This window comes from Dioscorea cayenensis, chromosome 15 (assembly GCF_009730915.1).
Source record: "Dioscorea cayenensis subsp. rotundata cultivar TDr96_F1 chromosome 15, TDr96_F1_v2_PseudoChromosome.rev07_lg8_w22 25.fasta, whole genome shotgun sequence".
Taxonomy (NCBI): Eukaryota; Viridiplantae; Streptophyta; class Magnoliopsida; order Dioscoreales; family Dioscoreaceae; genus Dioscorea; species Dioscorea cayenensis.
The window spans coordinates 10,841,157-10,913,245 of record NC_052485.1 but is presented as its reverse complement, the minus strand read 5'-3'; the positions used below and the strand labels follow the sequence as shown (position 1 = coordinate 10,913,245).

Genomic DNA, 72,089 nt, shown 5'->3' with positions numbered 1-72,089 from the left:
TAGAACCTCTCCAAATCCCTAGCCAATACCTCTCAAAACCCTAGATTCCGCTCTCTCTCAAGTTGGGGAAAAGATGAAGAAAAGAATCCTGAAATAGGGGCTGAAATCGGCCTTAAATAGGGCTGGAATCTGGAATCCACACTCTCATGTGGGCGTCCCTGTGGATTTTTTGCACGGGCGTGTGGAATTTCCACATGCCAGTGTGGATTCTCTATTTTCATCCTTCTTCGGCCGGTTGTGAACAGTACCAGCTATAATGTTTTGCTACAGTATCCTTCTACAGTGCCGGCCAGAAACACTCCCGAATCCATGCTTTCATCGAGGTAACGTAAATGGGCACACGTTTACGTCGTAGATCGCTTTGCTTCTTCAATAACAGACATGTTGGTGGAGATCTTGCTATACATGCACAAGCCTGGATGCTTGAATGTGACTGCCTTTGTGCCCCTCCAAATCGTTGTGCTAACTTGAATACGAGGAGGTTGGCACACATTTCCGCATTTCGAACACGACTTATGTCTTCGCGTTTGAACCTTCTCAAGAATTCCTCCGAATGGTGCATTTACGATCCACATTGGCTTCTTTCTCTAATACTCGGCCTCACAACCCTATCTGCATGAAAGTAACATAAATACACACATATTAGCATTAAAACCTGATAAAAGTAATGCTCATCATAAGGAAAGAACACTTCGTATTCTTATCACACAAGCACTTATCGCGGCTCCTCAAGACCATCGACACAGACAACAAGGGGATTTTCTCTATGGATTGCTTACATTTACTTTTAACTTCATTGTTGATCTTGTATTGCTCCATGGAGAGCTAAACCTCTAATGGGTGCTTGGGCCTGTAAACCCTAGGATGATTTTATTTTATTGACTCTTATTATGCTTTCTATAATTGATGTTTCAATTAAGTTTCAATATTGTGTTCTTGTTGATTTGATTTTCTCTTAAAGTGACACTAGGGTTGAGAATCTATCTAGGTAATCCTTTGAAGCGGTGACAACTTCAATAATTTTGGACTTAGCGAGATTGAAGAGGATTGAGAGGGTGAGTCGAGAGGTAGCGGAACGTCCCCTTTTCCTCTGGTGTAATTTATCCTACCTCTACGTTCCAAGAGTTCTTTATGATCGTGATAGAGTGAAGTGCTAAGAGACAAACTCCACTAAGGCTTAGTTGTGTAAGAAATAGAGTAAAGTATTGAAGTAATCCTTAATGTTGGAGCTTAATCATGGCTAGGGGTCTTTCACCTGGACCAAAGGGTTAGATCTATATTAGAGAATAGGATTTATCACTTGGAATCCCTAGAGCTTCAAGTAGTCCTACACAGTGTGAGGCATCGAGAGTATCTCTTTCCACCGGGGCATAATGTAAAGGACTAGTCTCGGTTGACCTTAGGTTTGGGACCATGTCTCTTTGGATCTCCATGACTCATTAAACTTCAATTAGGAGGCATAATATTAGTCTTGAACTTGAAACAGCAGTCCTAGGGTGAGCATTGTTCCGGGTACCCTATTTTACCATCGATACCTCTCCTTACTCCTCTTGCTTGTTCTCTCTCCTCTTTTACTTTTCTTTGCATCGGTTTTTTTGAATCAACATCACAAATTGGTTTTCACTTTAGCTAAATAGCAATACTTGTGTTTCTGAACAACTATTCCCTGTGGATTCAATTACCTACTCATCGGGGTATTTTATTACTTTGACGACCCGTGCACTGCGGTACACACACACACAAAGGGTGTGCCAAAATGATATGATGTGATTGTGAATTCATATGTTTGTTGTTATCAAGTGAGAAGTTAGAGCTACTAAAGTTTTGAAGAAGCGGGAGTATTGAAGAAGGATTACTACTATGAAAAAGAAGAGGGAAATCAGTAAAAATGAGAAAGAATGGTAGTTAGATGACATGGAGAGTTAGTTGATACCATCAGCAAACTTTAATTAAGTTGGATGTCTGTTGTTTGATATTGTAGTTAGTTAATCCATTCATCAGCTATTACTTTAATGAAGATTAATTCTCAGCCATTCATCTCCTTATATAAGAAAATGACAGTGTAATGAGATTTCAACTAAGTAATGAATGAGTGATTGATATTGAGTTCTGTTCTTTCTCAGGTTTCTTACTTTCTTGCTCTTGATTGAAACTTCTTGCTTTCATTTTCTTCATAGCACCCAATTCCAAAAACAATTTCTAAATGGACATCCACGATATAGTTTGAATTCCTCTAAACTTAACCATTAACTTATAGATTTTCAAAAGAGTAACAACCTCAATGTATATTTCTATCAAATCCCCCTAAATCATTTACCAATAAAGGATCACTAATCCCTCTTAAATTCTCAAATATAAAAATTGAAATAGAAATCTAACTCAGATGAATCTACATGTTAAAAGAAAATAAATTTGGAAAAGATCTTAACTTCCAAATGGTCTTTCATTATTGATTTGGAGAGGAAGTCATAGGGCCCTTTGGTGGATAGAATAGAATAAGGTTGAATATGATATGAGGACTTGATAGGAGTGGGAAAGGATATGGGCATGATAAGCTCACATCCTATATTATGTTTGATGCGCACCGGATAATTTATTCGATATCATTTTGTTATCTTATGTTTGAAGTGGATCGGAAAATGACAGGATATGATATGAATGGTTTGTAAATAGATGAAGTTACCCTTTATAATATAATTATATATTATTTTTAAAACAAACTTTTATTTGGATCTTTTCGTTAATGATTTACTCATCGTTATATTGTATGAGTTTCTTTTAAATTATTAAAAAAACTATAAATAATGCCCACAAATATATAGATTACAATATCATCAACTTGCTAAAATTATAGTTCAAATAAAATGAAATGAACTAACTAACACTTTCATCAACATAAACATAGTTTTGTAATTAGTGTGACAAAAAGGTTTATCTAACCAATAACAAAGTCTTCATTGTAAAAAAAAATAGATAATCTTTAAATTAAGAAAAATCTATATTAATGACTTCACAAATGCAATACGATCACCATCATCACAACCCCAAAATATATGCAATAAATAGGGCACAGATAATATCATTTATGCTGCAACGAAGTGCCCTTGATCTATTAAATTCATTTTCTTCAGTTCATTCATGAGGCTCCTCGAACTTTCAAACACATCTTTTGCAACTCCAAGGTGATCTGCAGCTCGCTCCAAACTTTCTGTGCTAGATTCTAGCTAATTATTAAAACCCTTTCCCAACTCAAATATGCTGTTAATAAGAATATTTGCTCCTCTAATTTTTTTCTTGGTTGACCTTTTACATGATCATGTTTTCTTCTAGATTGTGACTGGTTAATAGATGTTGATTAGGTGGAATCTAATCTAATGTCATTATCATCATCATCATCATTAACATCATCATTTTGTTCTACTTCTTCATAATCTACTTCCTCAATAACATCAATAGGGGTAATATCTTCTTTACCATAGCATAGTTTTTTCTAATAGCATAAGAAAGCTTATAAAAAGTGGGATTGGTGTATTCTTGTAATCCTTTGTGCTTGGATGATTCTATAAAAGATTACAGAATGATTTTTTTTTTAATTTATCAAAAACAAATAATAGAAAAAAAGAAGTGGAAATTAACTAAGTAAAAAATAAACACCTACCTGAATATAATCATCGCCCACAGAGTCACTGTCTATTGTAATAATTTTTTTTCTCATCATCCCAACCAAAACCACTTTGGTTTAGCATATCATAAACTATGTTATAAACTGCCCTTAATCTTTTCATTACAGACTCAATGTAGGGTATCAATTTAATTCCACAATTAGGGAATTTTTTTTCCATCTTTATCTTAGCCATTTTCAAGGTATTTGTTTTGAATATTCCATTATCAAGTCTTTGATTTTCATTCACAGCTTCAATCAAAATATCAAGAAGTGCTTCATCCTTCTCATTGAACCATTGCCTACGATCTCTCTATTTTTTTTTTTTAACACTTTGCTAAAGAGTGCCCACAAACTCCATTCCTAACAACATGACCAAGGAATGATGACTTTATTGATGTTCCAACATAAATCAAAGAAATAAAATAATTACTCAAATCACAAAATATAAGATAGAATTAAAAATTAATAACTAGTAATACAATAGTCAACATCTATGTTTATTAGCAAGAAATTCAATTCACATTTGTGTTGCTAAATTTTCTCTCCAAGTAGATAACTCGTTACTTGTTTCAATTGTATTAATATGATCACCATCACCAAGTGTCAAATCCGCATTATGAAATTAAGCTTCCCATTTAGCATCTAATTGTGTTTCTATTGAATCAGTAGGCATTTGCCTTATAATAAAATTATGTAAAAGGCAACAAGCAATTATAATGCGTTTTGGACCTTGATTGTGTAAAAAGATCAACTTCTAAGAATATCCCAACGCATTTTTAATAATCCAAAAGTTCTTTGCATATAGGTGTATACCTGTTAGGATTATGCTGTCAAATACCAACGAGAATACTTGTATTAGGGCACTTGATTTGTACTATTATTATTATTATTATTATTATTATTATTAATATGCATTTATTTTGATGTTCATATAAATCTTGTGATGATATTTTTAATTAGTGTTGAACATCATTGTCCATGTGTATTAAATTAAACCTTCTACTCTTTGCAGGATAAAGAGGAGGGCACTAGAAGGGTTTGGTACTTGTACACTCAAATAGTTCACAAATCGGAGAATCTTTAATTGAGTGTTAAAGATTTGTAAAGATTTGTATGACGTATTATTTAACAAAGAGTGCTAGTTAAACACTATATAATAGTGGAAGCATGTGTTGTAAATATATCATTGGGATTGGTGTATTCAAACATGACTCACAATAATCCAATCACATAGGTTTTACCCTTTAACAGTCAATGATTAGGATTGTTGGTTATGATCATACGAGTGGACCTTAGACCTGAGGTATCATGATCACAATGTGCTTGTGATGTCTAGTCTATCATTAGAGTATTGTCATTACGCTCAGTTTATCTTTTGGTAAGGCCTACCTTGAAGTGTGGATATGCTGGGCAAGTAGTAGTTGTGAGTGATCACCAAGAAGGAATTTGTTCTTTCGGCAGTGAATGAGTTAATATCCTATGCGATTATAAGTTTATGAGATTAGAAAACCTTGACCAAGACAGTCAAACTAATCATGTGGGATATAAAGGATAATTTGGTAAGATACTAAGAATTACTTCAAAGCTTCACTCTGTTGTTTACGCAACCAAGCCCTAGCGGAGTTCGTCTCTTAGCACTTCACTCTATTATGACTGCAAAGAACTCTTAGAATGTAGAGGTAGGATAAATCACACCGGAGGGAAAAGGGGACGCTCCGCTACCTCTCGACTCACCCTCTCAAAGCTCTCCAATCTAGCATTGTCTAACCCTCATGGTGTGTTAATCATCCACAAGGATTACTAAAATGGATTCTCAACCCTAGTGTCACTCTAAGGGAAAATCAACTCAACAAGCATTCAAGATTGGAACTCAATTAAAACATCAATTAATGAAAGCATAATAAGAGGTCAAAGAAACAATGTCATCCTAGGGTTTACAAGCCCAAGTACTCACTAGGGGTTTAGCTCTCTATGGAGCAAAATACAATCAATAATGAAATCAAAAGTAAAGATATGCAATCCATGAATAAAGCCCCCTTGATGTTCATGTCGATAATTTCGTGGAGTGGTCGTGTCTTCTCCAAAGGTCCCCTCATCAAGCCTAGGGCACACCTTGCCGGATCGGTGCCAACGAAAGCTCCCCCAATAACTCTCTTCTGAAAGAAACTCGGTGTCGAAGGCCATAAACCTCTCCAAAAGCCTAGCCAAAGCCTCTCCAAACCCTAGCCGTGGGCGCCTCCAAAGGTGAGAAAAGATAGGCCAAAGGATGGAAAGAAGGATCCCTAAATCGGGCTGAAATCATGACTTAAATAGGGCTGGAATAGGGCATCCACATGGACATGTGGAATTTTCACACGCTTGTGTGAATTTGCAGAAATCAATTTTCAGCGGCCTATGAGCAGTAACTGCTATAGTAAATTGCTATAGTGATTTTCTACATTACCTGCTATAGTACTCCGCCAAAATACTCCCGAATCCACACTTTTCATCGAGGCAACATAAACGGGCACACGTCCATGCTGCAGATCGTGTTTCATCTTCAAATAAAAATACATTTGACGACAATCTTGCTAGCATTGCACAAGTCAGAACACATGAGTGTCGCCTTTGTGCCCCTCCAATTTGCATATTCACTTGAGCACAACGGAGGTTGGCACACACTCACTTATCTTTGAGCACAACTTGTGTCTTCACGTTTGTTCACTCCAAGATTCCATCGACAAAGTGCAAACACAATCTATTTTGGCTTTTTTCTTTTATACTTTTCTCCACAACCCTACATGTACAAAAGTAACACAAATACACATGTATTAGCGATAAAATCTGAGAAAAGTAATGCTCAATGTAAGAAAAGAATACTTCGTATTACTAATACACAAGCACTTATCAAAGTCCCCTACTCTTAAGCTTTTGCTTGTGCTCATGCAAAAATAAACCATTAAAGCATTGAAGAAGGAAATAATGAAAATTCTTGGACTTAGGTTCACCAAAAGTATGCAAAAGAAGCATTCTACAAGTAAGGGAAATGTCAACACCAAATACGAAAAATCATTACTCTAGATAAAAACTTGAATAAAAAAGGATAACAAACCTGAAATCGTGTAAGTGTGTGTAAACTCACTCAAGTCAACCCAACATATGGTCAAGACAAGTTTGCTAGACAAAGATGCATCTACACATCAAATGGAGGAAATCTAGTCCACAACCGACATTAGTACTATAGAAGAAATTCCTCCTTTGCTTGACCCACAAGGCATATAAGTTATTGTTGACTTGTTTGATCTGCAACCCATTTTGGAAGGTGAAACCGAGGAAGACAAAAAAGATGAACTAACAGGAAATGAAGAAAATGAACAAATTGATAATGATGATGACAACGACAATGACAACAATGACGACGATGATGATGATGAATATGATGATGATGATGATGGTAACCCTGATGATGATGAAGGTGTTGAAGAACATGATTTTTAACAAACTACGCACTATTTTGACAAACTCTTTGTTTGTACTTCATTTTAATATGAACAACATATTTTTATCAAGTCAGTTTTATTTTTATTTTGAATAAGAACTCTCTATGCAATCTTGTTGTGAGAATCTCATTCATGCTTTTGATGTGATAAGTAGTTTTACCATTTTTGTTTTCATTTGTGCATCCATGTAGGTGGGTAGATTATTACACTTGAAGAATGATGGGTCATTATCCAGATTCCAGGACAACATCGGTTTGAATTTTCATTTGTTTTAACCTTACTTTTTTCTGAAAATCTTTTTCAAATTTATTTTGTTAACACAATGATGAGGTCAATAAACATTTTTGTTTTCACTTAAGTAAGATGGCATGGATATAAAATGAAGAGTCTTGGATTTCTACCATCATGCTAAATTAGAATTGAATGAATTTGAAACTTAGTTAAATAGCAATTTCTTTGAATTACATTGAATTTATCCACCAATAGCAATGTCTTGTTATCATTCACGTATATATATATGTAAATTTATATTTTTGTTATTCTTATCTCTCAGGACGGGGTTATTCCGGACGTCGATATGGTGGTCTATCAAAATCATGCCATGGTAGCCGATCCACATTGGGCCGGGTCGCTCTATCCCGAATATTCCTCAAAGATCCGGTAACAACTCTACATCAATACCTAATATTGTGATGGTAATGCCTTCATGTATACATCCAAACATTCGACCAACAACAACAATGACTCCCTCACCACCAATAACGCAACGTTCACCAGCTATACAAGTACCATAATGTCCCCCGGTTCCACATGGAAAGGCTTCTGCTCATGCCTCTGAAGATTACTCCCTGACAATGGAAGTGCTATCCAATGTGTCATACCTCATCCCGCAGGTCCCATATGTGACATACCATCACGACAACCCAGGGGAGGTCCAACACTACGTCAACCCTAGATCACCATAAGGCTAACATGTTCCCTATACAATATATCTATAATCACAAGGGATAACTCAATAATAGATGCATACATCACTCTTCCTACACATGATCATTAAATTAACAAACGAGGTAAGAAATATAATTAACCACCATATGCCAATGATAACAACAACAACAACCCCAAAACACAGAGTATACCTCTCAAACATAACATGGACCAAATTGACATATAAAAATATTCCAAAAAGGAAAGGACATAATAGGGTTCAACAACACATAGTGGATCCTTGATGATACATGCCAAGGAAATAAAGAAACATACACCACTCAAAATAGAAATACAAATACAACTCTTGACAAGCACTTCATGCTTTCATCTTTATGCTGTGCTAAAACCTGGGAGGAAGAAAGAGGGGGGTGAGTAATTAGGTTACTCAGTGAGGGGTTAAATATGGAATTATAACTCATGCTTGATCAAATAAAAATAAAATAGCATAAACATGTTTCAATCCTCAACAATAATAAAGATACTTTAAATAACAAACATAACATAAAAATTTAAGCTTTCTCAATGAAATGCAAAATAAAACCCCTTTGAAATCATCAAGAAGTCCATACGATTCTGGAATCCAAATTCACACATTCTTTTCAATAGGTTCACAAGTCAAAATGCTTAGGAATAAATAAATCAACAAATCACAACAATCGATAGTATCTTAAATAGCCTCGAAATCCCTCCATTGCTAACCGTGACCTAGGTTAGTTCAGGAGCCGCCAAGATGCACGAATATTTGTATTGGCCATTGGGGAATCCATGTGGTGACTCCGGATACCCAACCTTGCACATCTTTTAGGCTCTCTACGCGCCGCTTGAAAGGGTGATACCTCATATGAGTACTCCATTCCACCCCAACTTGATCTGCCCGTGGAAACTCTATCCCTTATTGTAGTAAGAACTGGAGCTCGGCTCCCATGTCACCATCAAAACAAATAAATGATATTCAACCCATAAGTTCAGTAGATACATCAACACAATAGTATAAGTCTCATCAAGAGTTTATAAATTCTCACATATACAACTTTCACCCAAAGAGTGAACCAATTGATCATATAGTACTTCAATGAAATCCTTTTTATTAAGAAAACATCAATTTATAAATCATCCTTGGAGTTGCACTTCAAGTATAATATCATTCAAACATATTTCAACATAGTTTGCACATCTCTTTTATCATCATAACTAAAATATCAAGTGAAATGAAAACATCCTTAAGAAATATATCATCCAAAAGTAAGATTTCGCAAACAAAAAAGAATGTCCTTTGTGAAATTATTAGAAATAGATAAATCATGAATTAAGTATGATTTCCAAAAATCAAAGGAAGAATTTCAAAAGCTTAAGTAAAATAAGTCATCATTCAAGAACAAGAATGAAATGGAAACATAAGAAAACATGCATGATTTTATAGTCCTTCATTTAGTAAATTTCCACTCACAAACTTGGTGAGCTATAAACTCTGGTGTCACTACTCCACTGAATCTTATCCCTTGCTTGAAGTTTCATCTCCTAGAAGCAATTAAACAACCAACACATGCATCAACCATTAACAATAACTTAACTATGTAGAATGACGCTAAGCAACTCATGTTGAAGATCCTACAAGAATGAAATTTTCATAACTTTCAAAACTAACAAGCAAAGCATAAGGAACCCAACTTGGTTTAGTGTTACAGTAATCCTAACCTAGAAGATGAAAGATCTATCTCAATCCTTTAATAAAACAAGGTTTGACAACTTTAAACTTCTTCTAAACTTTAAATCCTAACAAAACCAAAGATTTTCTACCATAAACCCAAAGGAATTTGGTAAAATGAGCAAGGATAAGAAGAAGAAGAAGAAGAAGAAGAAGAAGAAGAAGAAGAAACTCACCTCCAAGCTTCACCAAACCCTAAGGAAGATCTTCATCAAGAGAGGATGAGAATAATCTCCACTTCTTTCCTTTCTTGGAGGCCAAAAGATGATGAGTTTAGAGAGGGGAAATGAAGGCTCAAGAGGACAAGGAAGAAGGAGAGGAAAAAGGGGCTCAAGGAGACCCTAGAAGTTCCAAGAAGGGCCTTAAATTAGCCTCAGCCTGAGGGCTATTCATGGGTTTCCTTACGCCTATAAGAGAGGCCATGAGGCCTCTTTGGATGGCTTCATGGGCTTCTTTGCCCCAAGGAAGGCCGTGAAGCCGCTAAAACAGCCCCTTGTGGACACCCAAGTGTCCGCAAGGCTTGGACCTTGCTTTTACCCTTTTTATCCTTCTTAAAGACCTCAATTGTCACGCCCCGACCCGCAGGCCCACAGGATGCAACAACTGCCGTGACGATCCCAAGGAGGGACACTCTGCTACTCAACCCTCGAGGCACCGCAAGGCTAAACACCAACCTGCAAACAACAATATTCAACACTACTAGAAAATATGAAATACAATAATACACAATGGAAGTAATAATGATAAGTGCTTGTGTAATAGTAATACAAAGTATTATTTTCTTACATTGACATTGCTTTTCTCAGGTTTTATCACTTATGCATGTGTATTTGTGTTCTATTGCGCATGTAGGGTTGTGGAGACAAAGTATAAAAGAAAGAAATCAAAAGTAGATCGTGGATGCAATTTGTTGATGAAATCTTGGAGTGAATAAATGTGAAGATACAAGTTGTGCTTAAAGACATGTGAGTGTGTGCCAACCTCCGTTGTACTCAAGTAAACATGCAAATTGGAGGGGCACAAAGGCAGTCATACTCATGTGTCATGACTTATGTAATGCTAGTAAGATCTTCGTCAAATATGATTTTATTGAAGACGCAACGCGATCTACTGCATGGATGTGTGCCCATCCATATGGCGTCGATGAAAAGTGTGGATTCAGGAGAATTTTTGGCAAAGTACTGTAGCAATTTACTGTAGGAAAGCACTGTAACAAATCACTATAGCAGTTACCGTTCACAGTGAGCTGAAAATTTGATTCCTGGAGATTCACCACAGGCATGTGGAAGTGTAGATGCCCGATTCCAACCCTATTTAAGTCACGATTTTAGGGGGGGTTTTCCTAATCTTTTTCCTATCTTCTCCACAACTTTGGAGGTGCTCGATGCTAGGGTTTGGAGAGGCTTTGGCAAGGTTTTTAGAGTATTTCTACGGCCTTCAACACCGTATTCCTTCGGAAGATAATTATTGGGGAGCTTTCATCAACATCGATTTGGTGAGGTGTTCCCTAGGCTTGACGAGGGAACCTTTGGAGAAGACAAAGATATTCCACATGACCATCTATATGGACTACAAGGGGGTTTTACTTATGGATTGCATGTTTTTACTTTCGATTTCATCATTGATTGTATCTTGCTCCATGGAGAGCTAAATCCCTAGTGGGTGCTTGGACTTATAAACCCTAGGATGATTTGTTTCATTGACTTTTCATTATGTTTTCTTTAATTGATATTCTAATTGAGTTCCAATCTTGAATGCTTGTTGAAGTGATTTTCCCTTAGAGTGACACTAGGGTTGAGAATCCGTCTTGGTAATTCTTGTGGATTATTGACATGCCATGAGGATTGACAACGCCCCTTGCGTGTGACCGGCAAGTGCACGGGTTTGTCGAAGTAATAAATCTCAGGTGAGTGGGTATCATATCCACAGGGAGTAGGGAATAAAAATACCAAGATTGATATCTAACTAAGCGAAGACGGAATAATGATTTTGTTGATAAAATGTAATGAAAGCAAGAATAAAAGAACCAAGAAAATTATGATCTCTTGGACGGAGGCCTTTGGAATAAATTCCAATGTTGGTGGTTCTAGAAGTTGTTGAACTGTATAACTGTAGAGCCACACTAGCTTTCTTCTAATAAAATTTTCCATTACAACTTACATAGTAAGGCTAGGTTCTAATCCATAAGATTAAAAATTCCCCATCCAACTATGTCATGAGGTCTTCAAAGCCATTGCCAATTTACTAGTATGTACCCCGCCTTATTATTTTTTGGATTGGACCATAAGAAGTCATAACGAGTTCTATCTATAGCTCTCAAGGTCGAAGGAGGAGTTTGTAAATTAACATCTAGTAAGTGGGGATAGAAGTCGGAAACTGAATTTACTAGGCTTTCTAGGCAAGAAATCTAGAGTTGACTTTACGTATAAGGGTTTCCCAATCTTGTTAATTGGGATGCATGCTTGAGATGAGAATGCCAAGGTAGGAAACTGGGAAAAGAATTATTAAACATTTTAAAGTATCTTTGATGAATCTATCTCGGTGCAGAGCTACCTTTGTTGATTATAGATAGGTTTTGTGAAAGTTGATTGATAAGCCCAACATGCTCTCAAAGAGATGTAAGATGAGCTTGATGATGTATAGTTCTTATATTCCCCCAGTCTCTAGAATGATTAAGTCATCATAATCTTCCTAGTAGAACTCTGTAGAACACTCCTAAGGATAAGGCATTTGAGAACAAAGTGCTCAGCACATCTGTAATTAGCATGAACAGGAGAGGAGAAAGAGGGTCACCTTGCCTAAGCCCTAATTAATATATATGACATACATGTTTACCAAGCCATTAACTAGGATGGAGGCTTTTAAGGAGTATAAAATGCATTTTATCCATCCTATCCATCACACAGCAAAACTACTAGCATGGAGGAGTTAAAGTATGAAGTCTTAATCCATCAAGTCAAAGGTCCACTTTGATAATGTTGCCTGGCATCATACTTTTTTGTAGACTAAAAATAGTCTCTTCTGCTACAACAACATTATCCAATATGTAGTGGCCTGCAATAAAAGCTGATTAAGGAGTATCTATAAGAGAGTCAATAACTTTGCTGAGCCTAGATGGTAGGATTTATGATATGATCTTAAGTGAGGTGTTAATCAAACTGATTAAGCTAAAGTCTGAGGGGTGTTCAAGGGATTTCACCTTGGGAATAAGGATAATGTTAGCCCAATTAATGCATTCCAAGTTGTTCACGCCATCAAAGAAGTCTTGGCATAAAGTAGAAAGGTCATTATAGATAATTGAGCAAAAGTTTTGGAAGAAAAGGATTGGGAAGCCATCTGTGGTATCCTGTCCTAATTTTTTTGGACCTCTTGCCTCTTTTTCGATTTTTGTGCATGCATTAGGGGCAAAATGGTCATTTTGCACTAGTGGCATCTTTGCATGATTGCTCAGTAGGTTGTGTATGAAAACCATGGGCAAAACAGTCATTTGGACATTTTTCTTTCTTTTCCTAGTATTGAGGGCATTGTGGTCATTTCCATTTTCTTTAAAAAAAATAATAATTCTGAAAATCTGAAATTGTTAAGGATAAGAGAGCAACGTGGCTCTCATCCCTTTCTCTCATTTCTCTTTTCCTTCTATGCTTTTCTTCTTGTTTTCCTTCTTCGGCCGAGCATCCAAAATTTCGAAAAAAAATTCATCGTCGAGTTGTTCGACAAATCAATACCCCTATTCCCTTCCACCCACTCTCCGGAGCTTGGTAAGGCTTCGATTCAAGGTTATTTCTTTGTATTTTCCTCGTATTTAATTGTTTTCGAAAATCCTTGAAACCCTAGAAATCAACCTTGGTTTGAGTTGTTTCAGGACTCAAATCGAAGCCCTCTATCTTGTGATTCATTTGTGGGTATGTTTGTGAAGAAATTTAATGATTTGGAGTTGTAAATCGTCGATTAACCATTGATTAAGGCCCAAATTCGTGGATTACTGTAGTAGTTCTGAAAACACTGTAGCACCAAAAAAACCTTGGTCTTTTCTTGTATTTCTTTGGTCTAAATTAAAGCCCTTCTCCTAGGAACTCATTGGAACTTGTTTTACTTTGATCTGAGGTCATTTGGGTCCAAAATGACACCGTTGTCCCCTAACACTTAGAGTTACATGTTCGACATGTAACCTTGCATTCGTATACATTTTAGTTTCTGTTCTGGTGTTCATTAGTTTTTGGATTCTTTGTTTGACTCTAGGTGACGAAGCTTCCTTCCAAGAGAAGGAAATTGCCGACCTGTGAGCGCGTCTCAAGACGAGACAACGTGTTCAGTGAGTGGTTTAATTGTTAATTGCATAGATTTAGTAAAAGTATGATAGTATTTCTTTATATGTTTTATATCATGAATTTGATGCTAAACCAGATTTCATTTGCTATATATATATATATATATATGTATATTTTGAGTATGGAGTTATTTTAGCAAAGATGGTTCTAGTATACTTATACATATGTATTTTGAAAGATGCATGTTTACGTGTATATGTATATGTATTTTACATGCAAAGGCAATATAGATTGATGTATATTTCAGTATTTAATCATCGTATGCTTGATTTCTCGAGTTGGAATTGGGGAAAATTGCATCGTGGCATTTGAATTTTTGATGGTGACATGGACATTAGTCCGCCACTGCAGTGGATGGGTTCCACGGTCCGGCCTAATGGGAGGCAGCGTGATTAACCCTAGTTTACCCTGGTTAAGAGATGCGCGAAGCCATTGATATGGGGTCTTTTATGTGAGAAACCCGCGTCACCACACGGGAATCTAAGTGGCCAACGTCAAGGTTATGACTACCTTGATGGCTCTCAACCTAGTAGTGACGGCGGCAAAGTCGGAGTGTGTTTTTAGGCCAATTACTTGAGATTGGTTTTATCGTTCAGTTGTGCGAATATTCATATCATTTGTGAATTGTGATGAGGGGCGAAGCCCAGTTGTCGTTCTTAGAATGGCAGTCTCTCACACATAATGATATTATTTTTGGATTCTGATGAGGGGTGAAGCCCAGCTGTCGCTCTTAGCAGGGCAGTCTCTCACAAATATTTATATTATTATGGACTATGATGAGGGGGCGAAGCCCAGATGTCGCTCTTAGGATGGCAATCTCTCACAAAAAGATTTATATTTTCATCAGAAAATTTGACTTACCTGTACTATTTATAAATCATTATGCTATCTGTTACTCTATTGAATATTTGGAGCTACCTTGTTATAGTATTGTGGTAATTACTATTTGGAATGCTTTACTACTCTGTTATATCTATGCTATCACCACTCACTGGGTAACATCTGTTACTCAGTACTCTCTGTTCTTCTTTCTCAGGCTGCGACGTTGGACTGGGTTGTGCTGGGCATGCAGTAGGGTGACTTACTCTTTTTCTCCTTGTTTAGGTTAGTGCAGTGTGCATATAAATTTTATGGATCCACTAAACTCAACTTTTGTGTATTTGTATTTTCTGGTTGTATTTGGAACCCTGCCTGGTGTTGTAGTGGCGGTTGTTTCCCTCTTCAGTTCATTGTGGTAGCTGGTTTGTTTTGAGCCTTATGATGACTAGGAGGTAGGATGCGGTAGGGTCCACTCTTTGTTGTTGTGGCGGTTTCCACATGCCCGGCTAGAGTTGGGGCGTGACACCATCTATCCTGGGGGTTTTTTAATCTTTCAAGTCAAAAGAATCACCATTGATTTCCTCCAACTAGAATAGAGTCTCTAGAACTGACAAATCCACCCTAGGTTTGTTGGCTAAGAGCATATCCCATTCAATTCTAAATTGTAAGGATCATTTATAGCCAAATTGGGATTGGAAAATGGACGTGAAGATTAGACCAATCTCCTTGGTATCCTCAATCTTGCTGTGATTGTGAGTAATGTGGGAAATAAAATTTTGGTTTCTCCTTCTGCTTGCCACAGTATGGAAGAATTTAATGTTCAAGTCTTCTTCCTTAAGCCAAGCTAGTCTAGAACGCTGATGCCAATATAATTCTTCTTGGTGAAGGAGGTTGCCTAGAGTAAGACATAAATATGACTCCCTTTCTAGTTCCGTGGCTGAAAAGTTGCAAGTCTCCTTACATATATCTAGGGTTTTTTTTATAAAAAAAAGCCACCAATAACTTTTTTTTTCTAACAATTTTGATAAACCATGTTCTAGGGACTAGGGTGAGTTTTTTTTTTGACCACACGCCGTCACGTTGCACATCTCCGCATGCAAGAAATACAGTACCAATACTATGAAGTTGTTGACGTATTAAACTTTTATGAATAAAAAAATAAACTTGGAGGACTGTGTTTGTGGTTTTTATATGAGTGCTATATAAAAAAAAGAAAATAATTAAAAAATAATGGCATGCTAAATGTGCCATATGACCATCATTGTCAACTTTAATGTCATCCAAAGTAGTCAATCCAGTTAACGTTTACAAATAGAAAGGTCAAATTGATCGTTGTCATTGAGTTTAGAAACCAAAATCAACATTTCCAATGTTCAGAGATGCAAATAAACAATAAGAAAGGCCTCAGTGGTTTTAATTGGAAATAAAAAAATGAAAATGACATGATAAATGGCGTGCTTTAGAAATTTTTGTGTTGTGTAAAGGTGAAGTGATATTCTCATTTTGGTTATATTTCATACTTTGTGATATAAAATGTCAAATTTTATTATCTTACAAACTTACCAACAATGATTTCTTGTTGTGCTTTTCTCTCAGGTTTTAGAATTTGACAGCCCTAAGGTTCTATTAGCAAATAAAGAAAGTGCTTTCTCTAAGATGGTTCAAATCTCTTGAAGACTAGCATTTCATTGAATTCTTGGCCATGCATTCACTTGGTTCATTTGCCATTCAAATTTTCCAAGATGGAAAAAATTCTCTTATCAAATGATGAAATTAATTAAAGAATAATATAGAGATGATGAAGAACAAGTTCAATGTTTCTTCTACCCAAATGTGTTTATGACGAAGGAATTATGCTTTTGCTATAGAGTGGTTGTACCAATTTCATTCTAGGTAATTTCAATGAAAAAATAACTTGTCAGTCACACATGAAAATTTCATTTAAAACCCATAAGTGCTAACTTGTAACAGTGGTAGTGGGGCGTGGAATCCCCGATCCCTGTGGGGACCCAACCAAGTGGGGATGGGGATTCCCCAATTTTTTCTCTACGGGAGCAGGAATGGGGATCAACTTGTCCCAGTTTCCTTAGATAGGATGGGGACAAGGAGTGCTCTCTAAGCATTCGGGGACCCCCATCCCCTGTTAATTTATTTTTATTAATTATATTTTTACCATTATAATTCTCCAAATTTTATTTTTTAAAATAAAAATTCCTTGGAATATTTTACAAAGCCCTTAAAGAAGAAACAAGTTGATTTTGTGAGTGGCCTTTCACGTTTGGGATTCAAAACGTTGGGTGGTTTCATCGAGCTCTCGGTGTATTCGATTGTGTAGTTGTACTTGTATAAGTTTTATGTTTATGGTTTTCTCTATATTGATAAATATTTGGAGATTTTTTTTGTAAGTTTTTGATATGTTATTTTGTGGAGCTTTATGTTGAATGATTTTTATATTTTTCATGAGTGCATTGGTATTCAATAATTTTTTTTAAAAAATTAAATTTATACATGTATTAGCATGGGGGATCCCTAGGGGGTCGTTTCCACTCGGTGATGGGCATGGGAGGATTTTTTTCCACCATGGAGATTTGGGGACCCCATCCCTGTCCATGGTGGGGGCAGGGATGGAAGGCCACTCCCATCCTAACCCCGCCCCATTACTACCCCTTCTGACTTGTTAGAAAAGTTTATAAATTAAAAAAATAAAGAAATTGCGCTTTTATTTAGTTTTTATATTTTATATTTTTTAAAATACCTAATTGATTAGATAGATTCATATTTAGAAGATTGGATTTATTTATTTTTTATTTATTTATTTAAATATTTATTTATTTATTTATTTTGATAAATATGGACAAACCATAACTCTCAATCATTATTGTGAGAAGAATCATCATTGTTTTGTCTAATAATTATTTTTTCCTCATATTACTTGTTCATTTTACATATTATTTCTTTTTTCCAATATTGCTATAGGTTTATCTAAAAATCCTTCAATTTTTTCAAGAAATTTTTCTATAATATCCATGGGGATCTTTTAATGGAAATTGATTAAAGTAAATTAATATGTATTCTCATTATTTTCTTTTATTCTTTTTATTGCTTCTAAATATGCTAATCTATGATTTAACCTACCAATCACTTTTCTTAATTCTTTTATTATTGTTTCTTCTCTATTCATTCCCTGTAGACGTAACTTTTCAAAATGAGCATTCATATCTATATTTATTCTATTTTGTACTTGTTCAATTTTTTATTCCAAAGTATATCTTATCATTTTAGAAACATAAAGATTCATTTGCCATTATTTTATATGATTCTATGGTATTTATACAAGTAATTTTTTTCATTTTACCTATTTATTACTTGTAACTTTCCCATTTTAGTTCTAAGTTTATAGGATAAACTTCTTAACTTTTTAATTCTTTTGAATTTCAATGCATGTTTTGGCTATATAGTTTTTCAAAATGTTCACTTGCTATTTTAATAAGGTTTTCACTTATCATTTCAATTTCTTTATCTAAGGCTAAGCCTAGCATGTTTATTCTCCCATCATTTTCTTTACATGTTTGGTTAATTTTAATTGTATTTTATTAATTTTTCGATCATTACTTTTAATTGCCTAAGTTCTCTATTTATAACTTCTAATGTCTTAACAGTTACATGTCTTGTGATATGATTTTCTTTTTTAATCCGGTTTTCATATATTCAAGCTTACTTAATATTGCTAATATATTTTGATGATTTTTCTTTAATATAGTAGTTGCTAATGCATTTCTTTCTAATAGATGTATTCTAATTTCTTCTAAAATTTCATGTTATTATTCTATTATAATACTTAAAAGGATTCAATTTATTTAAAGTTTTCTAATTTATTTGCCATTTGTAATATACTAGATGCTATATGCTTTTGGAGATATATTTCTTCTTGTCCTATTATAACAACAAGAAACTCAATTTTTCTACTTCCCATTTTTATCTTCTTTTCAGATAATACTAAACCATTTTCTTGGCACTGTTTTAAAAAAAAAATTCAAATGTTGCACATGCTCTTTGATAGATTTGCTAAAAATAAAATATCATCTACATAGGTTATAATAAAATCTAAAAACTTTCTAAATATATTATTCATTTTTCTTTCAAATACTTGTGGAGCATTTTCGATACCAAAATGCATGGCAGTCCATTCATAATTTCCATTGTGTGTGATAAAGGCAGTTCAAGGCCTAATTTTGTTTACTAAAGGGACTTGCCATAATCCATATTTGAGGTCAAATTTTCTATATATATATATATAAGTGTTTTTTATCTTATTAAGTAAAGCTTCTTTATTAAGGAGTGGACACTTGTCATCTTCTTCGGTATTATCATTTAGTCTCTTATAATTAAATACTATTCTACTTTTTTTCTTAATGATCTCACTATGTTTATTAACTATAAAGGTTCTAGTTTTATGTGATCTTTAAGTTTTAGTGATTAATTTTAGTTTTTCCAGATCTTTTTATATGTTTTTGAAATTCTTCACCTTCATAAGGGGTTGCTTTTATTACAAGGCATGTTAGTCTTAAATCAATATTTATAATTTCTAATTTGCAGATAATATTTACTCTGTTAATATTTTTTACATGGTTTTCATCTATAGTTCCATCTTTCTAAGTTTTCGATCAATGGTTTTAATTTTGTTTTATTAAATCATTTTCTTTTTCTAAATTTATTTCTTCATAATTTTCTATTTCCTTTGGAATTATTTTCTCAATAAAATTTTCTTCATAACTAATTCTAGGTGATGTTAGAATACTATTCATATGTTTACATATAGTATTTTTTTTTCTCTCTAGACTATCAGTCCACCATTTCTATGTTTTTTTGTTTTACATATCAATTATAAAGGAATATTTTATTACTAATAAAAATGCGTATTTACAACCATAGGTTTTTTTTAATAGAATTTTAGTTTTTTTTAAATAAAATAATTTTGCTATTAAAGCATGGGGCTTTTTTAAGTCTATATATTTTGGTAAAATATGGCATCCAACAAAAATACCTAAAGTTAGTAATGCGATATATACTCCAATAGAAATATGTAAGTTACTGATAATTAGAGGCATTTTAGTATGCTTTTAAGTATATTTCAGTAATGATTCTGTGTTCCCCAAAGATAACTAATACTATTATCATAGCTCTTAATTTAATAAAAATATTCATTTCTTGATGTTTGAGTACTTTATGGTAATTTCATGTATTTCTTTTGATTTTTTTCTTGTATACCATTGCGATACCTATTATTATCATTATGCTTAATTTAACGAAAATATGCTCCTTTTGAACATTAGGCACTTTATGGTTTTTTATTGTACTTTTTTATTTATTTATTTATTTATTTTGTTGTTGTTATTATTATTATTATTATTATTATTATTATTATTATTATTATTATTTTATACCCATGAGACATGTAATGTTTCAAACAATATATCTAATTTAATGAAAATATGAGCACCTTCATAATAATACTTTTTTGTGCATCCTTTGATACATAAGGGCATTTCGTTGTTATACTAGCCAAGTTTTTGATGCCTAAGCCACATCATCAATTCATTAACTCTTATTGATTAGATTATCTTCCATAATAATTATTATACCATAATATGTGTCCTACGATCATTTTATTCATCCTTTTAACTATTCACATTATACATTTTAATAAAAATATTTCAATATTTAATGTAATAATTAGATAATGTATTAAACAATATGTTTGTAAAATACATTATGGAAATATTTTATAAAAATATATGAATTATAATAATTATTTATTTATTTATTTAATATTTTTAAAAAATATTTAATTTTTAGATGATAAAGAAATAAAACCTATTTCCCTTGTATTTTGTTGATCAGCATAATAACTTGCATCAAAATTTTCGGGGTTGCTTTCAGGAATTGGAAGGTCATTTGTTATTGTATTAGGTTGTTGGCTTGGCATACTCAAATTAAAAAAAATCCCAAAAACATAGGATAAGCATATTGAAACTTGGTTGATTTTGGACATTTTGATATAAGTTGGAGAAAATTTTATGATTTAGATAATTTTGCGAACTTTGAAGTTATTGAAAATTTAACATATTTGGTTGAAAGAAAGAATTTTGAAAAAATTTTAAATTTGAATATTTTTTTAAAATATTTGGAGTTTGGAAAGATGGAGGAATATTTTTTTTCATAATTGTTAGCTCCAGTAGGGTGTATGTGTTGGTTTATCACTCAATCACTCATGTAAGCATGTACATAGACATAATGCAAAGCAATCAAAAGCAAGAGAAAAGAGATACACGAATTAAAACCCCAATTCGGCACACAACTTGCCTACATCTAAGGGGCCAAGCGCAAAGATAGCAATCCACTAAAAGAGAGAAATATAAATGAGAGCAACTCTCACTCTCATCCTCACAAAGGTAAAAAAATAACCCTCTCTAGATTTGCCAATGCCCACTCTCACTACCCACACACTTGGGTCTCTCTCCGGTGGTTTATCCTAAATCTCAGAGTAGGGTCTCTTATATAGACATGTCTACATGTCTACGTCCCAAATATAGTGTCTCTCTCTTTTAGAATCAATATGGCTTCCTAACTAAGACACCTTCCAAAGTTAGACGTTTTAAACTCCTGTTGTAACTGAGCTTTCAATGCGGCCCACCTACTAATACTAACTGAGTTCTAGCTTCTATTGCAACACGACCTTGCGATGCATCCAACCCTCCTAGTTGTGTTAGTCTAAGTTGATACAGTCAATTCCTCCCAGGCTCTTCCTGCCAGCAACTAACTTGTCTCCTCACATTATATCAGCAGGTCCTTCTCCTGAGGGTCGCATCCACCAAGGCGTATCTCCATCTCACCAAAGATGGTCTTCAAAGATCTTTAAAATTTCTTTCCAAACTTGATCTCCATTCATTCAAGTTTGGTCTCACAATCTTCAAACTTGATCTTCATTCATCCAAGTTTGGTTCTTCAATATCTTCCAGGCATAATCTTCATTAATCCAAGCTTGGGCTTCAATTATTTCCAAATATATATTTTTTTTCAAATACATTTTTCCTTGAATATCTTGTGTCTTAAAATAGTTTACCCATATTTAGATTCCCTCCAAATCTGAAAAAATCTTTAATTGTATTTGAATATGGTCTTAATGAGATCTTAGCTCCTAGTGGTTGCTTGATTGATTCACTTGCCAAATATACAAGTTCCTTCATTTAGAATTGGACTTCATATGATTAGGATCTTGCTTGCTTGCTCCTGAAGTTGCAACTCACTTGCCTTATATAGCTTCTTCCAAATATAGCTTTGATTTCACAAAAATCTTCTTCATGTCTCCACCCCAAGTCATATTGTCATATCACCAAGCTTTTCCACATCATTGCTTTTGCCACATCATTGCATTTTCCAAGTCATCTACAACATGTGCACAACATGTGCCAAATAATGCAATTATAGAGCTCCTGCTCTATCAGTCTCCCCCATTGGCATTATTAAACACAACCCTCTTTGCTCGACTTTTTACTAGGCCGACATTAGTTACAACGACCAGTTACAACATGTACTGGATATTAGACAAACCTAAACTGACTTAGAATAAAATGATTGTGGGTACATTATCTAGTTAACTCTACTAGCAACTCCCCATAAGTCGCATGATTGGTAGTTGATGTTGCTTCCCTTTTCTTCTACCCAAGGGCTTCTAGGTGTACTCTAACACTCTACTTCTATTTTGCAATAATGATCAACTCAGTAGAAAATGCTCTTTGTCTTCTCTCCAAGTCTTCTAATTGGTCAGTTAAAAGTTTCTTATAATCATTTTCAATGTTGAGACTTGGAGTTGGTACTTTAGAGGTAAAAGGAGGCTATGGTAACACCCTTCCAACTGGTAAGTCAATCTTCTTTTCATAGATGAAGAGCTTTGGTGTATCTTCAGCTTCTTGATACCTGTTACCATCTCTACCTTCTCCAGGTGTATCTTGTGTTATAACTAATATTGTATATTCAGGACTGGATACCCTAGATGGCTCACAGTTGCTGAGTTGGTGGTTTCTTCAGTGATTTTCTCAAAAATGAAGTTCCCCAGATTGAATGGATGCCCAGTAACCATGGCATATAGCAGCAATGCCATCTCCTTCAATATTCTTGAGTTATGGGCTATCAAAAACCAAATGTAGATGCCTAGTCTGAACAAAACATTATACTTAGCTGTGAGTAAAAAAGCTAGTAATCTTGACTTCACTCCCCATGAGGTGCATCTTCCACCTGTGATCTCACTGATGATTTCATCAGTATACTCTAATCCTTCTTCATAAATGTCTTCCATTCAGATGTGAACTCTAGGGACTCATTTTAACTTTGTTGGTGAAAAATTAATCATCTTCCATCTCATATAAACTTGATGAAAGCTCTTTTATGTATGTTCCTTGATAGAAGTGCTCAAATTATAGTCGAATTATTGAACCAAAGTTGAGTTGTAACTATTAGCAAATGTAACTTGATCAGCTTCCTCTCTGTCAGTAATTCTATCAACCCATATTATCAAAGGTAACCATGTCAATGGTTATCTCTACCACCATACCTCTGGCTGCTATAATCTTCAATTTCTGCTTGCATGCTTCATTTAGAAATTTCTTCTCACTCGGGGTTGTAGAAGTCTCGCTCTTCTGCTTGTTGGCCTTGCTAGTGGTGGAATCACTTTCTCCCCCCTTTTTCTATGTCTTAGTAGTCTTCTTCATAGATTTCTGCTTTGAGGGAATTTCTGGATCGGAGAATGACTACTAATTCCATGAATTTTGATGCCATGTTTGTAGAGTTTTGGTGGGGAAAAGAAGGGTGTTTAAAAGCTCATAATGATGCCATAGATTTGTTGATTCAAGTGTCTTTTAGTTGGCAATTGTATAGTTGTGAGAACTTGGTGTTTTTCCCTTGGATTGTTGATGAGTTTGGTCTCAGGTACTATAGGAATCCCTATTTTACTGTAGCACTGATAAGCTTTAGTTGTTTCTTTAATTTCTTTGGAGTAGAGTGAAGCTCTAACCCTTAGGACTTCGTTGGTAACTTTTAGACTTAGCTTTGAGCGAACACTAGGATCAATTTAGGGTTGTTTGGTAGAAGGAACCTAGGGTTTCTTTGCTTGGACTTTTTGTACTAATCTTTGATGTTGTATGTTGTGATTGGCAAGTAGGTGAGGTGTTAGTTGGAGGCAAAGAGTTAGCCGAGGATTACCTTGAGAGAAAGAGGAATTGTTAATTTAGTGAGTAGGACTATTAAACATGACTCTATTAGAAGATTACCCGTATTTCTATTTTTATATAATATATCCTGCTTAATGAGTTTTTGTGGGTTATTATGATTACTTATGAGAAGTTTTAACCCTGGAATGAGTTTATTGCTTGGTGCTTCTTTTATGTAAATTTCTGTTCAAATGAAAGATTTTCAAGTTGTCCCTTAAGTTGCTTATTGTGTAGTGATTCATGTAAAGCTATTTTGAGTTGTGTGTGCACCATTCCCTTGTGGAATGTATGGTGATTCTTGATTTATTTAAGTATTATGTTGGCTATTGTACTCCAGGTGGAGTTATGCTTATTGTTGAGTTTGTATGATGACACCCTACTGTAGTAGGCAGTCTCCACGGCTAGCCTTTTTAGGTGGTGTGGTAGGCCAGCTGATCACTATAAAGGTCAGCTCAGGTGAGAGTGTAGAGTCCTGATTGGATATTCATCATGTAAAGGAGTCACTATACGGCTCTGGACCTAGCCATTGCCACGGTGAATGTTTCGAGAGGTTTCTAGACCATTTCATGCTGGGAGCGTGTTGTGGGGTGAGTATGCTTTTGAGTTGTTGTTTTCTTGCTTTGGAGTTTGAGGTTTATAGTATTGTTTTTCTTTGTAGTGTGATCTTGAATTTGTGGTGAGCAGGCGAAACCCAGCTGTCGTTATTAGGAAGGCAGTTTCCCGCTAGTATTATATTACTTATTGTGAAAATCATAGTATTTACTTTGTTATACTTATAATTGGGAACTATTTTGATTTACATGTTTATTATGGAAGCTTTGTTTTATAATTAGCTTTTCCATAAATTGGAACTCTATATTCAATATTTTTACACTTTGATATTCTAAAACCCTAATTAAGGTAGAATGTCTTCTTATTCTATGTTTCTTGCTATTTTTGTATTAAAGTTTGCTATTATATGTATTCATGCTCTAAAATAGTTATTTTTATTTGTAACGTATCATATTTGGAGATTTATGTCATTATTGTGGTATATTTCTATTAGAGTTATGCTAACCACCCCTCACTGAGTAACGTCAGTTGCTCGTTCCTCTTCCTCTTCCCAGCCTTTTGCAAGTAGTAGGTGTGGCTGTGTGGCAACGTGCTGGGCATTTGCTATTGTTCTATCTTCTGTGTATCTTTTCAGTTCATATATGTTATTTTGACATTAACATGTTATTGAGTCCTAGATCCACTAGCTTGTAGAGAACCCTGTTGCATGGTTTTGTATCTAAACAATTCTTAAATTCTTGGCGTATCAGCTATGTGCTATTGTTATTGTTGCTTTCCTCTGCATTTGTGAACCTCTCTATGCCTGTTTATCATTGTTGTTGTTGTTACTTCCGCTGTGAACTAGTGTACTTTTATATCATGTATCTATGTCAAATACTGTTGTTTCCAGGTGGTTGGTTAGCCTTGCGTCACACCCAAGGGTTAAGTGACGGAGTGTCCTTCCTCGGGATCGTTACGGCTATTGTCGTGTCCCGTGGGCCCGCGGGTCGAGGCGTGACAGCCTTCTTGACTTATTTCTACTTCTCAGTGTAGGACCAGCTTTCCTATTCCTTGATATTTCCACTACACGAATCTTCAGAGGGATATCATCAATGCTATGTGAACTGTTTGAAGTTGCATCTAGGTTTGGAACATACTCTACATCTTTAACTCCTTTTGATTTCTGCAAATTATCAAGAATCTTTTTCACTGTTTCTTCTGGATCCTCGCCATTAAAGGAAGAGTTACTATCGGAGGAATCACTTAAATTTCATCTTCTTCCTCATTTACAACACTTTTTTCCTTTATGTCATCATTACTGACTGATTCTTTCATTATCTCTTCTTGCACATCTTTAGAAACTTTCTTTTGTGGCTCTTTCTTGCTTTGATTTACTTCAGTTTCTGTTTTATTCTATGTTGCAACATCCTTTGCATCATCCTTCCTGCTGGTATCTAGATTGATCTGGAAAATTCCAACTATCTTCTTCTTTTCACCTTTCTTAGGAACACTAGGAAAATATATCCGTTATAAAATCATATGAAACCTTATGTTTTTCTTGAGCTTGAGAACTTATTGTAGTGCTTTCTTTCTTAAAGAGATCAAGTATGTGTTTGGTAAGCTACTCCATAGAATCTAAACAATTCTTGTTTGGTACAACTAGAGGTAACGCATCCACCGGCTGTGTAGAAACATATGGAACTATTGCCATAGCCATCTCTTCTTCAACCACATCGATCACAGGGGAATCATCTATGGATTCTATCTACTCCTCTTGTTTCGCTATTGCCTGAGACTCTATAATCTTCTTGGGGGTTCAGACCTTCTTGATCTTCATCTTTGTTGAAAAGGGCTTTCCTTCTCTCTCCTTTACTTCTGAGGCCTGAGAACTCTTGGGATTAGGGTTTGAAAAACCTTCTTTTTATTTTTGAGAAATTATAACCAAATAGGTGTCTCTTCACGTTGCTCTATAACCGCCTTTTACAAGCGCAAAAATCATTTTTCCCTCCAAAATTTCTTATCCCCCTTCCCTCCTTCTCCCCTCCCCTCCCCCTCCCCTCCCCTCGCTGCAGTAGCTCTCACCGAAAATGTATATGGCAACAACCTAGTTCTTTACTATACCTATCTACTTCTTTTTAGTACTAGAGTTCTCTAAGTCTTCTCTTATCCTATCATCCTTTCTGATCTACATCTTCTTGATCACCACACTCTTACCATTGATTCTTCGTCTGATAGTCTTCTACATATATTCTATTATTTTCACACTCTTTAATACATCTTTCAAGTTGTTGCACTTGGGTCAGATATGGCCACTTTCTCCACAATGAAATCAAGAAGGGACTTCTCTTCTAGATTTCATCTTGGACTTGTCTTTCTTCTTATCTTGATGTTGAGCATTCTGACACACCCCTTACATGTGTGTACCGCAAGTGCATGAGTTGTCGAAGTAATAAAGTACCCTTGTGAGTGGGTAGTCGTATCCACAGGGAATAGTGCTTGGAAACACAAGTATTGCTATTTAATTGTAGTGAAAACAATAGAGGAGTTGTGTGAACAATATCAATGCAACTGAAAATTAAAAAAAAAAAAAGAAGAAGAAGAAAGAGATGCAATAGAAATAAGGAGAGACAATCGATAAAAAATAGGGCACCCGAACATTACTCACCCTAGGACTATTGTTTCAAGTGCAAGACTCATCATTATACCTCCTAACTGATGTCTAATAAGTCGTGGTCATCCAAAGACACACGGTCCTAAACCTAATGTCAACTGTGAGTAAGCCTACACTATGCCCCGACGGAAAGGGATACTCTCGACGCTTCACACTATATGGGGTTGCAAGAATCTCTAGGGATTCCAAGTAGTAAACCCTATTCCCTAATATAGATCTAACCCTTTGGTCCAGGCGAAAGACCCCTAGTCACGATTAAGCCCCAGCACTAAAGATTACTTCAATACTTCACTCTATTGCTAGCGCGACTAAGCCCTAGTGGAGTTTGTCTCTTAGCACTTCACTCTAGCATGACCATAAAGAACTCTTGGAACGTGGAGGTAGGATAAACCACATCGGAAGGAAAAGGGGGCGTTCCGCTGCCTCTCGACTCACCCTCTCGATCCTATCCAACCTTGCTTTGTCTAACCCTAATGAAGTGTCACTCATTCATAAGGATTACCAAGATAGATTTTCAACCCTAGTGTCACTCTAAGGGAAAATCAATTCAACAAGCATTCAAGGATAGAACTCAATTAAAACATCAATTAAAGAAGCAGAATGAAAGTCACTGGAACAAAATCATCCTAGGGTTTACAAGTCCAAGCACCCACTAGGGGTTTAGCTCTCTATGGAGCAATACACAATCAACAATAAAATCGAAGCTAAATGCATGTAATCCATAGATAAAACCCCCTTGTAGTCTGTATCAAGGTCTTATGGGGCCGCCTTGTCTTCTGCAAAGGTTCCCTTGTCAAGCCTAGGGCACACCTCGCCAAATCGATGATGATGAAAGCTCCCCCAATAACACTCTTCCAAAGAAACTCGATGTCGAAGGTCATAGAACCGCTCCAAAAACCTAGGCAAAGCCTCTTGAAACCCTAGTTGCGAGCTCCTCCAAAGATGAGCAATAGGTGGGAAAAAGATAAGGGAAAGATGCCTCAAAATGTCTTAAGTCGCGGTATTTATAGGGGCTAGAATTGGACATCCACACAGTCATGTGAAATTTCCACGCGGCCGTGTGGATTTCCAGAATTTGGTTTCCTACAATCTGTGAACAGTAACTACTACAATGATTTTGCTACCTTGATTTGCTATAGTAAACTAGTGCAGTACTTCGCCAAAATGCTCCCAAATCCACTCTTATCATCGAGGCCACATGAATGGGCACACATCCATGTGGTAGATCGCGTTGCATCTTCAATGAAATCACATTAACGAAGATCTTGCTAGTATTGCAAAAGTTGGAACACGTGAGTGTGACTGCCTTTGTGCCCCTCCACTTTATGCATTCGCTTGAGCACAATGGAGGTTGGCACACACCCACATGTATTTGAACACAACTTGTATCTTCACGTTTGTTCAATCCAAGACTTCATCAATAAATGCATCCACGATCTACTTTTGCTTTCTATTATCAAACTTTATCTCCACAACCACCTACATGCATAAAAGAGCACAAATACACACCATAAGCAATAAAATCTGATAAAAGCGATGCTCAATGTAAAAAAAGAATACTTCGTATTACTTATACACAAATACTTATCACATTCACAAAGACATGTTCTAATTTGTCCTTCTTAGCTCCTGATAATTCTCGAACATAACCAATACCAAATTTGGTTCCCCTTGGTTTTCCAACTGTGAGTATCTCATCAAGTTTGGCCTTGCCTTTGTTCATAGAATCAACAACTTACTCTTCATGATTTTATTTTTACTCACATAAATTCATAGGCAACCAGTAGGTCTTGTTTACTAATTTCTACACAGCCACTGTCACTGTCTCTAAAGGTTGCTTCTGATGTTGCACCATAATTTGCAACACCCTTAGATTTTCTTGATAATATTGCAAGAAAACTGATATAATGACTGGTTAGGTCTTCTGTTTCCTCTTCATCATCTTCTAAGCTTCCTTCTAATTCATCACTCCAAGTGGCGTTTAGTGACTTCTTATTTTTCTTCAAAGTATTGGCACACTTGCTTCTAACATGGCCAATACTACCACATTCTCTGCACTTAATATTTCTGGTTCTCTTGTTATGATCTTTTTCGTCTTTCTTCTCTTTTTTCTTGGAGTCTTCTTTTTGGAATATTTTGTTTTCTATCCGGTATTGTCTGAACATCTTGTGTAGTTTTTTTGGACAGTAGAGCAATTTCATCTTCATGGTTTTCTTCTTGTTGTAACTCAGTCTGTTGCGACACCCTTTGTCTCTTAGCTTCTATATTCAGTGTCATGCCTTTTTCTTTTCTATAAATCTTCTGGTTCATCTCATATGCTTAAAGAGAACCCATCAACTCATCAAGTCACATGGTCATGATGTCTCGAGCCTCTTCTATTGCAGCCACTTTTGCTTCAAATCTCTTGGGTAAGGACCTAAGAGTCTTCTGGACTAGTATCTCATCTAAATATCTTTTTCCAAGTTGGAAGGCTTGGTTTGCTATGTCCATAAATTTGCCATTGAATATGGCAATAGTCTCGTCTTCCTTGATATTCTTAAACTTGGTAGTTAACATCTAAAGCTTTGAGACACGTACAAGATTCCTACCTTTATGGATTTTTTTGTAAGATATCTCAAGCCTCCTTTGGCGATTCACATGTTGCAACATATGTGAACTGATTTTCATCAAATCCTCCAAATATAGCATTGAGAGCCTTCCCATTTACATTAGCTTTGCTTGTATCTTCTGAACTCCAGTTGTTGTTCTTCTTCTTGATCTCATTCTTCTCAGCATCTACTTCAATTAGGAGAGACCACCCTTCTTCCATGATGGTCCATGCATTCTCATCAAGTTACTTGATGAAGGCTTTCATACATGCCTTCCAATAAGGATAATTTGATCCATTAAGTAGCGGTGGTTGTGTGATAGATGCTCATTCCCTTCCCGCAATGGAACTTGCTTGGATCTCACCAGCTTTGAAACCAAAGTGAATAATGACAACCAACTCTCTAATACCACTTGTTAGTTCCAATGGGGTGCATATGTGTTGGTTTATCACTATATCACTCATGTAAGCATACATATGCACATAATGCAAAGTATTAAAAAACAAGAGAAATGAGACACACGAATTAGTAACCCAGTTAGGCACACAACTTGCCTACGTATGGGGGCCAATCCCAAGGATAACAATCCAATAAAAGTGGGGAATATAAATGAGTACAACTCTCACACTCATCCTCACAAAGGTAAAGAATAACCCTCTCTAGATTGCCAGATTCACACTCTCACTACCCACACACTTGGGTCTCTCTCATGTGGCTCATCCTAAATCTCAGAGAAATGTTTCTTATATAGATGTCTCTACGTCTTAAATATAGCACATCCCTCTTTTAGAATCTCCACAACTTTCTAACTTAGACATCTTCCAAAGTTAGACGTTACAACTCCTGTTGGAACCATGCTTGCAACAAGCCCACCTACTAAGCCTAACTGAGTTCTAGCTTCCGTTGCAACGCGACCTTATGATGCTCCAGCCCTCCTAATTGTTCTAGTCTAAGTCAATGCAGTCAACTCTTTCTGAACTCTTCCTGCCAACAACTAGCTTGCCCCCTCACATCATATTAGCAGGTCCCTCTCTCGAGGGTTATACCCACCAAGAAGCATCTCCATCTCACCAAAGATGGCCTTCAAAGATCTTCAAAATCTTTTTACCAAACTTGATCTCCATTCATCCAAGTTTGGTCTTCACAATCTTCAAACATGATCTTCATTCATCCAATTTTGGTTCTTCAATATCTTCCAAGCATGATCTTCATTCATCCAAGCTTGGGCTTCAATTATCTCTAAATTTATTTGTGTCTTCAATAGATTTTTTTCTTGAATAGCTTGTGTCTTCAAATAGTTCGGCCTATATTTAGATTCCCACCAAATCTGAATAAAATTTAATTATATCTAAATATGGTTTTGATGAGATCTTGGCTCCAAGTGGTTGCTTGATTGATTCACTTGCCAAATATACAAGTGCCTTTATTTAGACTTGACTTCATATGAATAGGATCTTGCTTGCTTGCTCCTGAAGTTGCAACCCACTTGCCTTATATAGCTTCTTTCAAATATAGCTTTGATCTCACAAAATTCTTCTTCATGTCTCCATGCCAAGTCATCTTGCCATGTCACCAAGCTTTGCCACATCATTGCTTTTGCCACATCATTGCATTTTCCACATTATCTGCAACAAGTGTCAAATAATGCCACTTATAGAGCTCCAATTCTAACAATAGTAGACTAGAAAATTAAAAGAGAATGAAGAAGTGGAGAGAAATGTAGGTTTTGTTTGAGAATGTGGGTCTGTTTGGTGATATGATACGGACGATAGGATAAGATAAACTATCATATCTTACTTTTATCTTTGTTTAGTCAGCCAATATGATATGATAGCTTTATCCTATTGACCAACTTTATCCTACCAACCATATGATAACTAATCCTATGTGGAAGTCATAATAGAAACTGGTAGGATATGATAAAAAATTAAATTTATTTTTTGGCCCTTTTACTTGGTTTCTTTCCCTCGTCTAAGGCTTCATTATATCCCTTCTTTTGATCATCAAACTTAAGGCGTAGTACAAGAAGCTTGTCAACAACTAGAAATAGTACCAATTTTACTATTTTAAGTAAGGTTTATCCCATCCGAAGTGGTTGAAAGGTTTCTCTGTCGATCTCATGCTGAACAAGTTGTTTTTCATTTGAATCTCTTTTTTGATTATGTCTTATCTTTAGTTTCTCTAGCATGATATTTTCTTCTTCAAATTTATTTTTATGTGAAAGAGGCTCATATCTATTAAAAAAAAGAATATTTACAAATTTATTTTTTAATAAAACCTAATAAATATACCAATAAGTAAATCATTGAGGAAAAGGTACAAAAAAAGTATATTTAAATATATATATATATATATATCACTATATTACAATAAATAATTTTATCTATTTACATGCAATTCATATCATATTCTGCCATTATCTAATCCATTGCAAAAGTAAAATAAGATAACAAAATGTTCTCAATGGCTTATCTGGTGTGCATCAAACATAAGATTGGATATGAGTTTATCATGTTCATATCCTTTCCTCCTCGTATCTAGTGCTCATATCCTATCCTATTCACCAAATAGATAAAATTTAAAATTGATAATTTAAAAAAAAAAAAAACGTCTACATATCCTTTCCTCCTCATATCTAGTGCTCATATCCTATCCCCCATATCGTATCCTTTTTAAATATGCAAATTTTGAAAAATTATCTACATATGTTCCCTTGCGTTAACTGGTTAAAAATAATGAATCACAATTTTTTTGTTTTTTATTTTTTATTTTTTTTTGTTTCAAATGGTTACTGAATCATGATTTTATTATGGGTAAAACCCTTAGAGTGGGTTTGGATTGCAGTCTAGGGGTAACCATTACATGCAGGATACCCACTTTTGGGTATCTATTTGTAGCAATGAATATTTTTTGTAAAGGTAATTATCTTTCCTAAGCATGGCAATGGCCATTACCCCATCCAAAAGGTCTCTTCTACCCTTTCTTTTAAAAAGTTTTCTATCTCCTTCATCCCAACACGTGAACTCTCGCTCTAACCTTTCCTTTTCTACCACTCATCCGATTGAATTTCCTTCCTCGATGCGGTGGCACCAACGTCCACGCCGGTGGTGGAACTATTCCGGCACTAGCTTGTCTTTTCCTTCCACTATAAATCCCGATGCTTCTTCTAAGTTTTCCCAAAATCCTCCCTCATTTTTATCTTGCTCTTTTTGCATCATTTTATTGGAATTCGATGGAGGGATTTGTAAAAGCAATCTTAAATGCACATGATCAACTATAATTTTGCCTTTAACTGTGTAGGCTTGTATCTCAACTAAGCCATATTTATTCACTTGTTCATAAATCAACAATAAAAATTTTGCAAATATAAGGTCATGATGTAGAGATTGATACTAAAAATATAAATTAAAAATGTTTTTGTTCTTCAAATTTCTTGTTGAAGTTGCATCCTTCTAAATATCTAATTTTCTTTTGTAGTTGTTAAGATAAAGAATGTATTTATGGATAACTGAACAAAACATCCTATTTTACATATATTTTCAAAGTTTTTAACTTGTCCGCGATTTGTCTTTAAGGGTGTTTATGATAGGAATCACTGTGAGTAGGTGTGAGTAGGTGAGGGTGTTTACAATGTCAACAAATATGGCAAATGGTTGAAGTTGAATTATTCGAGTGAAGTATTTAATATATCATGATCAAAATGTAGTATTTCTTCATTTTTAATAAAAGTGGTAAGTTAATTATCATAATTAAATCAATTAATTATTGAGTTAGATGTTTAATTTGAACATTTAATTATAATAACTTAAATGAAAATTAATACTATGAATATTTCATAATAAAAATATTAAAAAATACCAAACATATGATATGAACTATATAATTAATTATAATGATTAAATAAAGTAATTTTTAAAGTGAAATGTTGAATTTTAAATCGAATGATAGCAATTAGAATAACAATCATACTCAAATATTTTACAAATAAAAAATTATTTACTTAATATATATTAATTAAATGAATAAATTATTAAATTAAGATATTTGTTTAAATATTTAATTATAGTAATTAAATATAATAATGATATTTAAAATAGTTTTTGAATAAGAATGTAGTAGTTATAAAGTCATTACACATTAGTCATTGTTTCTTATATAGATATCATCTTTTTTGCTTCAAAAGGTATAAAAGTAATTTTACCATATTATCTTCCCTTAATTTTGCCATTCTCAATAACTTATTTCTCCAACCATGTATAGTTTTGATTTTCATTTCTATCACCATATTTTTATTCCTATTACCTTCACTATTCTCATTCTCATTACTCTCACTCCCATTTCACGAACCAAACACACCCAAAAAGTTAATTATTGTAGTTCTTGTCATGAGAACCTCCAATTTAAATCAAGTGCAAATGAAAGATAAATAAATAGTTTTTTTTCAAATGTAAAATTTTCAAATGTAAAATTTTCAAATCTTTGACTTATGAAACTCTTTAATTTTTTTATTTCTTGTCTTAAACTTCAACTTGTGTTCGTCATTTTCAAAAAATTTTAATTCACGACTCCTCCACGTTTTTTGAGTTATGACTTAATATGTACATCACCAAGTTGTGAACCCTTGATATCGTTGCCTCTAAGTTCTTTGACTTTTATATCTCAAGCTAAGCCTCAACTTTCTTAGCTCATCCATCAAGTGAACCCTCAGTATCGGTACCTCTAAGTTTTTTGACATTTATATCTCAAGCTAAGGCTCAACTTTCTTAGCTCATCCATCAATATCTCACGCTAAGGCTCCAATTTAAATCAAGTGCAAATGAAAGGTAAATAAATAGTTTTTTTTTAAATGTAAAATTTTTCAGATCTTTGACTTATGAAACTTTTTAATTTTTTTATTTCTTGTCTTAAACTTCAACTTGTATTCGTCATTTCAAAAATTTTTAATTCACGAGTCTTCCATGTTTTTTGAGTTATGACTTAATATGTATATCACCAAGTTGTGAACCCTTGATATCGTTGACTTTTATATCTCAAGCTATGCCTCAACTTTGTAATAGTGAACCCTCGATATTGGTGCCTCTAAGTTCTTTGAATCCTAGTGAACCCCTCTTCCCCTATTACAACTACAACAATTAATCTGTCAAGTGACCAATGACATGAAAGAAATGATAATCCACCTCCCCCCCCTCTTCCCTATTACAACTACAGCAATTAATCTGTCAAGTGACCAATGACATGAAAGAAATGATAATCCACCTTTGGTGATTATCTCCTAAGTGCCTCGATAACCCCTAGAAAGTCAATGTTTCCTATTTTTTTTCCTGTCTATCTCAATTCCCCACCTGTGGAACATTAGGAATACTTATCTCTTATGTTTGTTGTAACAATCTTTTAATTTTAATATTGTAGTGGTTTATTTATATTTTATAAGAAAATAATAATTTCACATCCACTAGATACTATCATAAATACTAATTCTAGTTTATTAAGTTCATTAGTATTTTATAGAGCAAGGAATAATAGCTGCTTCATCGATTATTTTTTATTTATCTTAGAGTCTATTTTCCCACCAAGCCCAACAACTTTTGACAAAAATGAGCCTCTACATTTATTTATTTATTTATTTATTTTGACAAATATGACAAGCAATAGTTGTTGGATATGGGCTAACCCAAGCTCATCTTGTACACCCAAACCTAGTCATGTGAACTCCTTGATATATTTTCTACTTTATTTTGGCAATAATCTTAAATAATTATGAAATCAATCTCCTCATTTATTTTACTTGATTTAACGATTCTAATTTATTATTTCCTTGGATTATCGATCTTAATTTATTCTCTCCAAGGATTATAAAAAGACTGAGAAACCCTAACCCTAGTGACCGTGACTTCTTCTCTTGATCAACTTTCACATCTTCACATTATCTGTGATCCTATCTGCTTGCGAAACCTGGACCTTGGTGACACTTGAACAACTGCTCCTCGTCGAATATGGTATGCAATGAGTAGATCTTCCTAGCGGGTTAGTGTATCCTGGCATTGGAGTGAGGCAGTTCCATCCTGCACGAAGAAGGCCAATTCAGTGTTAGGGCAATGCCTTTGCAAGCCTAATCTCAGGCTAAATCGTTTTAACTCTTTGGTTGACTTTAATTAGATTTTGTGTTGATTACTTGCATGCTAATCACTATTTTTTCCAACAATTGTTAGGGACATGAACACAACAGGGATTCTATAGCAACCTATGCACAAAGAAATCCCCTATCATTTGTACATAGTGAACCCTTACTCACCATATATTGGGTAGCCTTTGAACATATACTTAACCTCTTACATAAAAATGAACATCTTATCCATTAGGCTAGCCCAATGTTGGTAACCTCTACATTTACCACTAAGGAAACGTTTGGTTGAATGGAACTTTAAATACAGTGGATTTTCAATTATAATGTAAATGGAAATACATGGATTTTAAAATATAGTGCAGTCAAATTCGGTGTTTGGTTAGTTGTAACTGTAAATGCTGTATTATGATATTTTGTATTTGGTTAGAGAAATTTGTAAATTTGGAATTAAAAATCTTTTATATACCAAATATTTTAATGTTATTTTAATGATTTTAAGTATTGTATTAATTATTTTAGCAATTAATTTTATTATTAAAATTATTATTATATTTATTAATTTTTTATTATATTTTGTAATTTTTATATTTAATTATTAACCCAACAAAAAAGTATTTGTGAATTTTACATACATTTCTACCATGTTATTTAATGCTTTTAATTATGGTATTGATCATTTAACTATTAATTTTATTATTAAATTAGTTATTAAATAAGTTATTAAAAATTTATTAAATTTATTATTAGATTTTATAATTTTTATACTCAACAAAAATATTTATGAATGTTTAACAATACTTGTTTTTTCTTAATTGGTCACATATAAGTCAAAAGTTATACATTTAAAAAAATCTAAAAACAATGGATTTGATTTTATGCCCAATTTGAGTGTAAAACCAAATTCCTCATTATATATTATCTGAGTTATATAAAATTTTAGAATCATGTAAACTAAACACTAAATTTTTGAAAACCAAATAACTTAGATTACACACGTAACTCAATTTTTCCAAGCAAACACTACATAACTTTTTTAACCTCCTAACCAGCAACATGGTCCCCAAAAGTTTCTCCACTGATCCAAAGTTTTTTATTTTGTAATAAATTATTTATTTAATTTTGGACGGGAGCATTGTATTTAAAATCCAGGCTGGCATCCTCAAAGACAAAGTCTGTCTAAGCATCTTCGCTGTTCAGAGCCCAAGGAGGTGCTTTGAGAGTTGGAGAAACGTAGACCAAAAGGCAAGCCAACTCAAAGTGGAACAAATATATTAACTGAATTACTAGCACATTTCTCTAAACACTTATGCGTTGACCAGCATCCTTGTTGGTCATCATATTAATCATATTATTAATGTTTTTTCTTCTCTTGATGATGACGATGCTATATTAGTTCAAACATCTCAAAAGAAAGTTTTTGGTTTTTTCTTCATTTATCTCCTTAGAATCTTCAATTTTCATTTTTATTTTTTTCATTTTTTTCAAAGCTGACTTCACGTTTTCATAATAATTTTATATAAGTTATGAAAATTGTATAAATTAATAAAAATTCAAAAAAAAATAAAATATTCCATCTAATATCATTACTATTATTATAATTCCTTTCATTTTCGATTTGAAAAATTAATAATTTTCTCATTAAAGTAATAAAATACTACACTGCTAAGAATGTATACGCCCTTGGAATTTTTATTTTTTTCTTCAATTTTTTTCAATAAAAAATGTATTGTTTACTATAGCAATTTCATATTTCCGTCTAAAGCCAATCAATGATAAACCATGAGTCAGAAGGTCTAGTTAAACTCAATAAAACTTTTGCAGTTACATCCAATATTTCAAGTTAAATATAATTATGAAAAATTTAGGGAGTTCCCTGCAAATCCAGAAGGTAGCTGGGAGAATAGCCAAATGCTACAAAAAATAAATAAAAAAAAAAAAGAGCCTTGGAATTTTTTTTATTTGTGGGTAATTCGGTGATATTTTATAACATATGCTTAATTCGATAAGAAGTATCCCATCAAGCCTTTTGGACAATATTTATTTATTTTTAAAATAACTATATTAATATCATATATAAATATATTAATATTAATAAAACAACTATAATCCGTTTAAAGATTAAAACACTGGTTTTAAAATATTTACCTTATAAAAAATTATTAGCTCAGAAAGATAATTTCCATTTAACAAAATATTTTATTATATATGTAAAAATTCTCAATTTTAGACTAGAGGATTCGAAGAAGGCAGATTGAATTTCCTAAGTGAAAAATTGAAAAAGTTTTCCTATAATAAATTAAAAAAGGTGGGCCATTTCATAAAGAGGCAGAAACAAAAATAAGGAATTTTCATTTAATTAAGAAGGCTGGGGTTGAAGACAGGGAAATCAATTTAAACAAAATGTTATTTTTTCGGATGGAAAAATAATCATTAAATAAATTCTGTTTCTCTATATATTTAAGAATTTTTTTGTTTGTTTTGTTTGTTGTTTTTTAGAAATCAAAAATCAAGGTCCTTATGCTTATTAGCATATGATTCATTACGTATGGTAAAGGCACAAATTTAACTCCTTATTAATGTAGGGTGAAGCTTATTAGCATATGATCCATCACGTATAATGAAAGCATAAATTTAACTCCTCATTAATGTAGGGTGAATGTGTATTGTATAATTAAATATCTGTACATGTCTTTAACACATGGTTTATCCATATTTATCAAAAAAAAAAAAATTAAATCCAAATATTTATAAATAATTAAATTAAAAAAATAAACATGTATTTGTGAATATAGAAGATTTCAAGGAGACCCAAAAAAAATTCTAACCCATTTAAAAATCAAATTAAACTATATTATTTATTATGTGGACCAAAACCAAAATATTTTTGGTTTGGTAGCAGCCAAGTTAGGTTGGGTAGGTTAGGCAATGCAAATAAATAATTACATTGTATAATGATATATAAGTAAATATAGTTTTACATGGTATATTACCAATCACCTACAGAGATGCAAGTTAAAAAATACAATTGAATTTGGCAATTTGCTACCAAAATGAGTAAATAGCTACCTGCTCTTTCCATGTTCTTCCACATGATATAGCCTCTATTTTATCATTCAAATCTCTCTCTCTCTCTCTTCTCTCTCTCTCTCTCTCTCTCTCTCTCTCTCTCTCTCTCTCTAAATAAGATATCAAAAATATATTATTTAGATAACATCTACTCATTTCTTTTTGTTCATGACGTTATCATGAATTAATGCAAGTATTTATTTATTTATATATATATATTATATGAATTACTCTTCATTGTGTCCAAGAAATCCAGAGATAGAAATAGGTCTTTCATGACAGATGGATTCTGCATGTGTTGGTTTAATGGTCCCCAATTACTCAGTGCTCCCACTATGCAAGTTTTTTAGTAACTTCTTCGTAGTGTAGGACATAACAGAAGCTGGCAATTTGGATTGCCTCTCAATTCTTCCCTTGCCTTTCTTTTGTGGGGGGCACTAACTGACCTGCAATTTGTGCTGCTTCAGGGATTCATTCCTTTCTTTTCTTTCTTTTGTCTTGCCTTCTGGATTTACACCTTAATGTGAAACTTTGGATTGATCCCTTGTGATTTTGAAGCATATAGTTATTCAGAGGATGCAGGATTTAAATTGAGTTTTGGTTTTGTGAGCTTGTGTCCTCAGTTAGTGCGTTTTTTTTTTCTCTGAGAAAACCAAGAATGAAGCCAGTATCAAAATCCGAACCTATTCGGAAACAAGGGCAAGCATGGTATGATACATTACTGTCTTTGGTCTTTTTGTATGATACATACATTTCTGCAATTTTTCTCTTTTCATAGGTTTTGCACAACCGGTCTTCCCAGTGATGTTACTGTAGAAGTTGAAGAGATTTCTTTTCATCTCCATAAGGTAACAAATTGTTTCAATCTGGTATTTCTATTGAAAGAAGTAAATTATCTCATTTAGTTGGTGTATTTCTTTCGTTCTTCTCAAGATTTGTTCCCAAAGATTAACATTGCTGTCTTATATGTATCAATTTTATTTTTTCTTCCAAAAAAAAATTTGTTTTTTAATGGAATCATGATTTTTTCTTTTAGTTCCCTTTGCTATCAAAGAGTAATGTCTTGGAAAAATTAATGGAGGATAAGGAAAGTTCGGTAATTAAGCTGCCGGATATACCTGGTGGTGTGAAAGCGTTTGAACTCGTAGCGAAGTTTTGCTATGGTGTGAAGCTAGAACTCAATGCATGGAATGTTGTTTACCTTCGTTGCGCAGCTGAGTATCTCCAAATGACTGAAGAAATCACTGAAAACAACTTGATTGTGCAGACTGAGATTTTCCTAAACCAAGTGGTTCTTCGGAATTGGAAAGATACAATTGAGTCACTGCGAACGTGCATTGATCTTCAACCTTATGCTGAAAACCTTATGATTGTAAAGAAATGCATAGATTCACTGGCAGTGAAAGCATGTACTGATCCAAATTGTTTTGGCTGGCCATTGGTGGATCATGGCCTAATGCAAAGCCCGGGAGGGACCGTACTCTGGAACGGAATAAGCACTGGAGCTCGGCTAAGAGAATGCCATTCAGATTGGTGGTATGAAGATGTCTCATCGATAAGTTTTCCACTGTACAAGAGACTCATTCTGGCAATGGAGTCTCGAGGAATTAGAAAGGAGGTTCTCGCCGGCTCTATTGCTAATTATGCAGACAGGTATATTCCCGGCCTTACCCGTCTTCACAACAATTGCAATAAACCCAGCAATCAAATACAAACTCTGATTTCGACTCAGGCTGCGACTGAAGAAGAGCAGAAAAATTTCATCGAAGAAATAAACAAGTTGCTACCAATGCAAAAGGGTGTGACATCCACAAAATTTTTGCTCGGTCTTCTTCGCACTGCCATGATACTAGGAACTGAAAAATCCTGCATTTTTAATTTGGAGAAGAGGATTGGTATGCAACTAGATCAAGCCACACTAGAAGATCTACTAATTCCAAACTTTTCGTACTCCACCGAAACACTCTACCATGTTGATTGTGTGCAAAGAATCCTGCAGCATTTCTTGGCCATGGATCATGCCAATACAGGGGCCTCTCCTTGTTTAGTTGATGACAGTGCAGATGCTGATGCTAATGATGAACAACAGTCCATAGAATCACCTTCATTGACACCAATAACAACGGTTGCAAGGCTCATTGATGGTTATTTAGCAGAGGTTGCACCCGATATCAATTTAAAGCTACCCAAGTTTCAATCTTTAGCTGCTGCCATGCCTGATTATGCTCGGCCAATAGATGATGGCCTGTATCGGGCCATTGACATATACTTGAAGGTATTGAATTCTCTTATTCATTGTGTATGTAATCTTATGAGCTTGAGCCTTTTCGGTTAAATTGAGCTTAGGAAACATGTTTACTGTCCTCATCTAGCATTGTATCAAAGCTTCGTCCAATTGTGCCTGGTTTGTGTCTTAGCTCATCAAAACAAAAATAAGCTAAAATTCTATGCCCATCTTTCCACAGGCACACCCATTACTGGCAGAAACTGAAAGGGAGCAGCTTTGCAGATTAATAGACTGCCAAAAACTGTCTCTGGAAGCGTGCACACACGCAGCGCAGAATGAGAGGCTTCCTCTTCGAATGGTTGTCCAAGTAATCTTCTTCGAACAGCTGCAGCTAAGGTCATCGATTGCTGGTTGCTTAATGGTGTCAGAGAACCTCGACACATCAAGGCCACTTAGGAGTGGCAATGCAGCATCAGGTGAGGGTAATGGTTGGAATAGCAATACTGCAAGGGAGAACCAGGTGTTGAAACTGGGCATGGATCACATGAGGATGAGAGTTTCAGAGCTTGAAAAGGAATGCTCAAGCATGAGGAAGGAGATCGAGAAGCTTGGCATTGGAAGGAGAAGATGGAATATTGTTTCCAAGAAGTTTGGATTCAAAATTAAGTCTCAGATGTGCAGATCTCAAGAGGATTCAGTGAGTGATCAGAAAAGTGGAATTTCTGCAGTTGAAGGAAAGTTGCAAGTTCATGCTGTCAATCATAGGAAATTCATTTCAATTATGGAGTAGGCAGTTTGTGTTTATGTTTTGTTTTGTGCTGGAGTGATTTGGCCTTAGCGCTGATATTTCTTTTTTAAAAATATTATTTTGGAATTGCAAAATGTTAAGTTAATTTAGTCATGTTGTATGGATGGAATTAGTTTTGGAATTTGGAGATGCAGCAAACTATGTGTATCATACGTCTGGATGGACAAGTTCCCTGCCATGAGATAAGTGAGACTGAGAACTTGTTAATTATTATTATTATTATTATTATTATTATTAGTGGAAATTGCCAAAAACATACTAAGTTTCTGATATTGAGCAGCAAAACCCGATTAGTTTTTGCACTAAAAACACTCCGCTTTTTAATTTCATGTTTTTCGACACCCAAAGCGTAGCATGAGATGTCAGCGGAGTGATTTTCAAATTTTATGACGAAAATGCCTTGTATGGGGAGTCATTGGCTCGACCATTTTGGCGGTATGAGGAGGAAGTAGGGGTTTTCAGTGGGAGTAACGAGAGAAATTCTTGGAGCGCTTTTTCTTGTTTTTCTCGACTAGCGTGCTTGGGTTTTCGTTTCAGTATCTCAAAGTTATCTCTACCGTGTACTACATCAGTGACTTTTCTCTTTCACGGTATCTTGAAAGAAGTCCCGTGCAGTGGTTTGCATTTTAAATGGGTTTGCGATCCAGGTATTAGTATGGTTTTATGGTAACTATTTTCTATCTGAAAGATTTTTCGGTTTTCGTTTTGTGCTCACTATTTTTGTTGGAAAATATTGAAGTCTCAGAGGATTTCTCGTGCGGGGTTTTGTTGAGTCTGTAAGGCGATTTCTACATCTAGGGTTTTGTGTTGTTTTTTGCTTTTCGATGCTGTATACAGCTATCGAAATAGTTTTTCGATTTATTATGATTTAGTAATAATATTTATAATGTACACGTTTCGATTTGATATGGTTGCGAGTTTCTGAATGAGGGTTTTACGTTTAAGAAATGAGATGTTCTGAGTTTTAAATTTTGTTGTCTCTGTTTAAGTATTGTTGTCTGCGTTTAATAAACTAGTTCTACATTTAACGATTGATATCTACGTTTAGGCCGAAGGTTGCTGGTTTAAAATCTTATATTTCCACTTAAACATTTGTGAGATTACGCTGTTGAATGTGTTGTTATTGTCGCGGAGCTTGTGACTATGGCGGTCGACCCTAGTTAATGGGCGATGCTATTTTGGCTGGTAGTGGAGACCTTAGCAGAATTGAAAGATAACATGACCCCTAGACCTTTGGGAGATCATCAGAAGGACATAGTTTGCTGCGTTATTTGGTGGAAGCTATATACAGAAGGGCCCTTCTTGATTCTCTATTCGAAGTACGAAGGCCGCGCGATAAGTCGGGATCGGGAAAAGCTGAGTGAGTTTCGAGCCTCAAGATGTGGCCCTACGTTCTTGGTCTACGTTGTGATGGCGGCCGTGATCGTGTTTTAAGAAGAATAAAACACACTTTCGGCGTTCGAAGGAGGTATTTATCGAAACCTACGAGGGAGGCGGGAGACTCCGATCGATAACGCTCTTGTCGACTTGTTCGACAAAGGGTGGAAGAAGAAAATTTTTATTCAAACTCTGTTGGTGTGTACCTCGTGGGTGCAATCCTCTTCTGAAAATACATCATGTTGGGTTCAGGGGCCCGGATGGAATTGATTATGTGGATGATCTACACGCTACATGGGGATCGTCTGGCGTAGGCGCGAGGCGGCCTGAAGTGGGCGATGGAGGACGTTCCTGGCGGTCGCTTTCGAGTCGCGAGATAGATGCTGTCGGAAGAGAAATGACCAGGGGGTATATTAAGGGGTGCTCGGTGGCGCTTAACGTGTGGTTTCTGGTGGCGGAATGGGAAAGAAAGTCCGTTCGGCCAGATTCGAGGATCTCGTCTTCTACGGTGAAAGTAGTTCTGGGAAGCGGCGGCAGTGAAAACCGGCTGCCTCCTACTTCGACCCTAGCTGCGCATTCCTCGACGGCCAGGAGCCCTGCTACCAGCGGATTGCAGACAACCCCTACCACGACAGCGATAGTCCCCATTGTGTGACCCGCGAGACCATGGCATCCCCGTATGTCGCCTTCGTTAGGCGAAGATGTAGCTTTCGACTCTTATCGCGAGGCGGGCGGGATATTGATGATCGAGTTTCTTACGGCTGTTGCTCGTGTTGAAGGCCTGGAAGGGCGTTCGTGATCGACTTCATGCCGTCCCTCGAAGAAATGAACCACACGGGACGGACGAGGCCGTCGAGATTTGGCGGCGAGCGATATCGATCGGGGTGGCCGTTCGAAGGCGGCCACATTCGAAAGAACTTGCGAAAAGAGGAGGAACAATCGCCTCTGTCTCCGGCATGCGGTGACGATGAAACAATAGCAGACACCATCCGGCGGACGATACGTAGATGATGTGGCCGATTGCTAGCGGTTGAGAAGATCGTTTACTCCGCGTTAGCGAAATCGAGCCCGGTGGAGCCAGGTCTTGCAAGATACGGCGTCAAAGATGGACCATGATCCTTGAAGAACAAGAACAAGCTAACGATTGTGTCTCCGGGTTGATCTTTGTTGCAGTGGCCTGGTCGAGAAGATCGTTGAATCTGTTGTCGTGTGGCCGTGGTGGGTGGCCGACAGATGCCGCATCAGGCGAGGGACCTGATCCCGCAACAAAAGAGAGTATGTGAAGGGGTATATGCTGCGGTTGATGTTGTACGTGCGTCGCGTCGAAGCAGACAGCTGATCAAGCAACAACAACAACCATGTAAGGATGTGTTTTGAAAGCGATCTTTGTCGCGATTGTCCCGCATCGAGCCGGACACAATCCTCACAACAACAACCATGTAAGGATGTGTACGCGGTTGATCGCGTCGCCGTCGCGTCGAAGGAAGATCTTCTGGCGGTCTTGAACACGGTCGAGGCTCGGCGGCGAGTGCCCGTGAGACCCAGAGCTAGCAGCGGGGAGATGATGAGCGATCAAAAAAATGGGACAAGGCGACTCGGCAGAGTCTTAGTTCGAAGAAGATGGGTTAGCGATGGCGTCTTAACAAATCTGGCGAGGGAGTTGATGAGGATCTTCCTCAGCTGCGGTATAGACGCAGTAAGTTTAAAGTTTTTCATGATAGTGTTTAAAGTTGTTATAATAGTGTTTAACTTTTTATGATAGTGTTTAGCGTTTATATGTTATCATTTAATTTATATACTTAGCGTTTAATTATTTATAATATCATTTGAAAATTGATAATATCGTTTTAAATATTTAGAATATGAGTACTAGTATATACATTATCATTTAATCTCGGCATTGTCTGTGTGGAAGAATAGTGTCGACCTCTTGCAGACGACATTATACCTCTCTGCTTGAGGGAAGGAGATGGTCGCGAGATGATGTGATGGGCGCTTTGTATGCATAATATAAAAAGTCTTGAGCGAAAGTGCCATATCCCTACAAAGACGCCTCCATCACAAGACGCCCATGCCATTTGTTATCAAGCGGAGGACGGCCTGCGCATGAAAACAACTATGGCTATGATCGGAATCTTTGTCTTGCGGCTTGCATGAAAGTTCAAATTGTCAGTCCTCCCAGATAATAATGAATGACCACTTCCATGTACGTCAGCCCTTGATAATGACAAACAAGAATACAGGCATTATTCTTATCATGCTGAGTATGCGAAAAAGGCCGCGTTGGACATGGTAAGTTCTTTAATTATGGCCATTGATAGTGTTTGTTATTTAATCGGTATTTTAATCTCAACTACGTATCTCGGCGTGAGAATCTATTCGACAACTTTGTTATGCGTTATTGCGGTATAAGCATGTTTACGAGGGATACCATAAACTTGCCACCTTGACGTGAACAGTTACGATGGCGAGATCTCTGAGTTCTGCGCGGTGATCGATCGCCGTAGCGATCATCGACACGACTACCAACACGAAGATTTGACTATCCTCAACAATTATCTCTACCTTGAATGTATGTGCAGGGCATAGTGGGTCTCCCGTTTGTTACGCTTGCTCACGCTGATTCAGTACGTCTTGGCATCGGCTTGAACACAGCGAATAAGGTTAAACAAAGGCGGTGATGGTTAAATAATTAGTAAACTTGTTTAAACATTATTGTAAATAGTTAAATGATATTAATATTTAAAAGTCGAGACAAGTCTAATTAAACAAAAGATGGAAAAATGTTTAAAAGGTAACACTAAATGTTAAGTGTAAATCAACGTTACGTGAGACCTAATGGAGTCGACCATTTTTAAATCATTTGGTAAATGGCGAGCTTCTTTGATCAAGCATTGAGCGACTCCGTGACATTTGAATACATCTCACCCAACAATCACCTCTGCGAGCGAGATAATTCGACCAATGTGCCAGTATTCGGTTGTTAATCCAGACGGTGATGAGCTTGGGTGATGTGGCTGCGGTTCATTCGCGTATCATCAAAATCTTTAGCCGTGGATACCCACGCAATGCGGAAGCATATAGACTAACACTCCTCCCTCAATGCCTTCCCAAGTTTGATATTGGCTTTCATAAAATTGGCCTCCAAATGTCGAAGACAGTATGCATGTGGCGAAGAAGGGAAGACTCACGCAGTTCGTTCACAAGGCCCTTGGACACAGTGCGACCACGAAGGTAATTATCTCATGATAATCTCCTTCCTCGTATAAAGCATCGCCTAACTTAGATATGAACCAAGTCTAATTGCATCGGTCTCGTTGTCGACTATAATGAAGGTGACATGGAAAAAACCATTGTTTCCATTTTTCCTGTGGCGCTGATGGTGTGCTCGATATTTTTCCAGGAGGTGGGTACCATCGAGAAGCAGCTGACTGCAAGCCCTCTTGAATCCCATAATACATGCTGTGAAAGAAAAGAATGCCGTTTAAAGCGATCACCGTCTCTTTCCACGATCGCCATGTTGCCGAGGTTGTCTCGACCGCCTTATCCACATACCAAAGCAAGCGATCGTAGTTTGGAGATGTCAGCTGCGTCGAGGACCACCGGGCGTGCTCTTTTCCCAACCAAAAGCTTTAGCTTGTATGGTATGTGGACACCATGTTTCACTAATATGTCCTTCCGAGATGTCGATGGCCTTGTACGAGGGCGGTCCTTGAGCTTCGAATCACTTTCATGCGCTTACCCATTTTTGGGCGGCTTTCGGATGTGGCCTTGAACCTATACCACCACCGCAAGTGTGTGACGGGTTGATTGTCTTGATGAAAGTATTTTTATTATACTCTTTTTGATGCGTGAGGCGTCAGCACAACCGTCGCCGGCGCATTCCACGATCGCCCGATGTTTTTGTTCTTTATGAATTTGAAGTCGAAATTCCGTTTGATTACATGATTTGAGTACGTCCACTGAAATGTTCAACACCGTCAAAGCGTTGTCTAATATCCAGCAGCGACGCCCGGAATGATCGGCGAGGAAGGAAGACATCCGCACGTTATGGTAACCATGGGGTTGAGCAGGGGCACTCGAAGAATCTGAATTCTGCGCGAAACTTGGTCGAATGAAAAGATCAATATGTTAAACAAAGAATATAATGTTTAAGTGATAATGCAAATATTTAAACATTAAATTAAATACTTAAATAGTGACGATTAACGTAAGCGAATAGTACTGAGATGTTAACCGATTGGTGACATACTTAAATAATAATGAACCCATTACTTTGGATCAAATAAAAGAAAAAAGAACTTCTAATGGTAAAACTCATTTTCATTAGGATTAGACGATGGCGCATTATGCATCTCGACAACAAGATCAACTTCTGAGTCGCATTTGAAGATGGAGTGCATGTGACAGCATCCGCTAGAAAGTCGACATCGTTTTCTATTGGACAAACCATTTTTATATCCATCGGTGTGATAAACTTCGCACTGACAGAGAAACTCGAGACCCCATCGCTCGTATATCTCATTAACACCAACTCCCGAAGTGCAGTCGTGAACATTAGCGCTCTTCCCTCCTCATTGAATCTAGCAATACTACAAAAACTCTCCATAATATATCGGTCAGAAAACCGAATCGTACAAAGCCAAATGAAAAAGAAGAACAAAAAGAAGGCGAAGAAGAAGAAAGAAAGATGTAAAGAACAAGCAGCGATCGGAAAAGGCAAACAAAAAAAGTCGCGATTGTATGCATAGAGGTTAGACTAGGCGTGATGTGATTGGGCGGTATTTTTCCCTCCATCAGAGGGCAAAGGGAAATATATGTCACTATCGCGAGGAAGACATATTAGTCGTCGCTCGAATGAAAGTTCTCACCTCAGACATGAGTCTCTGTTTAAGCGTCAAGCTTTTTTATGTTTAAATAAATACATATAGTGTTTAAAATAACGACTAGCTTTGTTTAACTAAAAGTCTATATCATGTAAATAATATATAAACCATTTTAAATATAGTGATTTAAGCTGTTTTTAAAATATATGTTATTGTTTAAATTGAATACTTTTCATGACATCGCATTGAAGATGGGTACCTCACGGGTCACTGTTTAAACATCTTTATGTATTTGCCTAAACACCGTTGTCGTTGTTTAAAAGAGTAAATCGATTATTGTTTAACTTTTTGTATTGTTTACAATACCGTTCTTTGTTTCTCAAATTGTTTTTACTATGTCTACTGTTTAAATTTCTAGAAGTTATCACAAGGTGACACTCAAATAGGTTTGTTTGTTTAAAATATTTAAGCGTTTACTGATGGAGAATACGATTAAATAGCGAAGTTCACACTCAAATAAGCTTGTTTCATTTAAAATAAAATATTTACAACATTTACAACGTCTTCTCAGACCTTGGACACTCGCGAGGCGACCCTCGTTCGTCTATTAAGATTTTGGTTTGACTACGCAATTGTACTATACATTCGAGATACTTACGGCGGTTTGCGTAACATGCGTATCGACTTGAACGCACTGGCGTAGAGCGAAACACATTAAAAAGGTTAAGCAAACACATTCATGAAAGCGTCTATTAATCGATGTGTCATAGTGCGAGCTTAGCGAAGATCACGATAGTTAAACACGAGTAATATTTGTACACTAGCGTAAGGTTCTTAAGCGGTAACAAAAATTCTCAGTGATAAATATCAACTCCGTCTTAGAGGATGTTTCGATCTTCCTCCTCTAGAGAATCCTCCCATGATCACGCAATAAGTGAAAACTTTTCTTTTTCTTACCCAAGTCGAAAATGCAAGCTAATTGCTTGCACGTCGTCCTGCTTTGGAGAATCCTGCGCATTCGAGCGATTATCGCGGGAATTTTTGACTTGGACGAGAAAGATAGTTTAACATTTGTTACGTGATTACAGCGATTGATTCTCAAGATGAGGGAGGATCATGAGACATCCTTTAAGATAAGTTGATCTTTGAGCTACATGCCGACTCCGGCGAATATCATACGCGAGGCGAGATGAGGAGGAGGAGGACGATGAGGAGTTGTTGTCCATGGGAAGGGTTCTTCCTTGTCATTTATGGTGGGAAGTCCACAAGCAGGTTGACACTTCATATCGAGAAAAAGTAAAAGCATACGGTGGACCGAGATTGTTGATCACAATGAGCGGGTGTTCGGATATTTATGTTAAAGTGCACAGAATTAATGCCGTCATTAATTCTTATCCGCGAGATACCATAACCTTGCCACACTTTTGCCACTGCCGACACTTGGTTCAAGCGGAAAAGATCAATATTTTCTGCCCGAGACTTTGAGAATTTACGTTAATATGAATAGTTAAGCGACTAAAGATAAATTTAAGCAGAGCGCTAATTATTAACCAAAGTTGTAATATATTTAAACAGATAATAGCAAAGAGTTAAACAGTATTTAAAATATAAAACTTGATAACCATAAACGAGAAGAACCTTACAACAAAATGAACTCGTTGTCAGTAGGATTCGACAATGGCACATCGTCTGTCTCGACAACAAGATCAACTACAGCTCATTTGAAGTTGGAGTGCACTTGACCAATCCGATGGAAATCAACTTCATTTTACGTTGGAGAAACCGATTTATATATTTCGGGTATGATAAACTTCACCCGAGACTCGTTTCACGAAAGCAGTTTACATCTATCATTACCACAAAAATCCTCCATAATAAACACCCATGAGAATGGTCAAAGCGATAGCAACAAAGAAATTCTCACCGTATTCGAAACGGCGGAGCGAAGTCGAGACAAACCAAATGAGGAGAAATGAGGGAAGAACAAGATGTAATGCAACTTCTAGGCGTTGTCTATCAGAAACCAAGAGAAAGCCCTTGAAAAAGTTGGCCATGATGTGATTTGGTGCTTTTTTTCCCACCATTTTCAAGGCTAAAAATGGGATTTCACAACATGGACCCATTTGAAGTGAATGGTAGGGGGTAAAAGGGAAGTTAAACACTAACGGAAGAGATCGTCGGGGTGTGTAAAAGTAGGAGGGGGTTTTTGGGAAGTTTTGAAAATTACAAGGGGTGAACAGTAATTTTCCCTTATTATTATTATTATTATTATTATTATTATTTTTTTTTTTTGTTAAAAAAAGCTCATAAGCTATTTATTAGGAAAAAGAGAAGAGAACAAATAACAACAGAAATACTCATACAACTTTAAAAGAAATCAACCAGAAAAGAACAAACCAAATAGCAAACCAAATTACATGCTAAAATCATTAGACAAAACAAACTTCATCAACCATCTGGGGAGGTCGCGACCTTGGTGGAAAAGAATAAGCTCATGTAAACCGGCACCTTGGCAAAAACGTCAATGACGTCCCAACCTTTAAGAAAAATGTGGATTTGGGAAGCGCCCATTGCAGTTAAACAATCTTTGACAAGATTTATCCAAGGATTAGCTCTCCAATCATAATGAAGTCTACCTAAAATGATTGCATCATGAAGATCAAAATTCGTGGTAAACAAATGCTTTATGTTAATCTTGATATCAACGAGATGCTTCACAGCCACTAGAAGAGCTTTAGCCTGAGCATCCATGTCCGATTGTGATTGAGTATCACTGCACCCTGCAACCAAAATAGAAACATTAGGGTTCAAGACAAAGAAACCAACCCCCCTATTACAGAGTCCCAATTCTAAATAACAGATGAAAAGAGAAAAGGACCTTCATGAGAAGGAAAATTAGAAAGGAGGAAGCACTTCCTAACATGAGAAGCTGAAGTGTAGAGATACTTCCTAACATAAACCATATTTTTTTGGAAATATTATTATAGTAAGAAATTCTTGAAGATGCAGCGCGCTTTCCAAATGAACCAAACAGTGGCTGCTATAATAGATTGGACAAATGTAGAGCTCTCTCATAATCATTTTTGAGATTTATGACAAAAGTTAAAAAGATGCTCAACTATCTCATAGTCTAAGCCACAAAGACTAATGTTTTGAAAACTGGACTAAACTGGTTGATCTGATCGACAGAACCGACAACTGGGCTATAGCCCAGTCCAGGTTAATATCAATTGTTGACCGATAACTGACCTGGTCAAATCCACAAAAAACCGGTGGACCGTTCGGTTTGGCCGAAATCGAGCAAACCCCGGTTTTAGGTTTTTAGTTATTTTTTAATCGAATAAAAAATATTTCTTTTCTTCTTTGCTTTCTCCTTCAAGGGTTTCTTGAACTTTCTTATTTCTTCAGTCTTCATAGCAACACAGGTTTATCTAGCTGGTTTTCCTCTTTACAAAAGCACTTAAGAATGGATATCCTCTCACTTGTTACCCTCCAAAGATTTGGTGGGAAAAAAATAATAATAAAAGGAGCAAAACTGATCAAAGTCCTAAATCCCATCAATTCTCTTGATTTTTCTTGATTTTCTTGATTTTTCTCCCTTTATCATGTACTTTGTTTTGTTTTAGTATGTTTTGTAATGTAGTTGTTTAGTTTTTTTTTTCTCAAAACATTTATCAGATGTAATTTTGATATGTTTCATTACTATGTTGTTATGTTTTGTTACTATATTGTTCTAGTTAAGTTTTCTTGTTTCTCAAAACATTTATTAGATATATTTTTGATATGTTTTGTTACTATATTGTTGTAGTTAAGTTTTCTTGTTGTTTCTCAAAACATTTATTAAATATATTTTTGATAACTTTGTTGTTGGTAAGTTTTCTTGTTTTTAAAACATTTATTACAAGATGTATTTTTTTTTATATGTTTTCTTATTATGATGTTATTATTATGTTTTGTTATGTTGAAACAAAGAAACAAAAGTTGTTCATGTATATTATATATATATATATATATATATTTATGACGTCATCCGGTCCAACCGAAATGGGTCATCCAGTCGAGCCGATTGACCTGTGACCCAAATACGAGACTGGTTCGCTCTCCAATCCGGTTTTCAAAAATTGACCAAGACCACAGAGTATTAGGCCCCATTCCCAAATAATGAAGATAATCATAAATTTTAACCTTGCCATGGAGTATGAGCCAAATAAAACATTTCACCCGAGGTGAAAGTTTGGGACGCCAAAGTTTCCAACTATTCCAATGCTCATTTTGACTGGCATTCTGATTGAAATGTGAGTAAACCTTAGTGGAGATTCTACTACCATTAGAGATAGGGTGCTAGACCCAATGATTTGGGTCGTCATGATCAATTTTACCAAGGCTAAGGGTAGAAGCATGCAAATGCTCACCAAAGATAAAATGTAGAGCATGAAGATTCCAATGCACATCCACAATTAAGTCAAAAATACAAACAAAGCTGAAATTCATCTCCATGTTCAAATAAGTCGGTTTAAAAGCTAGAGGAATTTTGAAATACCACTGATCAAACATAAAAGAAGATTGCTCGGATTAATAGAATTCAACCACAAAAAAAGGTTTAAGAAGCTAAGCAAAGAGGCATAAACCTCTAAAAAACCATGAGCACTTTGCAGGGATAGAGCAAGTCCAAAAGTTAATCTTCCCATATTTGTGATAAAGAATATCAACCCTCATGACATTATGCCCATTAAGAAAACTGAAAACATTTTTGGCCATTAAAGAAAGTTTGGAAAATTTTAAATTTCTAACTAAAAGACCCCCCAGAGCTACCAAGTGTAATATCTTTCCAGCTAACTGAGCATATGCCCTTTCTATTGCTCCCTCTACACCAAAAGAATTTCCTAGAAACCTTAGAAATATTCTCCAAGATAGTGTCCGGTGTGGGATATACTAAAAGGAAATACATAGGAATAGACAAAATGGAAGAATCGATGAGAATAGTTTTACCATCAAGGGAAATTCTAGAATGTCTCCAATTGGAAGTGGTTCTCTCAATCCTTTCCATCAAGAAGAGAAGTGAGAGATAGACAATTTTTATAAGAGATTAGAATACCAAGATAAGTAAGGGGGAAAGATCTAGCCTTAAAGTTAAGGATGCCACAAATATTCTTACTAAGCTTCCTACTAAAGTTAATAGGAAAAATGATCTCAGATTTAGAGTTATGAGCATGTTGGCCAGTTAGCCTCTCATAAATAGAAAAACAAAGCTTAATGTTGTGGGCTATTTTTCTGGAGGCATGAGAAATCAAGATTAAATTAATGAATACATTAGGTGATTAAAATTAAAGCGCAAATTTGGATTAAAGCCAGGGATTATATGATTTCTCATGGCAAAAGTAAAAGGGTAGTCAGATTTTGAGACACTGATATAAAAAGATAGGAAGAAAGATGGACACCTTGCCTGAGGCCCGTGTGGGAGGAGATCGAAGGTGTAGGTTTTTTGTTGATGATAAAAGAAAAGGAAGCAACACTAATACATGCATCAATCCAAGAAATCCAAGTACTAGGTAAATTCATTTTGGAAAGGGTAGCGAGAATTGTAGGGCAACTCAAGGTGTTATAGGCCTTTTCTATATCAAACTTAATAAGCAATCTAGGGGGTTAAGAAAAATCATTATTCATAGAGTGAACCACCTCTTGAAGAGTAATAATATTATCTATAGGAGTGGGACCCGAAACAAAACCACATAGTTCTCTGCCTATAAGGCGTGGCAAAATAAGCGTAAGACGATTAGCCAAAATATGGAAATAATTTTATAACAAATATTGCACAGAGAAATCGGACTAAAATCTGAAACAAACTTGGGATTACTCTTTTTAGGAAGCAAAGTAATATAAGTTCTACCCAAGTCCTATGCATGATAGAATTATAAAAGAAATATCTGACAGTTGAGTAAAGATGGTCGCCAATGTCATCCCAGAAAAAGCGAGAAAATTCAGCATTGAGGCTATCAGGGCCAGGACTTTTACCAGAAATAAAGGACAACAAAGCCTGGTGAACTTCATTTTTAGAAACTCCATACATTTTTAACAACATCATGACAACGCAAATAATCAAGACAATAATTGTCAAAATGCAAAATGGAATATTTGGAGAAACCATGAGGAAAAGCAGTGAGGAAAATTGGAGCATGATTAGAAAATGTATGCTGAAGATGGTTGACAAAATATGAATCAAAATTAGAAGACCTCTGGAATTTACCAAACACTAATCAAAATTAGAAGACCACTGAAGATGGTTGGCCGAACTAGTTTGATTGTTACACCACATGAAATTAACTAATAATACTCACATCAAGAAGATTATTCTTTGAAATAAAATCTGAAAACAAGCAGGCTTTATGAGAGATGTAAAAATTTGGACCACCTTTATGTTCACTCAGATCAACAACATCATTAAAATCTCCAATAATAATCCCAGGTAAATTCAGAGAAGTCATACCTAAAATCTCTTTCCAAAGTAAGCACTGACCTTGGATTTTGCTAGAGTTGTAGATGACAGAGAGGATCCAAGCATCAAAGTTACCTGGGGAGATGACAAGATGCATTGCATTGCGAGAGGTTGCCACTAGAGTGACCAACACCAATGTGTCTTCACTAAATGGTGATGATGCCCTGGAGAAACCTTCAGCCTTAATAGCAGCACAATACCAGTATCGATCAATTTTAGTGCAAAACTTATCCAGGAAATCCACTTTTGCTCTAGTTTCGGCTAAGCAGATGATAAGGGGATCGTTTTATTTAACATTAAGAGGATATGGGAGTTAGTATAATGACTAGATGCTCCCCTAAAATTCTAGCAAATAATCTAAGTTAGGTCCATATATATATAATACAAGAAAAAAAAGACAAAGATAGGCATAAACATCCTGAGTCTAGGAAGAAAGGAACAGTCCACCAGAACAATAACCAACAAAGGGGTGTCAATGAGGATTAGGATTCCTCGCTCCCCTTATTAACCCTTCCCTTTTTATGGGAAGCAAGTAGGGCTTGAGGGACCTTTCAAGCTAAGGATTCCTTACAAAGACCATATTGGTGAAGATCTAATGTTATCAGGTTCCTCAGACTCCAACATCTCAATGTCCTCTTCATCTAAGTCACTCATCTCTTAATCGGTATCACCTATCAAAGACTGAGGATGATGAATAGCATCAGATACCCTATCTACTAACATCATATGAGCATCAGTGAGACTCTCAGAGTTAGTCTCTCCCTAAAGATGATCATATGTTTTGAGGGGTGGAGGAGAAGCATCTAATCTTGAAGAAGATCTTTGCTTTTCCACTTTCATCAAGTCTTTCCCTGTAGTAATTGTCATATTAGAAGGGGTCTTGAAACTCAAAGTGACTGGAAGTGATAGCAACCCCTTGCTATCCATAAGTGCATGATAAGTGTTTGAGTTAACATATTTTTCTATATATTTTACACACACTGAGCATCATTTTTACCATGGTTTATGTCTCATAAAGTGTATTTGGTATTCCTTTATGCAAATAGGTTGTGAATGCCTTCAAGGAAGAAAAGGAAGCAAAGATAGGTTATGAAGGCACATTTTGAAAAGTTTTTGTACAACATAAGGATCAAGACACAAGAGGAGTTCATATACATGGAGGTTTGTGTCAACTTCCAAGAGAATGCAAGCTAGACTTTGAGTTGGAAGGGCACAAAGGCAGTCACACTTCCATGTTCCTATTTGTGCGAATAATGCAAGAGCTTCCCAATGATGATTCGATGACGAGAAGCCTCATAACCTACCATGTGGATGTGTGCCCGACTATGTGGCCTCAAGAGAAAAGTGTGTGAGCCATGTTTATGAAGAGTACTGTAACAAAATTCTACATCAAATCCCTGTAGCAGTATTATAGCAAAAACAGTGTTTACCCGGCAGCGTGGAATTTCCATGTGGTCACGTGGGAAACTCTCCAGCTCACGCGGGCACGTGAAAACTCACATGGTCGCATGAAGGCACGTGACAAACGTGATTTTTGACTATAAATAGCCCCTTTGCCCTATTCTTTGGGGACTTTTTGTGAGTGTTTGAAAGGCAAAGCGGCTAGGGTTTTGAGGAGAGGTCTTTGGAGAATTTGGGGGTGTTCTTTACTAACTTTGATAGATCTTTTCTTCATCATAGCATCAAGGGAGCCTTCAGTAATCTAGCTTCAAAGAAGGATCCTCCAAGACATTGAGTGACCCATCAAAGCCATCATCTTGATTTCAAGGGGGTTTTATTCCATGGTCTTCATCACTTTTCATTGCATTACTCTTTGCTTTATAATTTGCCCATGGAGGGCTAAACCCTAGTAGGTATTTGGGCATGTGAACCCTAAGATCATATATTTTGTATTGATTTACATTATGTTTTCTATTAAATCGGAGTTTAATTGAGTTTTAAACTTATTTTCTCATTGCTTGCACGTGGTATTAATCCTTGTGATCGATGTCATTAGGGGTAGGGAGTCTTGATTAGGGTTATTCTAATGCGCACTTTCGGCTAAAATAACCCTAACCGCGTGGGAGGCTACCAACACCCAGAACCACCGGTGTATTAATACAATGAATCCCTCTTTAATCATCACAAGACCTAATACATGCTAGCATCCCGCCAAACAAATATCATTCATAATCAATTCTACAAAATCCATCTATTATAGAACGAACAAGATAATGATAGATTAAAACCAACAACATAAGCCACAAATTCAACTACAAGATAGAAGTGTCATCCATATAAAGTCTCCTCATAAGGTTCACCGGAAACCCGATGGCCTTGGGAGTCTAGTTCGACATATCAAAAGAAGAAAACTCGGAATACATATAAAACATGGCAACAAGAACCAAAAAACTCCCTCTTTGAATATCAACTAGAAGGTGATGATGAGAGCAAGCCGGATCCGCGTCGTCAAGCTCCTTGACATTCTCCTTGATTCTCGCCTTCTTCTCTCCTTTAAATGCTCCCTAAAATGGCCTCCTTTGGTAAAGAATCTAGCAAGGTGTGCTTGGAGGAGGATGGTGGTGAAGTTGCTTCTCAAAACCCTAATAAAGGGTATATATAATCGTGGAGGTGTGCGGGCTATTGTGCGAGTATAAACGAGATCGCATAGCTCAAAATGAGAGAAAACCTGAGTCTGTGTGGGCTGTGTGCTGGCACACACAAGCCCGCACAGCCTTCTGGCCAACTTGTTCTGCTAGGTGTGCACGCCGCACACAAGGCCGCACAGGCTTTTGCTTGTGCTGTGCGGCCTCTGTGCAGCCCGCACACTGGCCGCATAGCCTTCTAGTTGTTCTGTGCTACCGGTGCACAGCCCACATTGACTGCTTCTTTAGCCTGTTTTCCGCTCGGAGTTCGTTTGCACTTCATTTCTTCATTAATCTTTTCTTAAACGGCTTCACAATTGTTAGTCTTCTCAAATATGTTCTTTCGATGTCCTGAATTCAAATAAACACATCAAATGCACAAATCGACATCAAAAGATAATATAAATTGCATGAGAATGCTCATGAGTTGTAGGAGTAAAAATGATATATTTAGGCACTTATCAAATACCCCCACTTGAGCATTTACTTGTCCCCAAGCAAACAAACATTAAAAATATGAGAGACTGATAAGTGACTAAATACACAACCTCAAGCAAACAAATAAATGCATCATAATAAAGGTAAAACTCAAAACAATAAGCAATGACTACTCAAGGCACTCCAACTTTCAGCATTCTTTTCTCTATCTTTTCCCCAACTTGAGAGAGTGCTGCGGCTAGGGATTTGAGAGGTATTGGCTAGGGATTGGGAGAAGTTCTACGGCTCTAACATCACGCATCCATTTGGAAGAAGGTTAGTGGGAGAACTTTCGTCCGCACCAATCCGGCGAGGTGTATCCTAGGCCGGGCAAAGGGACCTTTGGACGAGTAGAGGACTCTCCACAAGACCGTCATCACGACTATCAAGGGGGTTTTCTATGGATTTATTGCTTTTGCATTCAATTTCATTCATTGTAATTAGCTCCATGGAGAGCTAAACCCCCTAGTGGGTACTTGGATTGTGAACCCTAGGATGTATTCGTTTCACTGAAACTTTTTATTATGCTTTCATTAATTGATGTTTTTATTAAGTTCCAATCTTGAATGCTTTGACTGTATGAATACTCCCTTAGAGTGACACTAGGGTTGAGAGTTCTTTTTGGTAACCCTTGTGAGTGAGTAACACACCACGAGAGTTAGACAAATCTAGATTGGAGAGGGTTGAGAGGGTGAGTCGAGAGGTAGCGGAGCGTCCCCTTTCTCCTCCGCTGTGATTTATTCTACCTCCAATTCCTCAAGTTCTTTGCAGTCATAGTAGAGTGAATGGGCTAAGGGATGACCTTCCGCTGGGGCTTAGTTGCGAGTGCAATGGAGTGAAGCGTTGAAGTGATTTTAGCATCTAGGGCTTAATTGTGGCTAGGGAACTTCCGCCTGGACTAAAGGGTTATGTCTACATATAGGAAGAGTATTTATCACTTGGAATCCCTAGAACTCATTGAAATTCTATACGAGTGCGAGGTTGAGAGATTGTTCAATTTCTCCTCCGGGACATGTATAGGGTTAGGCATAGTTGACCTTAGATTTGGGACCATGTATTAAAGGATCTCCACGACTCATTAATGCATTTGTTAGGAAGCATAATAGAGGGTTTTTGCACTTGAAATGATTGTCCTAGGCGTATCAATATCCGAGTACCCCATCTATATCGATTGCCTTACCTCTCCTTTACTTGCTCTCTCTCTCTCTTGTCTCTTTTACTTTTGTTTGCATTACATCTGTTCACACAAATCACTATTCATATTTCACTTGGTTAAGAAACAATTTAAGTGTTTTTACTCCCTACTCCCTGTGGATACGATACCCACTCACCTAGGATTTTATTACTTCGACACCCGTGTACTTGCGGTTTACACGCATATTCGGTCGTGTCAAGTTTTAGGTGCCGTTGCCGGGGAGTAGGCATTTAGAGATACTTTGAACTTTGTTTTCTTAGCTGTTCATTTATTCATTCTATTTCACATCTCCTTTTCTATCATCGTTCTGATTTTTTTTCTTTAATTACAAAAAAATGATTGGCATGCCCGAGTTATTCGACACTATCACGGGAATGGTTGAAAACTTAGAGTAGAAAGTTCAAGTGTTTACAGTATAGGACACACCATGCTACCTCTTGCAAGAGGCAGATACTATTCAACATTTTATGGACGAATCAATTGAAGAGTACACTGCCAGAATTCAAGAGCGGGACTACGAACTAAATAGTTTGCTAGATCAGTTTGAGAGATCTACATTGGTATCGATGAGTGATTGACAAGGTCCCCTTGCGTATATCCCGCAAGTGCACGGGTTTGTCGAAGTAATAATCCCGGGTGAGCGGGGTCGAATCCACAGGGAGTAGGGAGTAAAAACACTTAATTTGATTCTTAGCTAAGTGAAAGATCAATGATAAGGAGTGTGATAATGATTCAATTCTCAACAATGAAAGCAACAAGAAAGAGAGCAAAAGTAAAGAAGGGGGTAAGGCAATCGATAAAGATGGGGTACCCGGATAATGCTCCACCTAGGATAATTGTTTCAAGTGCAAGAACCCTCTATTATGCTTCCTAATCAATGCAATGGTGAGTCGTGGAAATTCTTAATTACATGGTCCCAAATCTAAGGTCAACTATGCCTAACTCTATACATGTCCCGGAGGAGAAATCGAACAATCTCAACACCTCGCACTCGCATAGAGCTGCAATGAGCTCTAGGGATTCCAAGTGATAAATCTCTTCCTAATTATAGACCTAACCCTTTGGTCCAGGTGGAAGGTCCCTAACCACAATTGAGCCCTAGATACTAAGATCACCTCAACGCTTTACTCCGTTGCATGCGCAACTAAGCCCTAGCGAAAGTTCATCCCTTAGACCATTCACTCTATTATGGCCGCAAAAAACTCAAGGAACGGAGGTAGAATATATCACGCCGGATGGGAAAGGGGACGCTCCTGTACCTCTCGACTCACCCTCTCAACCCTCTCCAACCTAGCTTTGTCTAACGCTCGTGGTGTGTCACTCACTCACAAGGTTACCAACAAGAACTCTCAACCCTAGTGTCACTTTAGGGGAAATGTTCATACAATCAAGAATTCAAGGTTGGAACTCACAATAAACATAAATTTATTGAAAGCATAATAAAGAGGTTCAAAGAAACAAATATATCCTAGGGTTCACAATACCCGAGTACCCACTAGGGGTTTAGCTCTCCATGGAGCTAAGTACAATCAAAGAAATATAATGCAAAAGAAATGAATCCATAAAGAAACCCCCTCGATGGTCATGCCGATGGTCTTGTGGAAAGTCCTCTACTCAGTGCATGAGGGATCCTTTGTCCGGCCTAGGATACTCCTCGCCGGATCGGTGCCGAGACAGCTCTCCCAATAACCTTCTTCCAAAGCGAGCGCGATGTTGGAGCCGTAGAACCTCTCAAAAAAACCTAGCCAATACCCCTCAAAACCCTAGTGAAGCCCTCTACGTAAGTTGGGGAAAAAGATGGAGAAAAAGAATACCAAAATCGAGGGCTGGATCCGCTTTAAATAGAAATTTTGGAATCGGGGCGACTCACAGGGCGTGGATCCTCCACGCGCCCGTGTGGAGACCTCCACATGGTGCGTGGATAATTTCCACACGCCCTGAGTGTGGATTCTCTGTTTCTCTGGTTTCTCGGCAGGGTGTGAGCAGTCTTTGCTCTGATACATACTACAATGTTGCTACGAGTGCTGCTGCTATAGTTTTTCGACTGAATAGCTTCCCAATTCCATACTTTCATCGGGAGTAGCATGAAATGGGCACACGTTCACGTCGTGGATCACTTGCTTCTTCATTGGTGTACACGTTGGTGGAACTCTTGTTCTATGTGCATAAGTCGGAATGCTCGAGTGTGACTGCCTTTGTGCATCTCACATCGACCTATATCTTCGCGTTTGAACCTTAGCAAGATTTCCTCCAAAATCAGTGCATTGTGATCCACATTGGCCTATTTCCTTCATACTCGGCCTCACAACCCTACCTGCATAAGAGTAACATAAAAACACACATATTAGTGTAAAAACTGAGAAAAGTAATGCTCAACATAAGGAATGAACGCTTCGCATTCATATCGCACAAGCACTTATCAAACTCCCCCACACTTAGGCTTTTGCTTGTCCTCAAGCAAAAATTAAAAACATTATGTGCATCAATGAAGAAGATATTGGAAGTGCTTGGCCTTAGGTTCACCAAAGTATACAAAGAGACCATTCTACAAGTAAGGGAAATTCCAACACTAAATACGAAAAATCAATGCTCTAGCTAAAAACTTGAATAAAAAAGGACAACAAAACCCGAAATCGTGTACGTGTGTGAACTCACTCAAAAACAACCCACGGTATACTCCTCAAAGTTCTAAGTACAAGGGACTTATTTATCTACAAAAGTGACAACAATTTCAAAGATGGTAGTAGCTTCACACATCCTCTAAGGTAGCCCTTTCCAAAGCGGCCGCTAAGGTCGCTTTCACACTTTTGAGGTGGTAGCTCTTTATACCGGAGTGGTAGCTTCACTCATCCTATGAGATAGCACTTTCTCTCATTAGAGCATAGCTAGTATCCGACTTATAAGAGTAGCTTCATACTACATAGGTGGTAGCTCTTTCCACCCAACAAGCACCAATAAATAATAAAACTATTTTGTTCTTTCTTTTCATTTTCTATTTTTTTTTTAAAGAATTTAGCACAAGAAAATAAACCTAACTAGTCCCTTTAACATCGAGCATGAGTTTCCAATAGAGTTCAAAGAGTGAGTAGTGGACTAAGTATAAATTGGGCAAAAAATTCCTAGAAATTCAAGCAAGAACTAGAGCATGAAAACATTCAATGTTAGAAATTCTCCTAAACTCAAGAATACAATCATTGCAACTAAGGTGAACCGCCATTGGCTATGTGAGCATATATCAATCAAGAAAAATAGAAAAGATGTGTGCACTATGAAACTTCCCCCCACACTTAAGTTGTACATTGTCACCAATGTACACATTCAAGCTCACTCAAAATATAAATCATTCAAAAGCAAATATGGGAGAAGCAATCAAAACAACACTCCCCTGACTCCTAGTGTGACGTTTGATGAAGCTAGTTCATTGGGAGGAGGGTTCCAACGGGTTGTGAAGCATACACGGCCAAGTACCTCAGTACCTTGGCCGTGCCCATGACTAAGTCTCAATTCCCAAGAAGACAAGACCATTTGCACGCATACACGAGGGGGTTCAGTGAAGCTTAATAAAGACAAAATAAATCGAGTGTATATAAAAGATAAAACAATGAATACAACTCGATGATGCAAAATGAAAATAAACTCAGAAGGAAAATCCTTTCTGAGTGAAAAAGTCTAAAAACAGGAAAAATAAAATAAAATGCAAGAAAGTAAAGGAAAAATCAAGTGTCGGTGCTGCTCTCAGGCTCCTATGCTGCTGCTGCTGGTGAAGCACATAGTGGGTCTGCCGGTGCTGGGGTAGAGGATGGAGGAGCTAGAGGAACTGAGGGGGCCGGAGGAGTCCTCGGCCGCAATACAAATGATGAGGCGACGTCTCGCTCTAAAATCTGTTGTAACATGTCGAAACGCGCCATGAACTCTGTGTACTGAGTGGCCTGCGTAACCCTAATCTTGGCAACCTCAGCTCGGACCACTCCTATAGCATTCTCAAGCCTTTCAAAGAGATCATTGGCTCGAGATGGTGAAAACATACACACAGGGGGTGGCTCCTCTGCCATTGGAGGTGCCTCGGTCTCCATCGTTGCTGGCTGAGGCTCGAGAGCGGGCTGAGATGCTCTGGCTTCATCACCCTCATCCTCGGCTATCACTGGAGCTGGTAGTACTAAAGCAAAAATCCCTGTCCGAACCCTGCGGACCATGCCCATCATCCGCATCATATCTAGACTCAGGGGAGCAGGTACACTCGTCTTCTCGGCCCCGCGAATCGAATCCAAGAGACCCATGCCTAACACTAATCTCGTAATGTAGGGGCCCGAGAAGATCGCTCCCAGTCTAGCATAGTTCCCTGATGTCTGATGTACTCTACCAGGATGTACCCTAAATGAATCGGTACACATTGTACCATCAAGTACAAGTACAATAGCTCCTGACGGCTCAGGACACCAGTGCTATCACCACGGCCATTCACCGACCTACTCATAATGGCATGCAAGTATCTGCATGCAGGTCGAGAAAGGCACGTGGCCTTGGACACCCCTGGCTCGTACTGACCTTGACCACATAACACTCTGTAAGCTCTCGCGGGGTCAAGGTTCCGGGGTATCGATCGATAGCTAGTGTACTCCTCCATGTCTCGTGAATGCCTCCTCGTACCCGACCAAGTAGTACTAAAAACTGCGTGATGCTTAAGCTATGGTGGTGTCCAAATACTACGAGGCGAATGGTGTCCACGCTTTGTTGAAGCTCGCATATGATCTATCGAACTCGAATGATGAAAGTACCTCCGATTGCAAACTCTCGGATGGGTCGGCTCTCTAATCATCGACAGCTGCAGCCAACCACCTTTCACGAAAGCGAGATCCTCGATCTCATCGAGCAAACTCTTCTCCTGCTGCCGAGATCTCGCAATATAGTCATGTCTAAAAAAATCGAGTGCGCCCAAAAAGCGAGACCTCGACAGCAGCTCATAGCGAACTCGATGCTCCGGAATTGCAAAACCGCATGCCCTCGGGCTCGGGGATATAACTCACGTGGTCTCTTATCAGCTTGCTTCTTTGACCTAGGTGCCATAATCTGTAAGATTTAAACGAAATGGATTAAACAAGTTGATAAGCCAATGCTGCAGAAATCCACATGGTCATGTGGAATTTCCGCACGCCCGTGTGGATCCACGGGGCGTGAGAACCGCATGCCACGCTTCAAAGATCCAAAAATACAACTCAACAATGCTTCTAACTTTGTTCTAGACATAAATCATTGTTCTAATTGAAGAAACAAACCATTTACAACCATATTAATCGATGGAAACATTGAATTGGCGAAAATGATGAGAAATGGGGCTTACCGACGAGATGAGAAGAAAAAGTGAAGAATTGGCCGGAATTCTCCCAAATTGGCGCTATGTAACCGGACAGTGATGTTAAAGTGTTTTCAGACGAATAGAAGTTGTGAAGGGGGAGAGAAACTGTTCTTCTTTTAAAGAGAACTCTCGACCCTTGGCATTCTGTGTAATCACACAGGCGTACGTTAATTATCCACGCTCGTGCGTCCTCACTCCAAAAACACTACAGGGGCATGCGGACGCCCCTGTCTCCTTTGACTCTGACTGCTCTCGTACGGGCGTGTGGAAAACATCCACGCCCGTGCTCCCAAATCACAGGGGTAGCCGCACACCCCTATTGCTTCTCTGGATATCCGAGAAAAATACTAAGTGTTACACACGCCCGTACGGAAATTCCCCACGGGCGTGGACATTCACATGTCCAATTCATAGGGGCAGCCGTACGCTCCTATGTCTTCTCGGGATGGAGAGAACTCATCTGCAGAGATTCGCACGGGCGTGCGGAAATTACCCACGGGCGTGTGACAGTCGCATGGTCGTTCACAGGGGCAGCCGCACGCCCCTGTGTCTTCTCTGGATGGGCTCGCAGTATACGCCCACGGGCGTGTGAAAATTCCACGCACCCGTATGTTTTCTCTGGATGACTTAGAAAAATCTGCAGGCTCTGCAGAATATTTCTGAACATGTTTGCACACTCAGAGCCTGCCCTATTATGCAAATTTTACCAGTAAAAAACACGAAATAGAACCCAAACGACCAGGCTTTCGCCAATTCCTCAAAAAGCACATGATGACTTTGAAACCCACAATAAAATTGCAGCACAAGCATCTAAAAATTCAGACATCAACACTTAACGATTTATTCATGCAAACGAGCTAAACTAAAAGATAAGAAAACAGTAAACACTTGGGTTGCCTCCCAAGAAGCGCTTGTTTAACGTCACTAAGCTTGACGTACCTTGCTGACCTCACAGGGGTTCATGAATAAAAGACGCCCTCTTACCCATGACTTGGAAGCATGATGTGCAAAGTCTCTTGAGGGTAAAGGGTGTATTATCGGGCTTTGGACCACCTAGCAATTGTTCATCCAACCTTCTTGGTTCATGAGCGTCTCCAACAGTCTTGGAGTATTTTCGGTGGCGTCTCCTAGCCCTCTTCATTTTTCGGAGCACCTTCTTTAATATCCCCAGAGTAGATGTTACTTCTTCAGTCGATCCAAGCATGATTACTTCTTCATTACTCTCCTCTTGGTCGAACAAACCTTCATATGGATCCGGGTTGAACATTTCCTGCATGTATTCATCAACAAGCTCATCAGTAGTGTCTAGGAAATACAACGTGTCATCAAAATCGAGAGAATGCCGCATGGCTTCAGCAAGGCGGTAAGTGAGTTTGTCATCTCCAACTCTCAATGTGAGCTCTCCACCGTCCATGTCAATCAATGCTTTGGAAGTCTGCAAGAACGGTCTCCCAAGTATCAAGGGTACATCCGCATCCTCATCGACATCTAGCACTACGAAGTCAACCGGAAAAATGTACTTGTCCACCTTGACAAGCACGTCTTCAATGATGCCTCTCGGATGTCACACCGTTCGGTCCGCCAATTGTAAAGTCATCCGAGTAGGCCTAGGCTCTCCCAAGCCTAGCTTTTGGAAAAAAGTATATGGCATGACATTGATACTTGCCCCTGAATCCGCCAATGCCATTTCCTCACCTAGGTTGCCGATGTTACACGGAATGATGAATCTTCCCGGGTCTTTTTTCTTGTTCGCATGTTCTTTTGTAGCACCGCCGAGCATGAAGAATCTAGCACCACTGAAGCACTCTCTTCTAACTTCCTTTTGTTGGTCAACAAGTCTTTCAGGAACTTCGCATACTTAGGCATTTGAGCTAATGCCTCTACAAAAGGAATGTTGATGTGGAGTTGCTTGAATAAACTCAGGAACTTCTTATACTGTTCATCCCCTTGGTCATTTTTCAATCTAGAGGGATAAGGGATTCTTGGCTTGAAAGGTGGGGATGCCACCTCTTTCTCTTTCTTTGCTCCCTCCTCAACCTCTACAACCTCACGACCACTTCTCAAAGTGATCGCCTTCATATGTTCTATAGGGTTGGTTTCCGTATTGCTTGGTAAACTTCCATGTGGCCTTTCGGAGAGAGACTTCGCAATTTGCCCCACCTGATTTTCAAGGTTGTGCAAAGAGGCGGTGTGGTTGCGAAGTGTAGCCTCGACTGATTCAAACCGTGTATTTACAGATTGAACAAATCTAGCCAAGTGTTTCTCTAAATCCATCATTCGGGTTTCCAAGCCTGAAATTCTGTTTTCCACTTGAGGTGCTTGTTGTTGTTGGTGGAAACCCGGTGGCCCCATGGCCTTCTGTGGTCCTTGGTTACTCCATGAAAACTTGGGATGATTCTTCCAACCTGAATTGTAAGTATTGCTATATGGGTTCCCTTGAGGTCTCATGCCATTACCTACAAAGTCAATGTTTTCCACTGAAGAAACATCACCAAAAGAGATCGGGCAATCGGAGGGAGCATGTCCTCCACCACAACCGGTGCAATTGGTCACGGCCGCAACTCTATTCGAAGCTATGAGATCTAGCTTCTTACTCAGACTCTCTACTTGTGCCGCCAATGAGGTCACCGCATCGATTTCATGGATACCAGCCACCTTTTTCTTCTCCCTAGCATTCCATTGGTAACTACTTAACCCCATTTCCTCAATTAATTGACGAGCCTCATCAGGGGTTTTGCTACCTAAGGTACCTCCTGCTGCCACATCTAAGAGTTGCCTTGTAGTCGGGTTCAAACCATTGTAGAAGGTTTGAACAATCATCCATTCTGGGAATCCGTGTTGCAGACACTTTCTCAGGAGCTCCTTGAACCTTTCCCATGTCTGGAATAGAGACTCCAATTCCAACTGAACAAAGGACAAGATCTCACTCCTAAGCTTTCCTGATTTTCCGGGAGGGAAATAACGGGCTAGAAAAGCTTCTACCATCTCCTCCCATGTAATGATTGATGCTCTAGGTAATGAGTGTAGTCACTGCTTCGCTTTCCCTTCAAGGAAAATGGGAAGGCTCTCAATTTGATGGCATCATCCGTAACCCCATTTATCTTCAACATGTCGCACACCTTGAGAAAGCTCTCTATATGACTATTTAGATCCTCATCAGCCAAACCGTTGAATTGTGCGGACTGCTGCAGCAAATGGATGAATGCCGGCTTTAGCTCGAAGTTCTGAGCTGTAATCGGAGGACGCACAATACTCGATTGCGTCCCCAACACTGAAGGTCTGACATAGTCGGATAGTGTTCGTTGTTGCTCATTCTGTCCTGCCATGTTTTCAGATTCCTCTCCTTCCAAATCAGATAAATTATGCTGTTCTTCCACAGGTTCTTTCCCTTTTCTTCTAAGTGTACGTTCAAGCTCAGGGTCTCCTTCAATCAATATTGATGGATTCCCTCGGGTCATAACCTGCAGCTGCAATAAAAAGAAATAAAAAGAAAATCAGAAGGATGATAGAATGAGAAGATATGAAACAGAATATATGGTGAAATAACTAAGAAAACAAAGTGCAAAGTATCTCTAAACGCCTACTCCCCGGCAACGGCGCCAAAAACTTGACAAGGTCCTCTTGCGTATATCCCGCAAGTGCACGGGTTTGTCGAAGTAATAATCCCGGGTGAGCGGGGTCGAAGCCACAAGGAGTAGGGAGTAAAAACACTTAATTTGATTCTTAGTTATGTGAAAGATCAATGATAAGGAGTGTGATAATGATTCAATTCTCAACAATGAAAGCAACAAGAAAGAGAGCAAAAGTAAAGAAGGGGTTAAGGCAATTGATAAAGATGGGGTACCCGGATAATGCTCCACCTAGGATAATTGTTTCAAGTGCAAGAACCCTCTATTATGCTTCCTAATCAATGCAATGGTGAGTCGTGAAAATCCTTAATTACATAGTCCCAAATCTAAGGTCAACTATGCCTAACTCTATACATGTCCAGGAGGAGAAAGCGAACAATCTCAACACCTCACACTCGCATAGAGCTGCAATGAGCTCTAGGGATTCCAAGTGATAAATCTCTTCCTAATTATAGACCTAACCCTTTGATCCAGGTGGAAGGTCCCTAAATACAATTGAGCCCTAGATACTATGATCACCTCAACGCTTCACTCCGTTGCACGCGTAACTAAGCCCCAGCGGAAGTTCATCCCTTAGACCATTCACTCTATTATGTCCGCAAAGAACTCGAGGAACGGAGGTAGAATCTATCATGCCGGACGGGAAAGGGGACGCTCCTGTACCTCTTGACTCACCCTCTCAACCCTCTCCAACCTAGCTTTGTCTAACGCTCGTGGTGTGTCACTCACTCACAAGGTTACCAACAAGAACTCTCAACCCTAGTGTCACTCTAGGAGAAATGTTCATACAATCAAGCATTCAAGGTTGGAACTCACAATAAACATCAATTTATTGAAAGCATAATAAAGAGGTTCAAAAAAACAAATACATCCTAGGGTTCACAATACCCGAGTACCCACTAGGGGTTTAGCTCTCCATGGAGCTAAGTACAATCAAAGAAATATAATGTAAAAGCAATGAATCCATAAAGAAACCCCCTCGATGGTCGTGTCGATGGTCTTGTGGAGAGTCCTCTACTCGTCGCAAGGGATCCTTTGTCCGGCCTAGGATACACCTCGCCGGATCGGTGCCGACGAAAGCTCTCCCAATAACCTTCTTCCAAATGATGCGCGATGTCAGAGTCGTAGAACCTCTCCAAAAACCTAGCCAATACCCCTCAAAACCCTAGCCGAAGCCCTCTCACAAGTTGGGGAAAAGATGGAGAAAAGAATACCAAAATCGGGGCTGAATCGGCTTTAAATAGGGCTGGAATCGGGCGACTCCACGGGCGTGGATAATTTCCACACGTCCGTGTGGATTCTCTGTTTCTCTGGTTTCTCGGCCGGCTGTGAACAGTGCTGCTACAGTACATGCTACAATATTGCTGCAGTGCTCTGCTACAGTATTTGACCTGAATAGCTTCCCAATTCCATACTTTCATCGGGGTAACCCAAACGGGCACACGTTCATTTCTTGGATCACTTGCTTCTTAAATGGTGTACACGCTGGTGGAACTCTTGTTCTATGTGCATAAGTCGGAATGCTCGAGTGTGACTGCCTTTGTGCCCCTCCAAATGGATGTGCCAACTCGAATACGAGGAGATTGGCACATATTCTAGCATCTCACATCGACCTATATCTTTGACAAGGTCCCCTTGCGTATATCCCGTAAGTGCACGGGTTTGTCGAAGTAATAATCCCGGGTGAGCGGGGTCGAATCCACAGGGAGTAGGGAGTAAAGACACTTAATTCGATTCTTAGCTATGTGGAGTATCAACAATGATAAGTGTGATAATGATTACATTCTCAACAATTAAAAGCAATAAGTAAGAGAGCAAAAGTAAGGAGGAGGTAAGGCAATCGATAAAGATGGGGTACTCGGATAATGCTTCACCTAGGATAATCGCTTCAAGTACAAGAACTCTCTATTATGCTTCCTAATCAATGCAATGGTGAGTCATGAAAATCCTTACATACATAGTCCCAAATCTAAGGACAACTATGCCTAACTCTATTCATGTCCCGGAGGAGAGATTAAATAACCTCTCAACCTCGCACTCGAATAAAGTTGCAATGAGCTCTAGGGATTCCAAGTGATAAATCGTTTCCTAATTATAGACCTAACCTTTTGGTCCAGGCGGAAGGTCCCTAGCCACAATTAAGCCCTAGATACTAAGATCCCCTCAACGCTTCACTCCATTACACGCGCAACTAGGCCCCAGCGGAAATTCATCCCTTAGACCATTCACTCTATTATGGCCGCAAAGAACTCAAGGAACGGAGGTAGAATCTATCACGTCGGAGGGAAAGGGGGCGCTCCCTGCACCTCTCGACTCACACTCTCAACCCTCTCCAACCTAGCTTTTGTCTAACGCTCGTGGTGTGTCACTCACTCACAAGGTTACCAACAAGAACTCTCAACCCTAGTGTCACTCTAGGGGAAATGTTCATACAATCAAGCATTCAAGGTTGGAACTCACAATAAACATCAATTTATTGAAAGCATAATAAAGAAGTTTAATGAAACGAATACATCTTGGGGTTCACAATCACCCAAGTACCCACTAGGGGTTTAGCTCTCCATGGAGCTAAGTACAATCAAAGAAATCGAATATAAAAGCAATGAATCCATAAAGAAACCCCCTCGATTGTCGTGCTGATGGTCTTGTGGAGAGTCCTCTACTCGTCGCAAGGGATCCTTTGACCGGCTTAGGATATACCTCGCCGGATCGATGCCGACGAAAGCTCTCCCAATAACTTTCTTCCAAACGATGCGCGATGTCGGAGCCGTAGAACCTCTCCAAAACCCTAGCCAATACCCCTCAAAACCCTAGCCGAAGCCCTCTTTCAAGTTGGGGAAAAGATGGAGAAAAGAATACCAAAATCGGGGCTGAATCGGCTTTAAATAGGGCTGGAATCGGGCAACTCCACGGGCGTGGACGCTACACGCGCCCGTGCGGAATTTCCACACGGGCGGGGATAATTTCCACACGCCCGTGTGGATTCTCTGTTTCTCTGATTTCTTGGCCGGCTGTGAATAGTGCTGCTACAGTACATGCTACAATATTGCTGCAGTGCTCTGCTACAGTATTCGACCTGAATAGCTTCCCAATTTCATACTTTCATCGGGGTAATGCAAAGGGGCACACGTTCACGTCGTGGATCACTTGCTTCTTCAATGGTGTACACGTTGGTGGAACTCTTATTCTATGTGCATAAGTCGGAGTGCTCGAGTGTGACTGCCTCTGTGCCCCTCCAAATGGATGTGCTCACTCGAATGCGAGGAGGTTGGCACACACTCTAGCATCTCACACCGTCCCTATGTCTTGGCGTTTGAACCTTAGCAAGATCTCCCGCAAAAATAGGTGCATTATGATCCACATTGGCCTATTTCCTTCATACTCGGCCTCACAACCCTACCGCATAAAAAGTAACATAAAAAAACACATATTAATGTAAAACCTGAGAAAAGTAATGCTCAACATATGGAATGAACGCTTCGCATTCATATCGCACAAGCACTTATCAAACTCCCCCACACTTAAGCTTTTGCTTGTCCTCAAGCAAACATTAAAACATTATGTGCAACAATGAAGAAAATGTTGAAAGTTCTTAGCCTTAGGTTCACCGAGGTATACAAAGAAAGTATTCTACAAGTAAGGAAAATTTCAACACTAAATATGAAAAATCATTGCTCTAGCTACAAACTTGAATAAAAAAGGACAACAAACCCGAATTTCGTGTAAGTGTGTGAACTCACTCAAAACAACCCAAGTTATACTACTCAAAGTTCTAAGTACAAGGGACTTATTTATCTACAAAAGTGATAAAAATTTTAAAAGATGGTAGTAGCTTCACACATCCTCTAA

General features: G+C 37.5%; 1 protein-coding gene and 1 long non-coding RNA gene across 2 annotated transcripts; both read left to right on the top strand.

The window, feature by feature from the left end:
* The first annotated feature begins 13,483 nt into the window (after positions 1–13,483).
* LOC120276728 lies at positions 13,484–15,346 on the top strand. Its single transcript, XR_005541364.1, has 3 exons — positions 13,484–13,596; positions 14,078–14,150; positions 15,203–15,346. It is a non-coding gene; the product is annotated as an uncharacterized LOC120276728 (long non-coding RNA).
* A 24,143-nt stretch (positions 15,347–39,489) lies between these two features.
* On the top strand, positions 39,490–42,355 carry LOC120276727 (BTB/POZ domain-containing protein At1g30440-like). The gene is made up of 4 exons (XM_039283405.1): positions 39,490–39,939; positions 40,010–40,079; positions 40,268–41,506; positions 41,697–42,355. Exons 1-4 carry the CDS (start codon positions 39,890–39,892, stop codon positions 42,246–42,248), a joined length of 1,911 nt encoding a protein of 636 aa, XP_039139339.1. The 5' UTR covers positions 39,490–39,889; the 3' UTR covers positions 42,249–42,355.
* Positions 42,356–72,089: the final 29,734 nt, after the last annotated feature.

What these genes read in the sequence shown, in the direction of transcription:
- LOC120276727 (XM_039283405.1), top strand. Translation starts at nt 39,890, where the DNA reads ATGAAGCCAGTATCAAAATCCGAACCTATTCGGAAACAAGGGCAAGCA. An exon ending in CGGAAACAAGGGCAAGCATG is followed by an intron (nt 39,940 to 40,009) that starts GTATGATACATT and finishes CTCTTTTCATAG; the next exon opens with GTTTTGCACAACCGGTCTTC. An exon ending in CCATTGACATATACTTGAAG is followed by an intron (nt 41,507 to 41,696) that starts GTATTGAATTCT and finishes ATCTTTCCACAG; the next exon opens with GCACACCCATTACTGGCAGA.